Below are 72,089 nucleotides of genomic sequence, written 5' to 3'. Positions count from 1 at the left end.
CACAACTCAGTGCACATCCAATTCATTTTAACCAACAAAAGTTTACTGGACAGTTCAAGGACATCCGATTGGCACACGCAGTATCAGGCACAGCACCCTCCGTTTCTAGCTTCAGTAATACAGTAGATTTGCCACTTTATTTTCCTTTCCGCCTGGACTATCCCTACACTTACTGGCAAAGAACAGAGACCACCGGGCCTGACGCGGATTGAGTCTCTGGGCGTTTTGTAAAGAGGCCAGGTTTTTGTGATCTGTGTAGATGATCACCGGGTGCAGAGCCCCTTCCAGCAGGTAGCGCCACTCCTCCAGCGCCAATTTGATGGCAAGCAGCTCACGATCTCCTATGGAGTAGTTGCGCTCGATGAGGAGAAGAGCTTGGAGAAGAAGCCACAGGTTACCATTCTCCCGGATGGGGATTTCTGGGTGAGCACCGCTCCGGCTCCGGAGGAGGAACCATCAACCTCCAGGAAGAACTGCTTGTTGCAATCCGGACGGTGCAGCACAGGGGCGGAGGAGAAAGCTTGTTTTAGGGAGACGAAGGCCTCCTCCGCTTCGGAAGTCCATTCCTTGGGATTTGCTCCCTTACGGGTGAGCGTGGAGATGGGAGCAGTCCGAAAGGAGAAATGAGGGATGAAGAGGCGGTAATAATTTGCGAAGCCCAGGAATCGCTGAATCGCCTTCAACGCCTCCGGTCGGGGCCATTTTAAGACGGCAGAAAACTTCTCGGGGTCCATCCGAAGACCAGTCTCGGAGATAATATATCCCAGGAACGGAAGGGAAGTCTGTTCGAAGAGACATTTCTCAAGTCTTGCGTAGAGACGATTCTGCCGGAGCCTTAGCAGAACCTGACGAACATTCCTCCGGTGTGTGGGCAGATCCGGAGAGAAGACCAAGATATCATCCAGGTACACCACTACGCAAGAATACAAGAGATCACGGAAGATGTCGTTAACCAGCTCCTGGAAGACGGCTGGGGCATTACAGAGACCAAAGGGCATCACGCGGTATTCATAGTGACCGTCCCGGGTGTTGAATGCCGTCTTCCACTCGTCTTCCTGGCGGATCCGGACCAAATTGTATGCCCCACGAAGATCGAGCCTGGTGATGACCCTTGCGCCTTTAAGGCACTCGAACAGCTCCAAGATTAGAGGCAGGGGGTACATATTCTTGATGTTAATCTGGTTAAGACCCCTGTATTCAATACACGGCCGAAGCGAGCCGTCTTTCTTTTTAATGAAGAAGAATCCTGCTCCAGCCGGGGAAGTAGATTTCTGGATGAATCCCCTAGCAAGATTCTCCTCGATGTACTCAGTCATGGCCCGGGTCTCAGCCAGCGACAAGGGGTAGATACGCCCGCGGGGAGGAGAAGCAACGGGTACCAGGTCGATAGGGCAATCATACAGCCTATGAGGTGGTAGTGTCTCAGCTTCCTTCTTGTCGAAGACGTCCGCATAGGACCAGTAGTGTGCCGGCAGACCAGGTAGATTAGCCGGAGTAGACGGAGGTCGAGCCAGACGAACCGGAACCAGGCAAGTCTCATGACAATCCTGCCCCCAACGGAGCACCTCACCAGATCACCAATTCAGGATGGGTTCATGTCTCTGTAGCCAGGCAAGACCTAGCAAAAGGGAGAGAGTCCGGATAGCACATGAAAGGAGATCCTCTCTGAGTGCAGCATTCCCACCTGAAGGGTTACAGCCTGACTCTGGAAAAACGGAAATTTTGGCGGATTGCCTCGAAAATCGGTACGCCGGGCCCTGGGGCGAAGCCCCGGAGGGCAGCATCTCCGCTTTTCCGGATTTTTTTTCCCCCTCGCCGTGGCGCTTCTTTGGGCCGCTGCGGCCGTTCCGTTGCCCCGGCGGTCGCGAGACCGGTGCGTGCCCCACCGCCGAGACCGGCCGAACGATATGCCGCCTCTCCCGCGCCTCTGCGACTACGCCCTATTTGCACGAAAAAGATCACCCCAAAATCACAAAGTGCACAAATTAACCGGATTAGGGCCATGCGATCTGCCGACCCCAGGCAGGTGGTGCAGCAGACCACGGAACCCTCAAACACCATTATCTGGGTTAGGAGATGCAATGCGGTGAACGAGCAGCAGGTGGCGGGCTGTCCATGGACAGTTTCGCCTTTAGCTAGCCCAATAGGGTGGAAAAAAAAGTGCGCCCAAAAAAAGAGAAAGTTTACGTTTTTTTTCCGTAATTCATGCGATGAGCGTGATAACGGACGCTGCGCTGAACGGAGGCGCGTCCGCACGTACGCTTATTTTTATTTTGCAAATTTCATGTGAAAAACGGGGTCAGTGACTTTTTTGTTGCAGATTGAATTTTAAGTGCGTGTGGTATCATCAGCCCCTCCCCCGGATGATGGCCGCCGCAAAAAAAATACTTCAAAAGACCCTCAAATCGCGTAAAACGGGGATGTTGCACGGCGGGGGCGGAGTCAGGGTGTTTGACTCGGAGCCGGCCGGCTTGTCACTCATTGTGCAATGTACAATGTTAACGGCCGGTAGGGGACGCGCACGGGCTGCGGGCTCAATGTGGGGGGCAGTGTACAGTGTGGCATCAGAGGCAGGGACAGGGTGATCTGCTTGTGGCCCCGTCCGGAGCACAATGTAGAATGGCCGTGGGGGGAGGGGGAGAGGGAGGCGCGGGCTCAATGTTCCAGCCTGCTCTGTTTCCTCCTTTCCCCGTCCCTGTGTGAATGGCTGGGGGGCGGGGGGACGTGACGCTGCTGGGAAGCCAGCTGTCTGTCTGAGGCCGAAGCCGCACAGCATGCTGGGAGATGTAGTCCACGCCCAGGCCAGAAGAGGCAGTGACAGCGCCTGGAGAACTACAACTCCCAAGAGCCTCCGCGGGAGAACAGAACTCTCCCTTCCCGGAGAGGCGGAGGCTGTCTCTAGTGCCGTGTCTGCCATTTTCTTCAAAGAGCAGAGGATGCCCGCCGGCTGCTGTCATCCTTAACTGAGGTACACTCAACGATCCTATGTCCCAACAGGACTGGGGCAAAGGACCAGAACAGGGGGACACAGGGCCACACAGGACAGGAGCAGAGGACAGGGGGTGGTGCCTGCAGCAGAGCCACAGGGGGACACACAGGGGGACATGGGGGACAGCCAGAGACAGGGGGACATGGGGGACAGCCAGAGACACAGGGGGACATGGGGGGCAGCCAGAGACAGGGGGACATGGGGGACAGCCAGAGACAGAGGGACATGGGGGACAGCCAGAGACAGGGGGACATGGGGGGCAGCCAGAGACAGGGGGACATGGGGAACAGCCAGGGACAGGAGGACATGGGGGACAACCAGAGACAGGGGGACATGGGGGACAGCCAGAGACAGGGGGACATGGGGGACAGCCAGAGACACAGGGGGACATGGGGGACAGCCAGAGACACAGGGGGACATGGGGGACAGCCAGAGACACAGGGGGACATGGGAGACAGCCAGAGACACAGGGGGACATGGGAGACAGCCAGAGACACAGGGGGACATGGGGGACAGCCAGAGACACAGGGGGACATGGGAGACAGCCAGAGACACAGGGGGACATGGGGGACAGCCAGAGACAGGGGGACATGGGGGACAGCCAGAGACACAGGGGGACATGGGGGACAGCCAGAGACACAGGGGGACATGGGAGACAGCCAGAGACACAGGGGGACATGGGGGACAGCCAGAGACAGGGGGACATGGGAGACAGCCAGAGACACAGGGGGACATGGGGGACAGCCAGAGACAGGGGGACAGCCAGAGACAGGGGGACATGGGGGACAGCCAGATATAGGGGGATATGGGGGACAGCCAGAGACACAGGGGGACATAGGGGACAGCCAGACACAGGGGGACATGGGGGACAGCCAGACACAGGGGGACATGGGGGACAGCCAGAGACAGAGGGACATGGGGGACAGCCAGAGACAGGGGGACATGGTGGACAGCCAGAGACAGGGGGACATGGGGGACAGCCAGAGACAGGGGGGCAGCCAGACACTGGGGGACATGGGGGACAGCCAGAGACAGGGGGACATGGGGGACAGTCAGAGACAGGGGGACAGCCAGATACACAGGGGGACATGGGGGACAGCCAGATACACAGGGGGACATGGGGGACAGCCAGAGACAGGGGGACAGCCAGAGACAGGGGGACAGGCTCAGACAGAGAGCGCACACGGGGGAGACAGCCAGAGACAGAAGGACATAGCTACAGGAGTACAAAGCCACAGGGTGACACAGCCGCCGCTCATACACACCACTGCACACCTACACCGCCGCACGCCCGCCCGCATGTATTGCATTATTCCTAAATTTTCATAAATAAAATCTAATATATATAATTGTCTGTCCAGGAAATCCCGCGTCGCTGATTGGTCCGGCCGCAGCCAATAAGCGACGCGGGATTTCAGAAAAAAGATGGCGGCCGTTAGCGGCTCATCTGCCACACGGAGGTCAGCGGCTATGCAGCCGGGAGATGACCGGCTGATTGCAGCAGAACTACCCCGACCGGCGGCGCCGCTGACCTCCATGCGGCTACCGTTGGGAGATCAGCGGCTAGGACCGCTGATCTCCCGACTGTAAGAGTGAAGGGAGGACCGGGCAGCGGCGCCACCATTCGGGATGCTTCTGCTGCGAGCAGCCGGTCATCTCCCAGCTGCTCGCAGCGGAAGTACCCGCACAAGCAGCGCCGCGGCCGTCGGCAGCGACCAATCAGCTATATTGGCGCCAAATTTAAAAACCTCTGTTCTGAATGGTCGCGGCCGGGAGCAATCAGCGATATTGGCGCCAAATGTAAAAACTGCTGTGCTGATTGCGCCCGGTGTACCGCATACATATTCTAGAATACCCGATGCGTTAGAATCGGTCAACCATCTAGTGTGTGTATATATATATATATATATATATATATATATATATTATACTAGTTGGAAGCCCGATGCTATCGCATCGGGAGGGGGGTGACGTTCCGATAGGAGCTCTTCCCCCTTGTGTGCTGTCTTCCTCCTGTGTGCCTTACTCCCTGTGTATGTGTGTTTCTTTATGTGTATGTCCCAACTGGCCAGCTGGGACGCGGCTGCTGGCGGTGGTGTCCCCCCCCCCCCCCCCTCCGGCCAGCTGGGACGCGGCTGCTGGTGGTGGTGTCCCCCCTGGCCAGCTGGGACGCGGCTGCTGGTGGTCTTATATATATATTATATATTGTATCATAATATATTATATATTTATTTATATTATTGCAAATTAATTTCCCTTTTTTTTTTTTCTTCAGTTAGATAATGAAGCATTGTGGAGACGCGGCTCTCCAGCCTCCATGATAACACAACCCGGCTATCCTCTTCTTCCTTGGTTTGAGTATATATGTATATGTGTGTATGGCGTGAGCCAGCAAAGGCCGTCTCCCCCCTGGCCAGCTGGGACGCGGCTACTGTTGGTGGTGTCCCTCCCTTGCCAGCTGGGACGCGGCTGCTGGTGGTGGTGTCCCCCCCCCTGGCCAGCTGGGACGCGGCTGCTGGTGGTGGTTTCCCCCCCCTGGCCAGCTGGGATGCGGCTGCTGGTGGTGGTTTCCCCCCCTGACCAGCTGGGATGCGGCTGCTGGTGGTGGTGTCCCCCCCTGGCCAGCTGGGATGCGGCTGCTGGTGGTGGTTTCCCCCCCTGGCCAGCTGAAGGGAGGACCGGGCAGCGGCGCCACCATTCGGGATGCTTCTGCTGCGAGCAGCCGGTCATCTCCCAGCTGCTCGCAGCGGAAGTACCCGCACAAGCAGCGCCGCGGCCGTCGGCAGCGACCAATCAGCTATATTGGCGCCAAATTTAAAAACCTCTGTGCTGATTGGTCGCGGCCGGGAGTAATCAGCGATATTGGCGCCAAATGTAAAAACTGCTGTGCTGATTGCGCCCGGTGTACCGCATACATATTCTAGAATACCCGATGCGTTAGAATCAGTCAACCATCTAGTGTGTGTGTATATATATTTATATATATATATTTATATATATATATATATATATTATACTAGTTGGAAGCCCGATGCTATCGCATCGGGAGGGGGGTGACGTTCCGATAGGAGCTCTTCCCCCTTGTGTGCTGTCTTCCTCCTGTGTGCCTTACTCCCTGTGTATGTGTGTTTCTTTATGTGTATGTCCCAACTGGCCAGCTGGGACGCGGCTGCTGGTGGTGGTGTCCCGTCCCCCCCCCCTGGCCAGCTGGGACGTGGCTGCTGGTGGTGGTGTCCCCCCATGGCCAACTGGGACGCGGCTGCTGGTGGTAGTGTCCCCCCTGGCCAGCTGGGACGCGGCTGCTGGTGGTAGTGTCCCCCCTGGCCAGCTGGGACGCGGCTGCTGGTGGTGGTATCTCCCCTGGCCAGCTGGGACGCGGCTGCTGGTGGTGGTGTCCCCCCCTGGCCAGCTGGGACGCGGCTGCTGGTGGTGGTATCTCCCCTGGCCAGCTGGGACGGGCATCAGACATCTGAATGCCCGCACCTCTGACAGTGGGAGTGACCCTGGGTCTAAAAAACGACAAAGTCCCTTCATTTTGAGTAATTCCGGTTAAGTAGTAGCATATGGTGCAGTGGTTCACCGGATAACTGAATGCTGGGTGTATCCTAATGAAAAGACTAAGCAATAAACTCACTGTACAGGCGATCTCTGGTAGTCTTCTTCTCTTGAAGGAGATTCTTGAGTTGACTGAGCAGAGGGATGCACGGCACTGGCACTGCGAGGAAAGAAAGCATTATGTGTGAGTTAGACAGACAGACAGACTGACTGACGCAGACTGACTGACACAGACTGGCTGACTGGCAGACACTTACACACTCTCGGACATCTCGCTCTCCTGGACCACTTCATATTCCACCGCAGGGGCAGTGCTGCTGGCACCTGCAGTCTGCTCCTCACATTGGACAGTACTGTAAATTTATAAAAAGCCACCTGATTAACGGACATGCATATCAAATGGTGATGAGCCATCCTGGGTTAGATGGGGTCAAAAGCATCGACCCAATCTGACCGACAATCGGTGATCGGCCCTAACCTTAAACCCAGTCAGCCAAAAAAGCGCCTGATCCATCCTGAAGTTGGGCCGATCAGATCATTCAACACTAATATATTAAACATACAAAGTCATGTGATATAGCCAAAAGATTGATAGGAAAAAGTGGAGCCTACCTGGCCGCAGTTGGCTTCCGGACTATGAGGAACCCTCTATCCTCAAGGAAAGGGATTACGTTGGCCAATGTTTGAAGAGACATAATGTCCTCCTCGTCTATGCTTGTCCCTTTGGATGTGATTTTCTAACTCTGGCCCTTGCATCAGCAGTAGCGGCTTTCCTCTCCTCGGCAGAATTCTGGGTCATGCACACTCCGTGTAGATGTTTGTCCAGTCGCTCTGATACTTTAGAGCAAACTGGGCAGGTCAGGTATGTCCTCGTGGTATATGTTCTAAAAAAAGCAGTATAAGACTGGTGATGCACCGTGCAACTACTGTCAAAGGGAATACGGCCTTACACATTCATAAAGCGCTCAAAAAGCTGCAGACATGACAAAATGGTAGACTTCACACCGTTCCATGTGGTATCACTGTCACAGTGTGACTGCGTATTGCATCAAGTAAGGTAATTTACCCATAGACACCCAGAAGTGAATAAAAAATGTTATACATATTGGCAGATGTAAGACACTGGTAGGTAAGGTACATACTTACGCCCAGCAGCCGGCGGATCCACAACACCATGGGATCTGTATTAAAAAACACCATGTAAAAATAAAACCTAGCCTGTAAAAAAAAAAAAAAAGTCTCACAGCCTATTTCCTAAAACAACAAATACACGCTGGTTGTTTTCTTCAATCTTTCTTGGGGCAGCAGTGACTCTGTACATTGGGTGGATTTCATTCTCTAGTGGATAGTGGTTTATCAGATTGCCTTGCTGTGCACTATGCTAGCAGTTACCTGGATTTACCGGAACCTTCTGACAATGCTCTGTGTTCAGGCCACTGAATTTATAGTTCATCAGTTACAGGGGGTGTGCTATAAATTTTTAACATTGCAAGCCCCCCTCTAAAGACCAAAAGGGGAGAAGCATCACATTTTTTTTTCTTTCAAACTAGAAACATTGTAAGCCCTCCCTCTAGGGACCAAAGGTGGGAAATGCTTCATATTTCTTTTTTCAAACTGGCATTCACAGTCCATGTGATGTTTTTTTCTCTTTTCACTGCTCCTATACTCGCCCCTCCTGCAGGTTCTGCTCCTGCCTGGAGGGAGGCCATAAATGGTGCTCACTGTGCCATCCATCCCCAGGAAGGGTGAGAGTGTCGCCTTATCTCATTTTTTTGTTTGTTTTTTTAACACAGCTGTAATGTCCACAGGGACATGTTAGTGTCTAATCATACAATAAGGTAATATATTATGTCTCCTATGGGCTATGGTGAAGGCAGCAGAAATCTGTAAAACCAGGGTTCCCTGTGGTGTATAATGCAGATAAGGGATACAGTCCTTCATCACCCTGACTGGAGAGAGAAATCTTTTTAAAATGCATCCTAGCTGAATATAACACCTTATCTCAGACGGAGCCACCCAAGGACAGGCTGTGTGGGAACAATAAGGTCTCAGAGTTGGGTAGTTCTGTCACTGTATGTGAAATGTGTGTTCACTATATAATTGCCTTGTGGTTCCACTTCCGTAACCGAAATCCCGCGTCGCTGAACCAATCCCGGCCGGCCAGAACCAATCAGGGACGGGCGCAGTCCAGCCGCGAGAATTGAACCACGCTCACCGGAAGTGGAACCCACCCGCCGCCTGGACCCGCCGTCGCTGGGACCCTTCCCCCATTCCCCTTCACCCGACATCGCCACTGCGCTGCCTGCAGCCACCTCCGTGCACAGGCCGCAAGCCGCGGTCTTTCCTAGAGGCTGTGGCTACACGGAGGTAGGTGCAGGCAGCGCTGCGGCGATGTCGGGCGAGGGAACACATATACACACACCGCATGTGTATATACACACACACACACCCCTTCTCTGCTCTACTGACCTTCTCTGTTCCTACTGTGCTCCACTGACCCTTCTCTGCTTCGCTATCTCCCACTGTGCTGCGCTGTCCCCAGCTATGCTCCGCTGACCCCTTTTCTGCTCCGCTGTCCCCCTCTGTGGTCTGCTAACCCCTCCTCTGGTGTCCCCCGCTGTGCTCCACTGACCCCTTCTCTACTCTGCTGTCCCCCACTGTGCTCTGCTGTCTCCCATTATGCTCTGCTTACCCCTTCTCTGCTCTGCAGTCCCCCGCTGTGCTCCACTGACCCTTCTCTGCTAACCCCCGCTGAGCTCTGCTGAACCCTTCTCTGTTTTGCTGTCCCCCACTCTGCTCCGCTGACCCCTTCTCTGCTCTAATGTCCCCTGCTGTACTCCGCTGTACCCTGCTTTGCTTGCTATGCTCCACTGACCCCTTCTCTGCTCTCCGCCGCTGTGTTCCACTGACCCCATTGTGCTCTACTGTCTCCCTTTGTGTTCTCCTGTCTCCCACTGTCCCCCCGCTGTCCCGCTCTCTGCTACTATCCTCACTCTGCTCTACCCACTCACGCCTACTCTGCCCGCTCTCACCCGCTGCATAAGAGCCAGCACGTGGGATGGAGGGTAGAAAGCGAACACTGCGGGGGCAGATCCAGCACGGGGGGGCAGTGACCCAGGGTCTAAAAAACGACAAAGTCCCTTCATTTTGAGTAAAAACGGTTAAGTAGTATCATATACTGCAGTTGTTCACCAGATTAGGGAAAAATGGACTTCGGTTACCCACTGTGCTATATGCTACAAATTAACTGGATTTACCCATATTAGGGAAAATGGACTTTGGGTAAATCCGGTTAACTATGGCCTGTGATTGGCTGAGGCAGTCACATTTTCTGGTCAGTACACCCCAGCAGCAGCAGCCTCTATATACAGCCCAGCAGCAGCATCCTCTATATATACTCCAGCAGCCTCTATATACACCCCAGCAGCCTACATATATATTCTAGAATACCCGATGCGTTAGAAGCGGGCCACCATCTAATATATATATATATTATATTATTTATTTTTTTCTATTTAGGTAACCAAGCGTTGGAGACTTGAATAACTCCTTTAGATGTTTCTTGGCAAAAAAAGGGGATTGAGATTTCCAAATGTGGATGTCATGTCTGGATGGCATTGGTGCAAGATTGACAGAGTTATGAATAAATGACAAGGCTCATTAATGCAGAATTTCTTTCCTTTGTTTTTAAAAGAGTACATATATGAATTTATTTTTTTTGTATTAAATGTTTTTGCCCTCTGCCTCATTACTTTTTCCAGTAAATAAAATGTTTTAAATAAAAGTTTGAGATGGTTTTGTTTGCTTCTCTAGTATAGTGGTGGGGTAGTGTTAATTGAAAATATTTGTCCATATTCAGCATCTGAATATATCTATTCCTACTGATAATGCATCTTGGAGGCTGCTGCAACATGCATTATTAGGTAGATGCACGATCCTGGATACAGATGCTGCAATTTGGCATCTAGGATACTGCGTGAAATTCTGGGAAAGGCACACACAACTGCAGCAGCGACACTTGCCTGGCTGTCTCCAGGGCTGTGGAGTCGGTAAGCCAAACCACTGACTCCTCAATTTCCCTGACTCCGACTCCATGACTCTGACTCCTTCGTACATTGCTGATGTTTAGGTGATACATTTATTGTAGCATCATGTGAACATAAGCCTTTTAATCATTGCTATAATAATCAAGATATGTAGAACATAATAATTTGCAAATATTGCATTGCACTACCGTACCCAATTTATTATATATTTTTGGAGTCTGAGTCAGTCCTTTTTATACCGACTCCACCAAAATTGGCACCGACTCAGGCTCCACGACTCCGACTTTGACTCCACAGCTCTGGTCTCCGATGCACCATCACTGGCAAAGATGATGACATAACCCAGCGAGCATTCGCACTTGCGCTGCTGCCTTGTTTTTACACTACGGAGGAGAGTGTGCCCACAAAGACAATCAAGAACACTAAGCAATGGGAGGCTATGTACTTACATAATTGGCAGTTTGCGAAGTGAACGAATCCCATAAGGCACCGCGGCCGTGCCCGGCAGGAAGCACATGAGTGTCCCAAGATGGCACAGGACACCCTGGCTGCACCCGCCACTGCAAACGCTGCTCCAAGCACAGCCGGACACACCGCCAGAGACGCCGCCGTTGTCAGAGCCGCTCCTGGGGTCGCCGCTGGATCCACCAAACACGCTGCCACCACCAAATAACCCCATGCCACTGCCAGACCCGCCAGAACACACACACTCATCGGTGCTCTGTGGTTCCACGCTGGATTCCGCCCGACCGCCGGTCTCTCTCCGCTGCTGTACCCTACATGTAGCGTCCCGTACATTACTGTAAGCTCCGTCTAATCACAGGAAGCAGCCGCCAGCCAATCTCAGACCAGCAGCTAACGTTGGCACGTGATGTTACAGCTGTCCCTCTGATTGGGTGCCGGATACTTCCTCTGAGCGCCGGATGCTTCCTCTCATTGGTCCGAGCTTACCGTAACGTACACGTATGATACGGTATGTACATGTACGCTACGCCAGCAGGGGGCAGAGACGCCGATGCTATAGATACATGGTGGGAGGGGGTTAACAAGAGGCTTTAAAACAGGGCCCAGGTACTTTGCATTACTGACAGCAGGTGAAATGGAGCAGGAAGAGGAGATACCGGCATTCTGCTGCTTAGGCTTGAAGGGGAATAAAGCCTGTAATAACACAGCAGGGCAGGAGGTGGGTAGTGTTTATTAGGAGCTTAGACCCGGCTTCTGCATTCAGTGACACTTTCCCTAAACCGTGTGGGGTCATCTAATATTTTTATCATTAATATTACTATTATAAAGAGGCCTGAGGGAGCATTATTATTTTTAATTTAATAAAAAAGAACAGGTAGTCACCACTTTCCACTTGAGCAGAGGAAATAAAATAAATAATTATGAACTAAATCGTAAAACACTGGGTAAAACAGTCACCGAGTAAGACTTGGGTGTATGGGTGGACGGCAAACTTCACTTTAGTGACCAGTGTCAGGCAGCTGCTGTCAAGGCAAAGAAAATGATGGGATGCATTAAAAGAGGCATAGACACTCATGGCAAGAACATTGGTTTTGCCACCATACAAGTCACCATTGCTACCCCACTTAGAATACTCTGTACAATTTTGGTCTCCAGTGCATAAGAAGGACATAACTGAACTAGAGTGAGTACAGAGAAGAACAACCAAGGTTATTAAGGGAATGGGTGGACTGCAATACCAAGACAGATTATCAAACTTGGGGTTTTTCGGTTTGGAAAAACGAAGGCTTAGGGGCGATCCTGCTGCAATGTACAAATATATGAGGGGACAATACAGAGATGTGTATAATGAGCTTTTTTTTACTTAGGCCTGCGATGGGGACAAAAGGGGATCCTCTACGTCTAGAGGAAAGAAGGTTTAATCATTACCACAGACGCGGATTCTTTACTGTAAGAGCAGTGAGACTGTGGAACTCTCTGCCAGATGATGTTTGTAATGAGTGATTCACTACAAAAATTGAAGAAGAGTCTGGATGCTTTTCTTGAGAAATATAACATTAAATAAGAAAAAATTCAGCTCACCCCTGAGATGCTGTTCCAGTCCGGGAGGAGCACGGCGTCCCCGCTGCTGCACAGCGCTGGAGGTAGTTGAGGAAATTGGAGTTGGAACCAGATCAACACACCGGAGTAATTAAAAATTCACAAAATCTTTATTGGAAATCCTTTAAGAATGAAATTGATAATAAATTGGGCATCTCAGACAACAAAGCAATAAAGAGGGGTGGTGTGTGTAACAGGAATCAATCCATACACATTTCGAGCTACATGGCTCTTGAACACTGTGTTTAAGAGCCATGTAGCTAGAAACGCGTATGGATTGATTCCTGTTACACCCCTCTTTGTTGTCTAAGATGCCCAATTTTTTATCAATTTCATTTTTAAAGGATTTCCAATAAAGAGTTTGCAAATTTTTAATTACTCCGGTGTGTTGAGCTGGTTCCAACTGCAATTTCCAGAAATATAACATTACATGATATGGGCACTAGATTCTGTGATGGGGCGTTGATCCAGGGAGCTAGTCTGATTGTCTTATGGAATCGGAAAGGAATTTTTCCCCTAATATGGAGCTATTAATCTCTGCCCCATGGGTTTTTTGCCTTCCTCTGGATCAACATTTTAGACTATAGGTTGAACTTGATGGTGTTAAGTCTATCTTCAACTTTAAAACTATGAAACTTTGTGAGGGCTCATACTGTATATAGGAGGCCATGTGAGGTTCACACTGCATATAGAGGGGCTATGGGGGGCTAATACTGTTTATGGGGCAAATACTGTATATAGGAAATATGTGAAGGCTCATACTATATATAGGAGGCTATGTGAGGGCTCATATTATATACAGAGAGGCTATGTGGGGGCTCACTGTATATAGAGGGGCTATTTGGGGGCTCATACTGTATGTAAGGGGCTGTGTAGGGGCTCATACTGTATATTGGAGGCTGTTTGCGGGCTCATACGGTATATAGGGGGATGTCAGCATACTTAATTCTACTTAATATTAAGTGATACTATTATTATAAAATAATAATTGTAATTATTTTTGGTAATATTAATGATGAGCAGAATTAAATTCAGCCTATTGGTTTGACCCTCCACAACAGTCACAGTCTCTCTTGTTTCCTCTCTGGAAAATTAATTGCCCACCCCTGTCGTAGTAATAATGCCCCCTCTGTACCCTGCATAGAAAGAGCTTCCTGCTTTTGTATCCCACACAGTAACAGTGTCCCCTCTGTGCCACTACAGAGTAATAATGCCCCCATCTGTACCTAATAATAATGGTGCACTCAGGGCTTCTTACAATAATATTGCCCCAATAATAATAGAGACCCCCTGGGCCTGCTTAAAATAATAATAATAATAATAATAATGGACCCTGGGCTTCCTTATAATATTTATAACGCCCCGGGATTTCTTACAATAATATTAATATCCCCGGGCTTCCTTATAATAATAACAGAGCCCCTCTAGGCCTCCTCCATAGTGATAATAAAAGAGCCCCATGGGACAACCTGTAATAACAATGTCACCCTCCTTGGCCTCTTTATGAGACATTAGTGCCCCCCTAGGTATCTTATCTTGTAATAATATTAGTACCCTGCAGTGACTGCAAAAAAATAGAAATAAACTCATATTTTCCTCACGACACTCCCATGCCGAGTGGTGATGTGCTCCTCCTCACTACAGTCTCTGATGTCATCTCATTGCCTGACGTCCATTACGTGGTACCGATCCCTTGCAGTCCCTGCCTGTGGCCGGAAGCAATCTGTGGCTTGCCTTAGTTAAGTGGCAGAGCAGGGAGCTGATGGCTCTCTGCTTCACTATAATTGTTAACAGTTAATAGTGTTGCGGATCGATGCAGCCCACTGCCAGACCGGCCAAGCCAGAATTTGACAGAATTGCCAGATGCCCAGTCCAGCCGTGAAGGAGACTTGCAAGACTTGCCAGAAGTCAGGACAGCTATCCTTCCTCCCCACAATGCTGCTTGAAGCACAAGGCCTCCAGCTGCAGCCTCTTGTCAGCCATACCTGCTGGGATCAGCTCCAGAAAAGACAGCTGGAGAGGGGCAGCTCAAGGTATGTAGGGGGCTTATATTAATATGGGGTCTACCACTAGATACATGGTGGGAGGGGGTTAGCAAGAGGCTTTAAAACAGGGCTCAGGCACTTTGCATTACTGACAGCAGGTGAAATGGAGCAGTAAGAGGAGATACCGGCATTCTGCTGCTTAGGCTTGAAGGGGAATAAAGCCTGTGATAACACAGCAGGGCAGGAGGTGGGTAGTGTTTATTAGGAGCTTAGACCCGGCTTCTGCATTCAGTGACACTTTCCCTAAACCGTGTGGGGTCATCTAATATTTTTATCATTAATATTACTATTATAAAGAGGCCTGACGGAGCATTATTATTTTTAATTTAATAAAAAAGAACAGGTAGTCACCATTATTATCATTATTATAAGGAGGCCCATAAGGGGCACTATTATTATAAGGAGGTCCGAGCCACACTATTAAAGGGAAACTGTCAGTAAGATCAACCCTCATAAGCCGTCTACATAAAGATGCAGGTCAGAGAAAGTTGAATAGAGTGATGCCTTGATAGCCACTATTTGATGTCTTAATCCAGAGAAATTTACTTTTTTTCTTAATATGTAAATGAGCTGTTAAGATCTATGGGCCGGACATAGATCTCCCTGAGAATCTGCATCCAGGGCTTATTATAAATGAAAAGAGTCATTTCCAGTGTGACACATGTAATGACTGACCGTCTACTCTCCTGATGTACATGTCTCCCACTGATAACTACCTGTTCCATTGAAAATAATCTCTGGATGCAGATTCTCAGGGAGATCTATGTCCGGCCCATAGATCTTAACAGCTCATTTACATATAAAAGAAAATGTGGATTTCTGTGGAATAAGACATCAGATGGCAGATATCAAGGTATCGGTTTCTTCAACGTTCTATGACCTAAATGCCCATATAGATGGCTTATGAGGGTTGATGCCACTGTCAGATTCCCTTTAATATTATCAGGAGAACCAGATGGGCGCTATTATTATTATAAGGAGGGTCAAGAGGTTACTATTAATATTATAAAGAGACCTATTTTACCAACTTTAAAAACTGGAATTATTGGGAGTAGTAAATTTTGATTTTCTCCATTGGTAGGCAGGGTCATATTTGTAATAAAGACCCCCATCTTTGGAAGTGGTTGTGGCAGAGCAACATGGGCCAGCGTGCTTCATATGCCAGGGTTGGATGCAGCCCCAGCCCCACATGCCCTGTTCCCACAGAAAGATATTTCTGTTAGCGCTGGAATCGGAATTTCTTATTGATACAAAACGCTATAATTTTTATTGTGTATAACAGATACTGATGCTGAGCCTATATTTTTCCCTACTTAAGGGTTGCAAGGCAACTTCCTTATAAGGTAAGATGCCCCTTTAAGATTAGAACACAAGATTCCATTATGACATCACAATTAACCATCACTACTTCTACAAGTGTTTACACTCCTGTTGTCACTTTGACATTCCGGTGTCATTGCTGTTGGTGTGATAAGCCATATAGCTAGTCATATACTAACCGCGCTTGGATTACTTGAAATGTCTGGAATTCCTCCAGACAGACTTCAGGTGTTAGCACTACTCCAGGGGATTCTTACCACCTATGACCCTGACTTTGTGCTACCACTACCCGATGGCGTCCTCAGCTTCACTTACCGGCTGGTTATGGAGCTTGTGAGAGATTGCCTGACCAAATACCACCAAGGTTGTATAAGCTCAGAATATCTTGAGCATTTACAGCAGAACATCTGGACATTAGTACACCAGGTAAGTAGCAGACAATCTGCACAAATTATATATAATAATAATGGAAAATAATAATGGAATACAAGTTTAAGTTTAACCTGTGCCAAATACCCAGATAAGAATAGCCTGGAGTCAAAACAGGGCAATCAGGCTACATGACAAAGGAGAGGGTGGGATCTAAAGGGTTAGTTGAATTAGGGGTGGGAAGGTCCTGGATGCGGGGGGAGGAGGGAATAGGATTGGTTAACCCTTTATGGACCACAGAATTTTTCATTTTTCTGCTCTCATTTTTTCCTCACTTTCTTTCAAGAGCCATAACTTTGTTATTTCTCCATTGGCATAGACATGTGAGGGCTTGTTTTTTTGGGATGAATTGCAGCTTTCAATGGCTCCATCCTATTTACCATACATTGTATTGAAACAAGGTGAAAAAAATTCCAATTGAGATGAAATGGTTCTTTGTGTCACTATATTCAGAGACCCATAACATTGTAATTTTTCTGTTGATATAACTAAGTAAAGCCTTTTTTGCGCAGTGAACTCAGGTTTTTATTGATATAATTTTTGTGTACATACGGTGCTTTAATTACTTATTATTACTTTTTTTAGTGAAGTGAGGTGAGCAAAAAAACCTGTAAATCTAGCGTTTTGATTTTTTTTCTCGGTGTTAGGGAATTAATTAACACAATTAATAAACACCTATCTTAACAGATCAGACTTTAACAAACGTGGCAATACCATATATGTTCATGAATTTTATTGATTATTTTCATTTCTTGTTTATTTTCATCTTTATAGGCTGAAGAAAAATCCCAAAGTGGAGAATTGGCCTTTTTCAAACAGCTGGCCCAAAATGTCCTGCTTGTACTGGAGTATCCGGCCTACTCACTGGAGCGCCTGGTAAGGATCCATCATCTTCTACATCTCATGTCCTTGTTGTCTGATCTTCTCCAGATTACCAGTCATATAGCAGAAGGTCAGATTTATGATGGTAGAGGCCTTCCTCTCTCCGCTCCAGGCAGACACAGGATATTTTATGGCAGCCTGTCTCTGCGGCTCCATCCTCTGTGGTGACAGTCTGTACTCAGCGGTGCGGAGCTTGTATTTCTACCTCTGTCTCACTCGATCATCACAATCTTCCTCCTTGTAAATGCTGCAGTTCTGATAGAAGTTATTAGAGAACAGTTGTAGATACAAGTCGCTTAAATATTAATGTAAATTTACTTGATAGAGCGGCCGTGAATTGTCCGTCCAATACTGAACTTGTCAAGTAAATCCAGGTTTAATCCTTCCTGCTTTATATATATGATAATCTAGTGTTTGAGAAATGTTATATTAATTGTATATCTTATATCCATCAGGAAACATCAAAAGGCGACTCCGCAGAGGGGCAAAACCTAAATCTTGCTGACCCTGATAATAGTCAGCCAGGGCCAAACTCCGATCTGATAGAAGGTAAGACGATCATCTAATATTTTACATTCAAATATTTCGTTATTGAGAACGGCAAAGAATATGTTGATTTATTCTTCATCCTCTGTATAAATAAATAAACAAATAAATAGGAGAAACCTGCATGGTCTGGGAGGGTGGGGAGTGAGCCCCTGATGAGCGTTTCATGTAGGCTTCTTACACACCTGCTGGAAGAAGCCTACGCAAAACTTCTTCAATACCCCTTGGAAGAAGCCTATGCGAAACACATGTCGGGGTCTTGCTTCCCACCCTCCCAGACTGTGCAGGTTTCTCTTTTTTATTTGTCTTATTAATTTTGAGGACTACAGATTGTTCCTATATCTTCTACATTCTAAACAGACACAAACTTGTATGAATACCATTATGAATAGGTTTTGAAGTGATTTTGATCAGTTGTTCTTGGTTTGAAAGAGAGAGCGTTCTCTGTGTCTGACATTCTCTTATTATTTTTTTTATCATGAATTGTTCTGATTAATCAATAAAATTTGTTATGTTTTTTGATATTTGACTTTTTTAGTTCCTTTTCTTTTGGTTATTAAGTGCTGATATAGACATTTAATAAATAACGTTTCTTCATTATTTTAGGAATAACTGTGCCGGCAAATACTGATGGTGGAATATGTGAGACACCAGAAATCATCCAGGAATCTGCCAGTGTAAGTATCAGAGGGACGTCTGTATATCATTAGATGACGGGTGTGAATTATACATCCCATATTATATCCCATATGACAATGGGATATCACTGTTCGTCATGTAGATCAGACATATTATGTGTGATAATGGCGTTATTCTTCCTGCCCCCTCTGTGTGATGTCCCTTATCCTTCCCTGCAGTATTGATTTATGTGTATGGGGGATTTCCCTTTATAATATAATGGGGTCTGTGGTGGGTCCGGCTTGTATTACGTTCTCTACAGTGTAATCAGTGGGGACATAATATAGAAGGGAGACGTTCCTGCATCTTGAGCTTTTATTCTCCTGCATTTTCTGTCTTAATGTCATTTCTTATTCCTTTTTAGGCCTTGATCGGATCATTGAACCCAGAGAGAAATCCTTGTAAGAGCGACTATAAACAGATCAAACTGATCAGCAGTGGAGCCTTTGGGTGAGCTTTACTTTGGTATAATATTTATTTCCCAGGGCTCCTTATGATGATGCCTCGGTGTCCTGCCCATGTAATATTCCCATAGAGAAATTAGAAGACCACATCACTGTCCACATCTATCTGTCAGGTCAGTTAGGATGTGACGTGGATGTGGACCCTCCATTGATAATCATTTATGGAGTATTATTTTATGCATTTCTAGACATGGATTTATAGTGATGGCCTCACATCTAGTATTAACCATTAGTACAGGAGATCATTTGATGAGGTCTATAGATGGACTGTTAATAAGAATTTGTAATAAATCATGGATTTTCTTCCTCTCCAGGGCCGTCCACTTAGTGCGCCATAAAGACACAAACCAGATTTGTGCTATGAAGACAATGGACAAGGAGAACCTGAAAAAGCCAAAGAGACTTGAATTGGCCTTTCTGGAGAGGGACATCTCAGCATTCGCTGATTGTCCCTTTGTGGCCTCCATGTTCTGCTCTTTCCCTACTAAACTTCATCTGTGTATGGTCATGGAGTATGTACCAGGTAGGACACATCCATTGTATCTATATCCAGCCCACGTCTGTTTTGTCCTAGCACCTATATATGACCATAATGTGCCCACATGGATGGCAACATATAGTATACAGTATACGCTCTACATTACACAGTATATCTCTATATAGGCCATCTTGTCCCAATATTTCCACTTATTTCATATTCACCCTCATCATGTGTAATTTACATTGAAACAAACCCTCACCTCTCATATTTGCTTTCTCCGATAGGAGGAGACTGTGCCAGTCTTATAAAGCGCAGGGGTCCTTTACCAGTCCCCCTGGCCCGTATGTACATTGCGGAAACGGTACTTGCTGTGGAATACCTGCACAGTTATGGTGTGGTGCACAGAGACCTGAAGCCTGGCAAGTAAGTGACCCCAGTAGTATAATAAAGGGGAAAAAAAATTATAGTTTTTATACAGTCTATGGGTAATTACTTGGGTCTGACACCATTTCTTTCTTTCACAGCCTCCTGATATCATCAACAGGACATATTAAGGTCACCGATTTTGGGGTTTCAAAACTCGGCCTCATGAGACCAAGCTCAGATATCTACAAGGCTTCAACTGAGGACATCACCAGCGAGTTCCTTGATGAAGAGGTAGGCTTTACTTACAAGGTCTTGTACTTTACAGATTTCATCTCTTTCTCTTTCTCTGACAATTTCTCTATAAAACGTTTGCACTGATGTTATTTGACGCAATTATATTTATTGATTATCATCTCATTCTTCTGTTGGTTTCCAGACTTTTGGCACCCCTAGTTACATGGCCCCAGAAATTATCCAAAGGAAAGGCTATGGAAGGCCCGTTGATTGGTGGTCAGTAGGGATCACTCTACATAAATTTCTTTATGGATGTACACCATTTAAAGGGGCTTTAAAAAGAGATATTTTACGCAGTGTCCTTGAGGGTAAGTAAAATAATCTGAATGCTTGTGATGTCACTGTTATTTGGTTTCATTGGTTTTCTGGTTTAATTTCTAGCCTTATTAAGGACATTTTTTATAAAAATAAATGAAAACGTTTCATTTCCTGTAATATTTGTTTCTATATAACAGATAAATTAATTTTGACATATCATAAATACTCTACTCCACCTGATGCTCGGGACATCATCACTCAGCTGCTCAGAAAAGATCCAGCAGATAGACTTGGGACAGGTAATATTATAATAGTATTATGACTTATTACACGTCTGTGACCAGACAAATGGTTGTGTCCATGAGGTTCAGCAATCTACCTACTTATCCATTCCCCATTTTTCATGCTGTGACTTTCAGTACATTTCCTTCATGTCTGCTGTTACATCTTCAGTTCAGGTTAACATAAACTGTACCGATATGGAGCAGTTTCTCTAAAAATGACTCTATCACATTCTTTCTTGTCTTCCTTTTCCAGGAGGAGCAAATGAGATCAAAATGCATCCATTTCTGCATCACTTAGACTTTGACAACCTTCTAAGTCAGAAGCCCCTGTTCGTTCCTGAGCTAAAGTCAGATGAGGACACCCGCTACTTTATCAGTAAGTAAAATGAGACGTCATCTGCAGAAAACTGCTGTGTGTCTTGTCTTTCATTTTATGTGAAGATAAGTTCTCATCATTATTAGTGATAACAGGGTGAATGTCTGACCGGGTCTTATACTAATTATCTCTGATAACACTTGTACTTTGTAGCTCGTTGTAGCAGACACATGAATTCAGATGAGGCGGACACAAGAGAGGACAATGACTGGCCAGAAATAAAAAACTTTGTATCATCTTATCAAAGGTTTTGTAAAGTAAGTATGTGGCTAATAGTATGTCTAAAACCTATAATTACAAAAATGCTTAAAAATAAATCAATTTATTTTTCTCTGTGTGTTTTAGCTAAATATCACCAATACCGGGATGATGACCAATGTAGAGCCTATGTCACCTCCACAGTGTTCCCAAGAAAACAGTGAAAAACACTCAGACATGTGAGTAGATTATTATTATTATGAGATTTAGTTTTGATGTATGTTCAGAACCAAATACAAGACACGAGTAACACAAATCTAAATCCAGCATCCACCACCCCATGATTGCTGATCTCTGTGCGTCTGGCTTGTGATAACACTGCAATAACAGCTGATCATTGTGACCAGCCATTCATTTCCAGCTCATGACAGGCCAATATTACTAGTTGAGGCCGTGGGCAGGGTATCCCCTCTATGTTGTCCTAATTGGCCTCACAAACAGGTGTTCTTCATTTTTTCTATTGTTTTTACTTTTAATTTACTGGTCTTTCTTCTACCAAACAGGCAGAAAGAGTCTTCCTCTTCCAAAACTAATGGAGACAATCAGTGTTTCACTGCTAAAAACGAGTCATCCTCGTCCTCATTGTCAGGTATGTACAGGTTTATAGGCCATCCAACTATAGCCTATAATCCAAAATTATAATGTGAATCAGCACATGAAGGCTTCAAAAATTACTTACTTTATTCCCGTTGCTCCCCTGAGTATTCAGTTTTTTGAGTTATGGGTCTTATTTAGTGCTAATGTTTATGGTCTTTTCCAAGAGGGCGGTGCTCACAGGATCCTCTGGGGCGTGTCTTTAGGTTGCTCTGCAATATAAAATTGTGAGCCACACCCTCATGGAAAAAACCATAGGGTGGATTTTAGCAAAACAAATATCAGAATACTCAGGGGAGCAGCAGACATAAGATAAGAGTGAATCTCAGAAACTTTTGATCTGGTGATGGGTGCTCTTGAAAGTTACACTGAAGTTTAATCTAACTGATTATATGATAACACAGTGGCTTGCTGCAAGTATGTCATGATAATAAGGGGACATATTTCCTTGGGGAGTCACCACATGGCGGCACACAGAAATGCTACAGGTGCATATTAATCAATTGCATAACTCTATATAGATACAAAGAAAATATTTTAGAAGTTTATAATTAATATTTTTTTCTGACTTTTTGATTAGAATCTCCAGTTCAGAAGAAAAGAAAATATTTTCTAAAACTGAGAAGACAAGAAAAAACAGAGAAAGTAGAAGAGGGGGAAAGTAGGCGAGGTAAGTGTGACAATAATCTCCCTGTTGTATGATGTCAGTGAGAAGAAGTCATGTGGAGCAGATGTTATCTGTCAGTGGTGGGATTGTCACATGTATGATGACTGACAATGATCCCTGCCCTCTGTGTGATGAGATTCCTCTAATGTTCTCCCACAGTGACACCACAGTAGTACCCTCTAATATGGAGTCCCATTACTTACATTAGTTTTACATCTTTTCTCATAGGTTCCATCTTCCGCCGGATGATATCATTCTGCCGGCGTGGATTATCCAGGGCTGCTCGCACTGTCAGAGGAAGCTGCATTTTTGCCTGCTGTCACCAGGGCACCTTAGACATCTCGAGGACAGAAAACCCCCACATCTAGCGCCCTGAAGAAACTACAGCATGTCCACCATCAATGCTGTACCCGTATGGAAGGATTTGAACCATCTACTCGTGGCCTCCTGACCAGCAAGAAACACCTGCTAAAGTTGAAGGCTTCTCCAAGAACACGTCTTCATCCTTCCATGCCAGATTTAATTAAACTAAATAAATACAAATTTTAAATTGATTAATGTCTTTTAGAATTTAATTGATTATTACTGATATTTTTGGTATATCAATACTATACATCATATACCATATATCTGAAGGGTTGGATTCCAAAGTGGAGAACAGCGGTTCTATGTCTCCGATTAATCCTCTAAATCTCAGCCAAAAGTGGAGGAGAGGACCAAAGCTTCTGTTATTCCTAAGAGCACATACACACATAGCCTTGTAGATGCCAGCAAACCATTGTGAGTTGCTGGCAGCTGAGCTTTAGGAAAGCTCCCTCTCCGGAGATGTCCACTGCCGACAGTGGTGAAAAAAACCATTATAATGAGGACAATATGGCCAAAGGACCCCCGGTGCCTTTGGCCCTAGGCGGTAGCCCAGATTGCCTCATTGTAATCTGCTAATGATTTCACAAGGAATGAAGCCCATAGTGAAGAAGGAAGTCCATGAGACTGATACCCATTTCAGAACAGAGAGAACTTTCCACTGGCTACAACGGCTTCTGTATTGGCCACAAGTAAATCGAGTGGTGAAAGAAGATTACCGGAAATCCCATCAGGGTGAGATGACTAAACCCCCTAAACACAGAGCATCTATATAGGTGAAGAGGTTTTCTTTCCCTTTGGAAGTGCTGATGGTGGACTATCTCAAGATCAGCCACTCCGATAATGGTTGTCTGTACTGTCTGGTGATGATGGATCATTTTAATAAGTTAGCAGTCATGACTCCCACCGGGAATCAAAAAGCCGAGTCAGCAGCCTGTGCCATCTGTCATGACTTCATCTGCGTATACGGGTGTCCAAAAAGAATTCACTCTGAGATGGGAGCCTGTTTTCATGGAAAAGTCATGGATGAATTGCACCAACTGTACAACATTGAGAATTCCAGAACTACACCCTACCACCCATAGAGAAATGGGGACTGTGAACGTTTCAACAGAACTTTATCTACATTCTGAGAATTGTGGAGGACAACAGGAAGATGACAGGATGTCACACGCTGTCTAGCGCTGTGTGTCTGCGGTCTATTCTAGATGCCGCTGTAACTTAAACTGTGAAATTCCCTCTTGTACTGCATGGGTTCATGCCAATTCTATTGCCATGTCCTGGTGGATGTGAGTTTCTGTGTGTCTCCTCCCCTTAGCCTTTAAGTAGCCTCGCCTTCCACCAGGTGGTGCAGCTGATAGAGTTTCACTCTATACCTGGAAGCCGTGCTGTGCAGTGCTGTTCGTTTGTGCTGCTGAAGTCCTTTCCTTTGAGATTGCTGTACCTTTGTTCTGCGGAGGGAGGTTTGGGGAATTAGCGCAGGGCTTGTGGAGGAGTTAGGGCTTAGGGTGGAGACCCGAACCTTCTCACCATCAGAGATACTTTTGGGGTCAGGGCTATTCAGGGTTCCCAGTCTAGGGACAGATTAGTTTTCCCTGCTCACCCAGCCCGTATCTGCTATTTCCTCACCAGCATTCCCCTACACCGTGACACAGGAAAATGAAATGGCCTGAATTTGTACCAGAACTGGTCTGGGTGTACAGTAACCGGGTTCATGCTACGACAGGGTACACGCCTTACACGTTGCTGTTTGGACGTAACAGCCGTAAGGTTACTGAGCTAGAGCTTGATCCAGAGGAAGATAGTACGTAGATAAACACCACAACTTTGGTGTGGGAACACCAACATCGGTTAGAAACACTGAGACTTAAGATTGTACAGAAGCCCCAGGGGAAAAGGCATCCTGTAGTAACTCCTGTGCAGGAGGCACCATTACAGCTGGGGAATCGAGTTTTGGTTCAAGTGAAGCACCATTGGGGAAAATTGGACTACGCATCGGAGGCTGTTCCTCATCGAGTGACAAGGAGAGTACACCCCGAAAGGAGAAGACGTCGCACCAGAGAGAGTGCGGCACCCTTACATGCTACCGATATGTGTGTCTGATGAAGAGAGAATGACCGGGGCTAGCTTAGAGGGTAGGGTAGAGGTCAAAATCACAGGAAGAGTGTTTCAGGGCCTCAGTGTCCCAGAAGAGACAGGTCAGGAGGGACCTCACAGATCTGAATGTACCAACACTGGTGTTTCACCGAGGAGGTATGCGGAAGATGATTTCATATGGCAGAATGTAATACAGCAGACACAGGAGTGTGTTTGGATATTGGTGACTCTGAGACCACCGCCAAGGAGCATCTAGAGCATAAGTAACCTTTCTCATCCAAGTACTGATGAGCTTAAAGAGAGGAGGAATGTAAGGAGAGTGAGTGATTCATATAATAGAAATGAGCTGTAAGGTATTTGTGGGCAGATGCTGCCATGTAGTGATCAGGAATATAGGTGTAGGACCCTGAAAGGGTATTGGAACCAAAGGACAGAAGGCAGGCTGAATGAGAGGAAAGCAGAGCTAGGTACACAGGGGACATGTGATCTGCAGCAGAAAAATACAAAAGCCACAGGGGTCAGGCCAGGAAGTCAGTCGTCGCCCCGACTTGTAACAAGTCACCTGTGGTAGCTAGGCCTGACGTAGGTGATGAGTGTGTCCAGAAACACAAGATCAATATTGGATGTGGATTAAGCAAGGGGTGCAGAGTCCTTATGTGACGCCCAGCTGCGCTTGGTATCACAGATCCTGGAAGAGTGCATTGATGGAATCCTCCACAAGAGGCCCCCATAAACATTCACACATCTCCACCTTCCACCTCAGACCAGCAGAGGGAGCCCGTTAGGGATATAAAAAGGGAAGGTGGAGCCAGGCAGTTCAGTTCCTCTGGAGAGTTCAGCAAGTACAGACCTGAATACAGAGTTGAGCTCAGCCTAGTCAAGTCTGTTGAGAGAGTTCCTGCAGTGGAGCACAGTCCAGACTCAGTTGTAGCTCTGAATAGTGAGCTTAGGTGTGCCGGCGCCATAAGATCGGTGAAGCGCGGCAAGCTGCCGTTAGTGTGTATAGCCTAGTGAGGGCCCGAGAAGGCAGAAGGCGAGTGGAGAAGTTAGTACATAGGGGGCAGAGGAGCTTAACTAGCTCACCCCGAAGCAAACATTGTTGGTAACTGTTTGGGAGAGGTTGTGTTCTTGCTCCAACAGATAGCTGACACTGCCAGACCAGGACAGAGGAGGGCGCTGCAGAAGGAGATCCGAGTCCTGATGTACCAACAGCAAGTAAGGTTAGCGGAAGGTGAAATTGGTAATGTGCGTGTAACGGACCCCACACCCATTGTCGTCCCCCCAATGAGTGAAATGCTCATCTGGTGTAGAGCTGCTATAGGTCTTAGAGGACAGAGCTACCAGGCGGTAGTAGAACCCCTTTGCTCCGAGCACAGACCCACGCTCTTAACCACCAGAGGAGTGGTAGATGTACGCAATGGGAGGGTGCCCGTCCGTCTTCTCAACTGTGGGGAAGATGAGGTCAGATTGCCACGTTATGCCACTGTTGCCAAATTACATGCTGTAAATAACAATTGTATTCACAAGGTGGAGTCCTTAGCCTCACCAGATGAAGTGGAGGATAATGACCCTGCAACCCAGGTGGAGGATTGGTGTCAACAGCTCCATGTTGGGACAGACACCACTTCTGCCCATCAAAAACAGGGTGTACACCGGGTGGTTCAAGAATACTCGCAGGTGTTCAGTAAACATCCATTTGACTTCGGGAGGATTAAGGGGGTTCAACATCATATCCCCACAGGCGACCATGCCCCAATCAATGAACGTTACAGGCCTATACCACCAGCTCACTACCAGAAGGCTAAGGAAATGTGGCACGACATGAGAAAGGCGGGGGTAATAAGGGATAGTTGTAGTCCCTGGGCAGCTCCCCTAGTGCTAGTTAGGAAAAAGGATGGGAGCATGAGAATGTGTGTAGATTACCGACAAGTAAATCGCATTACACATAAAGATGCATACCCTTTACCACACATAGAGGAGTCCCTAGCTGCCTTAAAGTCTGCAAATTACTTTTCCACCCTTGACCTCACTAGTGGGTACTGGCAAGTAGCTGTGGCTGAGGAGGATCGGGAGAAGACGGCCTTTACAACCCCGATGGGACTCTGCGAGTTCAACAGTATGCCGTTTGGATTCTGCAATGCCCCTGGAACGTTCCAGAGATTGATGGAGTGCTGCCTGGGACACCGCAACTTCGAGACTGTGTTACTATACCTGGATGACGTGATAGTGTACTCCAGAACGTACGAGGACCACTTGAAACACCTGGCAGAGGTATTTGATTCACTGTCCCGGTATGGGATGAAGCTGAAGCCCTCAAAGTGCCACCTGCTCAAGAGAAAGGTACAGTACCTGGGGCACATTGTCAGTCCGGAAGGGGTAGCACCAGACCCGGAGAAGATCGCTGCCATCCAGAAGTGGCCGGAGCCGAAGAACCTCAAGGAGGTGCATCAGTTCCTGGGACTAGTAGGATACTACCAGAGGTTTGTAAAAGACTATACTAAGAAAGCAGCCCCTCTGCAAGACCTCCTGGTAGGGCAGTCCCCCAAAGGCAGAAATCCCCCATTCCACTGGGGTAAGGAGCAAGTCGAGTCATTTCAGGAGATGAAGGAGATCCTGACAGGCGATGAGATCCTAGCCTACCCTGACTACAGCCAACCGTTCCTGCTGTATACAGATGCCAGCAACGAAGGGCTGGGAGCTGTCTTAAGTCAGAAGCAGAATGGCCAGGAGAAGTTAATCGCATACGCAAGCAGGAAGCTCCGCCCGACCGAGAGGAACCCAGAGAACTATAGCAGCTTCAATTTGGAGTTCCTGGCCTTGGTCTGGGCCATCACTGAAAGATTTAAGCACTACCTGGCCTCCAGCAAGTTCACTGCCTTCACTGATAACAACCCTTTGACCCATCTTGAAACAGCCAAGCTAGGAGCACTGGAACAACGATGGATGGCTCAGCTGCCAAATTACCAATTTACAATTAAATACCGGGCGGGCCGCAAGAAATGGTGTTGGAGGCCTACCACGATTAGGCGGGACACTTTGGCTGGAAAAAGCTAGAGACCCTGCTGAAGTGTCGATTCTACTGGGTAGTAATGCGCAGCTCCATTGAGCGGTGGTGCCAAGACTGTGGACCCTGTGGCCTCAGAAGAAAAGACTACAGCAGCCAGAAGGCACCCCTGCAACCCATCAAGACGATTCGACCCCTGGAGATCGTGGCCCTGGACCATGTCAAGTTGTCACCCAGCAGGTCAGGGTACTCCTACGCCCTGACCATGGTGGATCACTACTCTAGGTTCCTGGTGGTCGCCCCCGTCAAGGACCTGACGGCGGAGACAGCAGCAAAGACCTTCCAGGCGTGTTTCTGCGGACTCCATGGATACCCTGAGCAGGTGCTGATGGACCAAGGCCCGGCCTTTGAGGCTGAATTGTTTAAGGAGTTGTGCCATCTGTACGGGTGTAAAAAGATAAGAACTACACCGTACCACCCACAAACCAACGGTTTCTGTGAAAAGATGAACAACATCATCATCGACCTGCTGAAGATCATACCACTTGAGGAGAGAAATCAGTGGCCAGACCTACTACCTGACCTAGTGGATCTGTACAACCACATACCCGTGAGTTCCACCAATTGTACTCCGGCATATCTTATGCGTGCAAGACCTGGGAAGTTGCCTATGGATCTGGAGCTTGGTGTAGTAGAACCAGAAGCGGATGTGACCACTGAGGACTGGGACATGACCAGACAAGAGCAGTACAGAAGGGTACAAGCCTGTGTCGAGGACAGTCTCACCTGGGTGAGGGATAAGCAAGAGGCGCACTACAATAAACGTTCACCCGCAGAGCCTTTCACACCTGGTGAAATAGTATTGAAAAGGAAAAGAAGGAACCACAAACTTGATGACCAGTGAGAGAAAGAACCCTACACTGTGCTGAAGTCAAGATTTGATAATAAGAAGACCTGCATAATTAGTCGAGATGGAGGAAGGACAACTGCCACAGTATCCAGGGACCATCTAAAGTTATGTCCAAATCTACTGAAACCCCAAGAAGAAGTGCCTTTCATTATCCAGGAGGAGCCTAAAGAAGCAGTAATCCATACTGACTTAGGAGACTTCCCAGCAGATTGGCCCCAACTAGGAGGAGCAGTAATCTTTCCAATACTCCAATTCTTTCAACAACCAGAAGACCCTCCACAGCAAGTTGAACCTGTAAGTGCTGCAGAAGAGCCTAGTGCCGCAGAAGAGCCAGCTCAAGAAGAATCCCCGGACGAAGGATCCCCGGCAGGAGTAGAGCAAGAAGGCCCAGCCAATGGTAGACTTACCAGTTCCAGAGAGAGGTTAAGGCAGTTTTACAACATAGTCACACGTAGAACTGGTAGGGTAATTGATAGTACAGACATTGATACCTCACAGACCACCGCACTACGCAGATCAACACGTAGCACGCGAGGTAAACCCCCTCTCAGGTACAAGCAGTAAGATAGCTAACCTCTGACAAATGTAGATAGTTACCCCTGGGGTATTAAATTGTAATGTACTGTACTAATGTATATTATTTTGTGCTTTGCTTTATTATTGAACAGTTCAAGTGACATGGACACTTTACCTGATTAATTCCTTTATTGTTTGCATAAAGAACTTCGTGGCTGAGGACTGTGTGCAGCCCAAAAACTATTTATTGTATATAATTGGGCTCCCAGGAGTGCCCCTTTAGGTGACCACCGAATGAAAACCTGTCTGGAGTGGCTCTATTGGAGGTCCAACTTGGGATCTCCATGCCCTGCAGCCACCCCAGGGCCTACGTTGAGGGTTTGGGACAGGTCCCTCAAACCACCAAGTACTCTACTCTGTGAGATGGACATCCTGTTTGGGAACCTCACCACAAGAGACTTGAATTCTGAGGACACTTTGTATTTGTTGATATTATTATGCAACGTTTAAGCTTGGTGCCTCCCATAAAGGGAAGATTGTTAATGTTTCTTATTGTTATAAAATGTACCGGGAGTGCTAAGCTTTGCTAGGGGGGAATGTGACGCCCAGCTGCGCTTGGTATCACAGATCCTGGAAGAGTGCATTGATGGAATCCTCCACAAGAGGCCCCCATAAACATTCACACATCTCCACCTTCCACCTCAGACCAGCAGAGGGAGCCCGTTACGGATATAAAAAGGGAAGGTGGAGTCAGGCAGTTCAGTTCCTCTGGAGAGTTCAGCAAGCACAGACCTGAATACAGAGTTGAGCTCAGCCTAGTCAAGTCTGTTGAGAGAGTTCCTGCAGTGGAGCACAGTCCAGACTCAGTTGTAGCTCTGAATAGTGAGCTTAGGTGTGCCGGCGCCATAAGATCGGTGAAGCGTGGCAAGCTGCCGTTAGTGTGTATAGCCTAGTGAGGGCCCGAGAAGGCCGAAGGCGAGTGGAGAAGTTAGTACATAGGGGGCAAAGGAGCTTAACTAGCTCACCCCGAAGCATTACCGGACACCGGATCTGAGCTTACCGGGATCTCTATGACCCAGTAAGGTATAACCGGAATCCCTGGAGAACTACAGGTCCCAGGATCGCTAAAGTGCTGATACGTAACAGAGCCAGGAGACACATAGGCCCCGTAAGCTGGGAGCGTGTATTCCAAGAAAAGGCCCTACCACAAGGTCAGCCAGCGCAGGACAGAGACAAAGTTAGGCCTAGCTCCAGGCAGGTCATAAACTTACTACGCAGAGGCAAGAAACAGGAGGCCCTACACCCGCTCATTGGGGAGGATTCTGATATGCACCCTTCACCCTACAGTGCTCTGGGATGTGTCTGAATTTCCACCAGTAAAAGGTACTGAAGTGACTATCGTGTCCGTCCCTGTTCTTGCTCTGACCTGGATTTGTCTCGCCTGCCCTGCATCCCCCCTCCTACGCTGCCCTGAGGCCCTGCTCCACCTGTGGGAAGCGATACCATCTAAGCTGCCTTATCACCGGCCTCAGTGGACTGCCGCAGCGCTGGTGAATCTCACCAGAAACCACAGGTGGCGTCACAAATTTTAATAAAACTAATAAACAAACCAATCCCTTTTTAAAAGCTGACCGCAGAGTACGGGCCCGGGAGCCAACCACCGTGACATCCCGAAGGTCAGGCGAAAAGCCCGGGTACCGAGTCATCCCCATCACCCTGGGCGAGTCACTTACAGAGGCTAGGAGATCCTGATTGTCGAGGCTAAAGATAGCAGATAGCACAGACCCGATTGCAGAAATGGAAATTCGGTCGTGTGAGCGTAGACCCAATTGGAAGGACAGAAATTCGGTTATGTGAGCAGAAGGGAGCATGAGTTGTCTCTCTCTGGAAATTGGAGGCAAGGACAGAAGGTCTGTGGTAGAAGAAATTGACTATGGCCCACAGTGTGAGACTTTCATCCTTGCAGGAAAGTGTAGTGTGGGCTCCTGTTAGGGTCTGGTGCGGCGACTGCCATGGGAAAATAGAGCAGGTTGACGGAGACCCATACTGATTCGACCCAGACACCATTGGCTGACAGTCCAGTCTATCTTTAACTATTATAGATTAGTGTGCATTTATACCAATATTCATACAACGACAGGGTCGGTCTGGGCTGGCGGGATACCGGGAAATTTCCCGGTGGGCCCCGCCCCCTGCTGCAGAGTAGAGGGGGGAGAAGAGAACAAAAAAAAATCCTGCGGTTTTAAGGGGCACGGGCCCTTTAAAAGCGCAGGCACAGTGTATGCAGGGACGCGCGCACGCAGCGTTCATTACCTGAACCACCGCGGCGCACGTCCCAGTAAAGCAGCTGAAGCTGCGTGTCTCCCTTCGCCGGTAGGTGTATGACGTCATCGTCATGCGCCTGCTGTGAAGGAGGCGCGCAACTCAGGAGAAGGAGGACACCGCACGGGAGCTCAGGAAGGTAAGAGGTGTGTGTGTGTGTGTGTGTGTGTGTGTGTAATGGTCTGGACCCACTGGCTGGACACACAAGGCGGGGGGCCAGCTGGACACACAAGGGGGGGCCCAGCTGGACACACAAGGGGGGGCCCAGCTGGACAGACACACAAGGGGGGGCCCAGCTGGACAGACACACAAGGGGGAGCCCAGCTGGACAGACACACAAGGGGGTAGCCTGGCTGGACACACAGGGGGGGAACCCTCCCTGGACACACAAGGGGCAACCCTGGCTGGACACACAAGGCGAGCCCAGCTGGACATACAAGGGGGTAGGCTGGCTGGACACACAAGGGGGGAGCCAAGTGGACACAAAAGCGGTGGTCCAGGATGGACACACAAGGGGGGAACCCTGGCTGGACACACAAGGGGGTAGCCTGGCTGGACACACAAGGGGGTAGCTGACTGGACACACAAGGGGGGAACCCTGGCTGGACACACAAGGGGGGAACCCTGGCGGGACACACAAGGGGGGAACCCTGGTGGGACACAAGAGGGGGGAACCCTGGCTGGACACACGAGGGGGGGCCTTGGCTGGACACACAAGGGGGAACCCTGGCTGGACACACGAGGGGGGCCAAGCTGGACACATGAGGGGGGGGCCAAGCTGGACACAGGAGGGGGGAGCCCTGGCTGGATACGCAACGGGGTCCCTGGCTGGACACACAAGGGGGAACCCTGGCTGGACACGCAAGGGGGGTCCCGGCTGGACACACAAGGGGGGAGCCCTGGCTGGACTCTCAAGGGGGGGAGTCCTGGCTGGACACACAAGGGGGAGCCCTGGCTGGACACACAAGGGGGAGCCCTGGCTGGACACACAAGGGGGGGCCCTGGCTGGACACACAAGGGGGAACCCTGGCTGGACCCAGGCAAAGGGGGGTGGGCAGGCTGGACCCATGGAGGCCAGGATGGATATATGGGGGGCAGGATGGATATATGGGGGGGCAGGCTGGACTCATGGAGGCCAGGAAGGATATATGGGGGGGGCAGGCTGGACTCATGGAGGCCAGGATGGATATATGGGGGGGCAGGCTGAAAACATGGAGGCCAGGATGGATATATGGGGGGGGACAGACTGGACACATGGGGAGCTAGGATGAATACGTGGGGGGGGGCGGGCTCGATACACATGGGCTAGCATAAATATATGGAGGGGCACGCTGGATATATGGGGGGTGTCAGGATGGATATATGCAGGGGGTAAGGGCAGTATGGATTTATGAGGGGGGGAGGCTGGACACATGGAGGCCAGGATGTGTATGTAGAGAGCAGGCTGGACACATGGATTATATATGGGTGGGATATATGGGGGCGCAGGCTGGAAATATGGAGGCAAGGATGGATATGTGGGGAGGGCAGACTGGCCACATGGGGGGGCTAGGATGGGTATATAAGAGGGGGCAGGCTCGATACACGTGTGCTAGGATAAATATATGGAGGGGTCACACTAGACAAATGGTGGCCAGAAGGGACATATGGGGGTGCCTGGCTAGACAAGGGACTTAATTACTGTTTGGGAGCCAGATTGAGGAACATACTTTATTAGTTTATGGTGACCAGTGGGGAACATTATTACTTTAGATTCCAATTATTATTATTACATTATTACTTCTGTAATATAATTTACTTTTTAGGAAATTGTTTTCCATGGGATGGGACAAAAGAGGGGTCCTGTTACTGTGCAGGACGGCACTATGTTGCTTTTTTTCTTCAACTGGTGTAGTGTAGAAGTCGGGGGGAAAAGTGGGAATATTCTCTAGAAGAGATCAGTTATTGATAACTGTGTGTTATTTTCTGCAGAGATGATTCCTGGCTGGAAGAAGTGATGGCTGTCTGTGCCAGATGAAGAAGAAAAGCGAAGATGAAGGACTTCACCTAGAGACATCACTGGTGAGTCAGTGTATTACATGTACACTTACACTACACACGTGGTCAAAATTGTTGGTACCCCTCGTTTAATGAAAGAAAAACCCACAATGGTCACAGAAATAACTTGAATCTGATAAATTACTAATTTTTGAAAATGAACAAATCAAAGTCAGACATTGCTTTTCTGCTTCCACAGAATTTTAAAAAAAATAAACTCATGAAATAGGCCTGGACAGAAATGATGGTTCTTCTTAACTTAATATTTTGTTGAACAACCTTTTGAGGCAATCACTGCAATCAAACCATTCCTGTAACTGTCAATGAGACTTCTGCACCTCTCGACAGCTATTTTGGCCCACTCCTCATGAGCAAACTGCTCCAGTTGTCTTGTGTGTGAAGGTTGCCTTCTCCAGACGGCGTGTTTCAGCTCTTTCCAAAGATGCTCCATAGGATTTAGGTCAGGGCTCATAGAAGGCCACTTCAGAATAGTCCAATGTTTTCCTCTTAGCCATTCTTGGGTGTTTTTAGCTGTGTGTTTTGGGTCATTATCCTGTTGCAAGACCCATGACCTGCGACTGAGACCAAGCTTTCTGACACTGGGCAGCACATTTCTCTATAGAATCCCTTTGGTAGTGCCAGATGCAGCAAAGCAGCCCCAGAACATAACAGCCTCCCCCATGTTTCACAGTAGGGACAGTGTTCTTTTCTTGATATGCTTCATTTTTCCATCTGTGAACATAGAGCTGATGTGCCTTGCCAAAAACTTCCATTTTTGTCTCACCTGTCCATAGTACATTCTCCCAGAAGCTTTGTGGCTTGTCAACATGTAGTTTGGCAAATTCCAGTCTGGCTTTTTTATTATTTTTTTTTTCAACAATGGTGTTCTCCTTGGTCGTCTTACATGAAGTTCACTTTGGATCAAACAACGGTGGATAGTACGATCTGACACTGATGTTCCTTGAGCTTGAAGTTCACCTTTAATCTCTTTAGAAGTTTTCCTGGACTCTTTTGTTACCATTCATATTATCCGTCTCTTTGATTTGTCATCAATTTTCCTCCTGCGGCCACGTCCAGGGAGGTTGGCTACAGTCCCATGGATCTTAAATTTCTGAATAATATGTGCACCTGTAGTCACAGGAACATCAAGCTGCTTGGAGATGGTCTTATAACCTTTACCTTTTAACATGCTTTTCTATAATTTTCTTTCTAATCTCCTGAAACAACTCTTTCCTTTGCTTCCTCTGGTCCATGTTGAGTGTGGTACACACCATGTCACCAAACAACACAGTGAGTATCTGTAGCCCTATATACAAGCCCACTGACTGATTACAAGATTGTAGACACCTGTGATGCTAATTAGTGGACACAACTTGACTTAACATGTCCCTTTTGTCACATTATTTTCAGGGGTACCATCATTTCTGTCCAGGCCTATTTCATGAGTTTAATTTTTTTTAAAATTCAGTGGAAGCAGAAAAGCAATGTCTGACTTTCATTTGTTCATTTTCATACATTTTTAATTTATTATTACTTTTGTCAGATTCAAGTTATTTCTGTGACCATTGTGGGTTTTTCTTTCATTAAATGAGGGGTACCAACAATTCTGACCATGTGTGTGTATAGTATATACAGAACTCCTGTGTATGTCACTGGTGATCACTGTATTATGTATACACAATATACAGAGCTTCTGTGTATGTCACTGGTGACCACTGTATTACCTGTACACTGACACTATATACAGAGCTCCTGTGTATAATGTCACTGGTGATCCCTGTATTACCTGTACACTATACACTATATACAGAGCTCCTGTGTATAATGTCACTGGTGACCACTGTATTACCTGTACACTATATACAGAGCTCCTGTGTATAATGTCACTGGTGACCACTGTATTATCTGTACACTATATACAGAGCTCCTGTGTATAATGTCACTGGTGACCACTGTATTACCTGTGCACTATATACAGAGCTCCTGTGTATAATGTCACTGGTGATCACTGTATTACCTTACACTATACACTATGTACAGAGCTCCTGTGTATAATGTCACTGGTGACCACTGTATTACCTGTACACTATATACAGAGCTCCTGTGTATAATGTCACTGGTGACAACTGTATTACCTGTACACTATACACTATGTACAGAGCTCCTGTGCATAATGCCACTGGTGACCACTGTATTACCTGTACACTATATACAGAGCTCCTGTGTATAATGTCACTGGTGACCACTGTATTATCTGTACACTATATACAGAGCTCCTGTGTATAATGTCACTGGTGACCACTGTATTACCTGTACACTATATACAGAGCTCCTGTGTATAATGTCACTGGTGACCACTGTATTACTTGTACACTATATACTGAGCTCCTGTGTATAATATCACTGGTGATCACTGTATTACCTGTACACTATATACAGAGCTCCTGTGTATAATGTCACCGGTGACCACTGTATTACTTGTACACTATATACAGAGCTCCTGTGTATAATGTCACTGGTGACCACTGTAATACCTGTACACTAAATACAGAGCTCCAGTGTATAATGTCACTGGTGATCACTGTATTACCTGTACACTGACACTATATACGGAACTCCTGTGTATAATGTCACTGGTGAACCCTGTATTACCTGTACACTGACACTATATACTGAGCTCCAGTGTATAATGTCACTGGTGGTCACTGTATTACCTGTACACTGTACACTATATACAGAGCTCCTGTGTATAATGTCACTGGTGATCCCTGTATTACCTGTACACTATACACTATATACAGAGCTCCTGTGTATAATGTCACTGGTGACCACTGTATTACCTGTACACTATATACAGAGCTCCTGTGTATAATGTCACTGGTGACCACTGTATTATCTGTACACTATATACAGAGCTCCTGTGTATAATGTCACTGGTGACCACTGTATTACCTGTGCACTATATACAGAGCTCCTGTGTATAATGTCAGTGGTGAGATGTGACCACTGATCCATTCATTTCCTCAGGGACTGTGAGCGCTGCTCTTTTTTGGAAGCTGCATTTTAAAATGGGGATAAGTGTCCTGTCAGGGATGAAACTTCCCCATTCTTCTGATAGGCGCGTTTTCCAATGTTCGGACCCAAACGATCAATAAGTGATCACCGATCCTGTGGATCCCATGGATCGGTGATAACTTGTTTTAACCAAAGAACCCCTTTAATGCAAACTACCGTAATTCTACATCCCAGTTAGTGTCGCACAGTAGATGTGCAGGAGCCGCCAGTCAATGCTCCACTATAACAGGGATAGCGGATAACAGATATTTGCATATGGCTGTAGGTGGGCCCCTAGAGTCAGTTCTCCCTGTGGGCCCCAGACACCCCAGTCCGACCCTGTACAATGATGTATGTTGCATATACTTTATGTGAATATTGATGTTACAGTGGTAATTGTACTCAGCACATGTTCTTGGTGTGAAGCTCAGTAGGAGTATAACTGAGCCACGCAAGGTTTAGTGAGCGTAACAGACAGTGGTTACCTGTGTCAGGGAAAATCAAGGATATCTAGTCGACAGCTAAGCTATTGGTGTCATACTTGTTAGTGCTGTAGCGCTACGTTTGATATTTTATAGGGCATCGTTCAGATAAACAGGCCCAGAAACAGGGCCAGACGGTGACCACAAGCAAGAGACAGAGAGAGAGCGCAGAGAGCGCTCTACACTGTCTGTATTGCCATTGATATATAATTTAATAATTTTGTAAATAGTTAATAAACCACTTGTTTTATTGTACCACTGAGTCCGCGTTCTCTGTGCCACTGCTTCCACAAACTTAAAAAGTCTAAAAAATGTAAAACAAATTCCGAGTTGCTCAAATTGTTTTGACTTAACCCTGCTGTTCTGTTCGGGTCTACTATACACTTATAATGTTCCGGTCATTTTTGACCGGACATATTAAAGTCTTGATTTTTAGCTAATTTAAGTGTTTTATTTGAATACCTGTTGCATTATTATACTGTATGTGAACATGGTTGTTCATAAACAAATGAAAAATGAAATCAAAACTTAATTTTTATTGTATCAAAAAATGTTACATGACCTTATTGCAATATTCATGCATATTGCACCTTTGCACATAAAAAATAATCTTTATATAACTGTAAACTATTACTAGTCACATCAAACTGTATGTAAATATATTTAAAAAAAAAAAAAAATAAATAAATAAAAAGTTCAGTTTTTCTATATAAAATGGTAAATAAGGTTCACGGTGCTAAATTTACTGTTTGCATTCGTCACAAGTATAATTTACATGTCTTTTGCATAAGTACTTTGCACAACTGCAACATATCACATTTTAATCCAAAGGCGTAAAGGGGCCTATTAAATGCAATACTTCAGTCTTAAAGCAATCCAATCAAAATAAATGAAGAATAGATGCCAATAAAATCAATATTTATTTCAATTCATTAAAACAGTCAGTAAAAAACACAGTACTAAAAAAGGAGAAGTAAATAGAAGGATCCCACAGTCTGTAGGTTGGGAGTATGACCGAGAGTATGAGCGAGGTAATAGGTATCAGCACATACAAGGATAATATAAAGGCATAGAAGGCCTATCCAATCAATCAGAAAAAATCTGTAAAGTGTCACATGAAATAGAAAAAATAATAATAATATAGCAATTAGTGATAGTGAGGACCCAAGGTATAGAGTCACACAAATAAACTCAACGGTATGAAAACCTGTCAAGAGAATAAACTATCAGTAGAGGCTATAAAGTGTTGCATGCAATATATATGAGGAAACAGAGTCCACAGATAGTGCTGTATATAACCTTGAAGCAAAAAAAATTAAAACTCAATATGGTAACACTTCCACAAAAACCCTAGGAAGACCAGGAGTTATGACGAGAAGACATATAGCTGAGTTCTGATTAAAATGCAATATAGACTGTAGTGTCAAGAGAGATCCATTCAGCATAAAGCAAACATAAGACATCATAACACGGCAGGTATATAGGGAGTGGAGGGAAGAAGCAATACAACCTGGTGACTGTGAGAAAAAGGACAACCCCAACGCGCGTTTTACGTGCCGCTTCTTCGGGGGGAAGGATACATAGGGGGCAGGGAAGCTCCCTTATATTGGGCCGTGCTCAGTGTACTCACGTGTGGCTGCATCGGCGCTTCCAGAAGCCGCAGCAGCAGCGTACCATGTCACCAGGCCCCGCCCACCGGCCGACGCGTCAGCCCGGGAGGAGGGGAGAAGTGACGTTGGAGGACACGTCATCACGGCAACCTAATTCGGCCTGCAACCGAAAGCGCACACCACGGGAAAGCTTATCGCAGTATGGAAAGAGATGCACCAAATCCAAGTAAGGATAAGCACATCATAAGATCTCCCCAGCATAGAGCCATTAATCAATACTTCAGTCATAAAGGAAGCAAGGAAGTGTCATGATGGTCGTCCCTTGATATAATCATAGAAAGGTGTATGAGAATGAAAACAGTGCAAATCATTAGATAATTAATAACCAACTGGGGATAAAAAAATAGAAGTTATATTATATAAACAGAACCCCAGTGATAAAGTGGACATAATAATAATAATAATAATAATTTTTATTTATATAGCGCCAACATATTCCGCAGCACTTTACAATTAAGCGGGGACATATACAAACAATAAATTCAATACAAGGTAAGACAGTTTAAACAGTTACATCAGGAGTGAGGTCCCTGCTCGCAAGCTTACAATCTACAAGGAAATGGGGGACACAATAGGTGGAAAGTGCTTGGTATTTCAGGTCTGGCAATTATACTATTAATGAGGGGAAAAAGGAGGATGTACACTCAGAAGAATACACAAATAAAAATATTAGATCACCATATTGATATATAAGTGCTAGAAGTCCCATATTGAAAGTGAAAAAATAATTAATAAAAAATTAAGTATAATAAACAATAAGTGCACAGGAGTGAGACTGAATTATAGGAAAACCTATTTATTAATGATAGAAAAGTAAAGAAAGTGCAGGAATAATAAAATGAGTGACGATACATCAAATGGATATACAGTATACATAGTATATCCATATAATGCCAAATACTGTAATACACAACAAGTATATGGAATGTGCGTACATGTAAATAGACTAAAGTGCAAGTGCATGGGGGAAAAGATATATGTAATTATATCTATGACATGTTACAAGCTATAGGAAACTCCAAGACAGATTGAAATTAGTCAGTTATTAGTAATAATAAACTAAAATCTTTGAAATGAACAAATGAAAGTCAGACATTGCTTTCCAACTCTGCTTCCACAGAATTAAAAAAAAAATAAACTCATGAAATCGGCCTGGACAGAAATGATGGTTCTTCTTAACTTAATATTTTGTTGAACAACCTTTTGAGGCAATCACTGCAATCAAACGATTCCTGTAACTGTCAATGAGACTTCTGTACCTCTCGACAGGTATTTTGGCCCACTCCTCATGAGCAAACTGCTCCAGTTGTCTCGTGTTTGAAGGTTGCCTTTTCCAGACGGCGTGTTTCAGCTCTTTCCAAAGATGCTCAATAGGATTTAGGTCAGGGCTCATAGAAGGCCACTTCAGAATAGTCCAATGTTTTCCTCTTAGCCATTCTTGGGTGTTTTTAGCTGTGTGTTTTGGGTCATTATCCTGTTGTAAGACCCATGACCTGCGACTGAGACCAAGCTTTCTGACACTGAGCAGCAAATTTCTCTCTAGAATCCCTTGATAGTCTTGAGATTTCATTGTACCCTGCACAGATTCAAGACACCCTGTGCCAAATGCAGCAAACCATCCCCAGAACATAACAGAGCCTCCTCCATGTTTCACAGTAGGGACAGTGTTCTTTTCTTGATATGCTTCATTTTTCCGTCTGTGAACATGGCTGATGTGCCTTGCCAAAAACTTCCATTTTTGTCTCATCATTCCATAGGACATTCTCCCAGAGGCTTTGTGGCTTGACAACATGTAGTTTGGGAAATTCCAGTCTGGCTTTTTTATGACTTTTTTTCAACAATGGTGTTCTCCTTGGTCGTCTCCCATGAAGTCCACTTTGGATCAAACAACGACGGATGGTGCGATCTGACACTGATGTTCCTTGAGCTTGAAGTTCACCTTTAATCTCTTTAGAAGTTATCCTGGGCTCTTTTGTTACCATTCGTATTATCCGTCTCTTTGATTTGTCATCAATTTTCCTCCTGCGGCTATGTCCAGGGAGGTTGGCTACACTCCCATGGATCTTACATTTCTGAATAATATGTGCAACTGTAGTCACAGGAACATCAAGCTGCTTGGAGATGGTCTTATAACCTTTACCCTTAACATGCTTGTCTCTAATTTTGTTTCTAATCTCCTGAGACAACTCTTTCCTTTGCTTCCTCTGGTCCATGTTGAGTGTGGTACACACCATGTCACCAAACAGCACAGTGAGTATCTGTAGCCCTATATAGAGGCCCACTAACTGATTACAAGATTGTTGTAGCATCGGCGTCTCTGCCCCGTTCTAGGCAGAGACGCCGTCCCTCTCACCTCCCCGCTCCTGGCACGGCGTCCTCCAGCGCCGCTCTCCCCGCTGCTTCCGGCGCGCGCTCCTTCCCCGGCAGTGTGCTTAGGGCGCGCGCGCGCGCGCTCCCCCTCTCTTAAAGGGACCGCGCGCGCCGTCCTAAGGAGTCCCCGGCCAATTGCCGGAGGACCTCCCATATAAAAGGCACCTCCTCCAAAATGGAGGTGCCCGAGCAATGTTGTTTGCACTGTGTCTCACCTGTGCTTCAGCCCTCAGGTCCCGTTGCCAGTTACCTGCCAGATTCCTGCCAGCTTGCTGTCTTTGTCCTGCCTGATATCCAGTCACCTGCCTGCCAGCCTGAGGTCCGACGGTCTGCCTTCCAACTCCAGTCAGTCTGTCTAAGGACCAGCTTGCCCGCTCACCCGGGAGCGCACGTCTGCTACCTGCCTGCTAGCCTGAGGTCCGACGGTCTGCCTTCCAACTCCTGTCAGTCTGTCTATGGACCAGCTTGCCCGCTGACCTGGGAGCGCACATCAGTTACCTGCCTGCTTGCCTACCTGGAGGCTCCGCCGTCACGTGCTGTGACCATCTGCCTTTCCAGAGACTCCTGCCCGCTCACCTGGGAGCGCCCACCTGTTACCTGCCTGCTAGCCTACCTGGAGGCTTCGCCGTCACGTGTTGTGACCACCTACCATTCCAGAGACTCTCGCTTGCTCACCTGGGAGCACACATCTACCACCTGCCTGCTAGCCTACCCGGAGGCTCTGCCATCACAGGTCGTACCTACCCTTTACCCAGAGACTGCCCCGGTCGCTTGCCGTAACTCCCTGCCCGTTCTTCCAGAGACTGCCCCGATCACTTGCCGTGACCCCCTGCCCGTTCATCTAGAGACTGCCCGGTCACTTGCCGTGACCTCCAGCCCGTTCTCTCAGAGACTGTCCCGGTCACCTGCTGTGACTGCCTGCCCGTCATCCCTGGTTGCCACCCGCTCCCTTACAAGGTCCGCCCCCTTGTATAGTAGCTCAGAGGTTCCGCCTCCCAGACCCGTTACAATTGTAGACACATGTGATGCTAATTAGTGGACACAACTTGATTTATCATGTCCCTTTTGTCACATTATTTTCAGGGGTACCATCATTTCTGTCCAGGTCTATTTCATGAGTTTCATTTTTTTTTAAATTCTGTGGAAGCAGGGTTAAAAAGCAATGACTGACTTTCATTTTGTTCATTTTCATAGATTTTTAATTTATTATTATTTTTGTCAGATTCAAGTTATTTCTGTGACCATTGTGGGTTTTTCTTTCATTAAATGAGGAGTATCAACAATTTTGACCACGTGTGTATGTACTGAATTCTCGTGTACATTATCTGCAAACTAAAATATTAACATTGTGCAAACATAATCAGGCAGCTGCTGGCTCTGCTACATCTTAAAGGCATATAGACTACGACTTTGGGGCACTAAATACATATTTAGGAACAGCCGTACACAACTCAGTGCACATCCAATTCATTTTAACCAACAAAAGTTTACTGGACAGTTCAAGGACATCCGATTGGCACACGCAGTATCAGGCACAGCACCCTCCGTTTCTAGCTTCAGTAATACAGTAGATTTGCCACTTTATTTTCCTTTCCACCTGGACTATCCCTACACTTACTGGCAAAGAACAGAGACCACCGGGCCTGACGCGGATTGAGTCTCTGGGCGTTTTGTAAAGAGGCCAGGTTTTTGTGATCTGTGTAGATGATCACCGGGTGCAGAGCCCCTTCCAGCAGGTAGCGCCACTCCTCCAGCGCCAATTTGATGGCAAGCAGCTCACGATCTCCTATGGAGTAGTTGCGCTCGATGAGGAGAAGAGCTTGGAGAAGAAGTCACAGGTTACCATTCTCCCGGATGGGGATTTCTGGGTGAGCACCGCTCCGGCTCCGGAGGAGGAACCATCAACCTCCAGGAAGAACTGCTTGTTGCAATCCGGACGGTGCAGCACAGGGGCGGAGGAGAAAGCTTGTTTTAGGGAGACGAAGGCCTCCTCCGCTTCGGAAGTCCATTCCTTGGGATTTGCTCCCTTACGGGTGAGCGTGGAGATGGGAGCAGTCCGAAAGGAGAAATGAGGGATGAAGAGGCGATAATAATTTGCGAAGCCCAGGAATCGCTGAATCGCCTTCAACGCCTCCGGTCGGGGCCATTTTAAGACGGCAGAAAACTTCTCGGGGTCCATCCGAAGACCAGTCTCGGAGATAATATATCCCAGGAACGGAAGGGAAGTCTGTTCGAAGAGACATTTCTCAAGTCTTGCGTAGAGACGATTCTGCCGGAGCCTTAGCAGAACCTGACGAACATTCCTCCGGTGTGTGGGCAGATCCGGAGAGAAGACCAAGATATCATCCAGGTACACCACTACGCAAGAATACAAGAGATCACGGAAGATGTCGTTAACCAGCTCCTGGAAGACGGCTGGGGCATTACAGAGACCAAAGGGCATCACGCGGTATTCATAGTGACCGTCCCGGGTGTTGAATGCCGTCTTCCACTCGTCTTCCTGGCGGATCCGGACCAAATTGTATGCCCCACGAAGATCGAGCCTGGTGATGACCCTTGCGCCTTTAAGGCACTCGAACAGTTCCGAGATTAGAGGCAGGGGGTACATATTCTTGATGTTAATCTGGTTAAGACCCCTGTATTCAATACACGGCCGAAGCGAGCCGTCTTTCTTTTTAATGAAGAAGAATCCTGCTCCAGCCGGGGAAGTAGATTTCTGGATGAATCCCCTAGCAAGATTCTCCTCGATGTACTCAGTCATGGCCCGGGTCTCAGCCAGCGACAAGGGGTAGATACGCCCGCGGGGAGGAGAAGCAACGGGTACCAGGTCGATAGGGCAATCATACAGCCTATGAGGTGGTAGTGTCTCAGCTTCCTTCTTGTCGAAGACGTCCGCATAGGACCAGTAGTGTGCCGGCAGACCAGGTAGATTAGCCGGAGTAGACGGAGGTCGAGCCAGACGAACCGGAACCAGGCAAGTCTCATGACAATCCTGCCCCCAACGGAGCACCTCACCAGATCACCAATTCAGGATGGGTTCATGTCTCTGTAGCCAGGCAAGACCTAGCAAAAGGGAGTGAGAGAGTCCGGATAGCACATGAAAGGAGATCCTCTCCGAGTGCAGCATTCCCACCTGAAGGGTTACAGCCTGACTCTGGAAAAACGGAAATTTTGGCGGATTGCCTCGAAAATCGGTACGCCGGGCCCTGGGGCGACGCCCGGGAGGGCAGCATCTCCGCTTTTGCGGATTTTTTTTCCCCCTCGCCGTGGCGCTTCTTTGGGCCGCTGCGGCCGTTCCGTCGCCCCGGCGGTCGCGAGACCGGTGCGTGCCCCACCGCCGAGACCGGCCGAACGATATGCCGCCTCTCCCGCGCCTCTGCGACTACGCCCTATTTGCACGAAAAAGATCACCCCAAAATCACAAAGTGCACAAATTAACCGGATTAGGGCCATGCGATCTGCCGACCCCAGGCAGGTGGTGCAGCAGACCACGGAACCCTCAAACACCATTATCTGGGTTAGGAGATGCAATGCGGTGAACGAGCAGCAGGTGGCGGGCTGTCCATGGACAGTTTCGCCTTTAGCTAGCCCAATAGGGTGGAAAAAAAAGTGCGCCCAAAAAAAGAAAGTTTACGTTTTTTTTCCGTAATTCATGCGATGAGCGTGATAACGGACGCTGCGCTGAACGGAGGCGCGTCCGCACGTACGCTTATTTTTATTTTGCAAATTTCATGTGAAAAACGGGGTCAGTGACTTTTTTGTTGCAGATTGAATTTTAAGTGCGTGTGGTATCATCAGCCCCTCCCCCGGATGATGGCCGCCGCAAAAAAAATACTTCAAAAGACCCTCAAATCGCGTAAAACGGGGATGTTGCACGGCGGGGGCGGAGTCAGGGTGTTTGACTCGGAGCCGGCTGGCTTGTCACTCATTGTGCAATGTACAATGTTAACGGCCGGTAGGGGACGCGCACGGGCTGCGGGCTCAATGTGGGGGGCAGTGTACAGTGTGGCATCAGAGGCAGGGACAGGGTGATCTGCTTGTGGCCCCGTCCGGAGCACAATGTAGAATGGCCGTGGGGGGAGGGGGAGAGGGAGGCGCGGGCTCAATGTTCCAGCCTGCTCTGTTTCCTCCTTTCCCCGTCCCTGTGTGAATGGCTGGGGGGCGGGGGGACGTGACGCTGCTGGGAAGCCAGCTGTCTGTCTGAGGCCGACGCCGCACAGCATGCTGGGAGATATAGTCCACGCCCAGGCCAGAAGAGGCAGTGACAGCGCCTGGAGAACTACAACTCCCAAGAGCCTCCGCGGGAGAACAGAACTCTCCCTTCCCGGAGAGGCGGAGGCTGTCTCTAGTGCCGTGTCTGCCATTTTCTTCAAAGAGCAGAGGATGCCCGCCGGCTGCTGTCATCCTTAACTGAGGTACACTCAACGATCCTATGTCCCAACAGGACTGGGGCAAAGGACCAGAACAGGGGGACACAGGGCCACACAGGACAGGAGCAGAGGACAGGGGGTGGTGCCTGCAGCAGAGCCACAGGGGGACACACAGGGGGACATGGGGGACAGCCAGAGACAGGGGGACATGGGGGACAGCCAGAGACAGGGGGACATGGGGGACAGCCAGAGACACAGGGGGACATGGGGGACAGCCAGAGACAGGGGGACATGGGGGACAGCCAGAGACACAGGGGGACATGGGGGACAGCCAGAGACAGGGGGACATGGGGGACAGCCAGAGACACAGGGGGACAGCCAGAGACAGGGGGACATGGGGGACAGCCAGAGACACAGGGGGACATGGGGGACAGCCAGAGACAGGGGGACATGGGGGACAGCCAGAGATAGGGGGACATGGGGGACAGCCAGAGACAGGGGGACATGGGGGACAGCCAGAGACAGGGGGACATGGGGGACAGCCAGAGACAGGGGGATATGGGGGACAGCCAGAGACAGGGGGATATGGAGGACAGCCAGACACAGGGGGACATGGGGGACAGCCAGAGACACAGGGGGACATGGGGGACAGCCAGAGACAGGGGGATATGGGGGACAGCCAGACACTGGGGGACAGCCAGAGACAGGGGGACTGCCAGATACACTGGGGGACATGGGGGACAGCCAGAGACAAGGGGACATGGGGGACAGCCAGAGACAGGGGGACATGGGGGACAGCCAGAGACAGAAGGACATAGCTACAGGAGTACAAAGCCACAAGGTGACACAGCCACAGGGTGACACAGCCATCGGGGCACACAGCCACCGCTCATACACACCACTGCACACCTACACCGCCGCACGCCCGCCCGCATGTATTGCATTATTCCTAAATCTTCATAAATAAAATCTAATATATATAATTGTCTGTCCAGGAAATCCCGCGTCGCTGATTGGTCCGGCCGCAGCCAATAAGCGACGCGGGATTTCAGAAAAAAGATGGCGGCCGTTAGCGGCTCATCTGCCGCACGGAGGTCAGCGGCTATGCAGCCGGGAGATGACCGGCTGATCGCAGCAGAACTACCCCGACCGGCGGCGCCGCTGACCTCCATGCGGCTACCGTTGGGAGATCAGCGGCTAGGACCGCTGATCTCCCGACTGTAAGAGTGAAGGGAGGACCGGGCAGCGGCGCCACCATTCGGGATGCTTCTGCTGCGAGCAGCCGGTCATCTCCCAGCTGCTCGCAGCGGAAGTACCCGCACAAGCAGCGCCGCGGCCGTCGGCAGCGACCAATCAGCTATATTGGCGCCAAATTTAAAAACCTCTGTGCTGATTGGTCGCGGCCGGGAGCAATCAGCGATATTGGCGCCAAATGTAAAAACTGCTGTGCTGATTGCGCCCGGTGTACCGCATACATATTCTAGAATACCCGATGCGTTAGAATCGGTCAACCATCTAGTGTGTGTATATATATATATATATATATATTATACTAGTTGGAAGCCCGATGCAATCGCATCGGGAGGGGGGTAACGTTCCGATAGGAGCTCTTCCCACTTGTGTGCTGTCTTCCTCCTGTGTGCCTTACTCCCTGTGTATGTGTGTTTCTTTATGTGTATGTCCCAACTGGCCAGCTGGGACGCGGCTGCTGGTGGTGGTGTCCCCCCCCCCCCCCCCCCTGGCCAGCTGGGACGCGGCTGCTGGTGGTGGTGTCCCCCCTGGCCAGCTGGGACGCGGCTGCTGGTGGTCTTATATATATATTATATATTGTATCATAATATATTATATATTTATATATATTATTGCAAATTAATTTCCCTTTTTTTTTTTTCTTCAGTTAGATAATGAAGCATTGTGGAGACGCGGCTCTCCAGCCTCCATGATAACGCAACCCGGCTATCCTCTTCTTCCTTGGTTTGAGTATATATGTATATGTGTGTATGGCGTGAGCCAGCAAAGGCCGTCTCCCCCCTGGCCAGCTGGGACGCGGCTGCTGATGGTGGTGTCCCTCCCTTGCCAGCTGGGACGCGGCTGCTGGTGGTGGTGTCCCCCCCTGGCCAGCTGGGACGCGGCTGCTGGTGGTGGTTCCCCCCCCCTGGCCAGCTGGGATGCGGCTGCTGGTGGTGGTTCCCCCCCCCTGGCCAGCTGGGATGCGGCTGCTGGTGGTGGTGTCCCCCCCTGGCCAGCTGGGATGCGGCTGCTGGTGGTGGTGTCCCCCCCTGGCCAGCTGGGATGCGGCTGCTGGTGGTGGTTTCCCCCCCTGGCCAGCTGGGATGCGGCTGCTGGTGGTGGTTTCCCCCCCCTGGCCAGCTGGGACGCGGCTGCTGGTGGTGGTGTCCCCCCCTGGCCAGCTGGGACGTGGCTGCTGGTGGTGGTGTCCCCCACTGGCCAGCTGGGACTCGGCTGCTGGTGGTGGTGTCCCCCCCCCCCCCCCCTGGCCAGCTGGGACGCGGCTGCTGGTGGTGGTGTCCCCCCATGGCCAACTGGGACGCGGCTGCTGGTGGTGGTTTCCCCCCCGGCCAGCTGGGACGCGGCTGCTAGTGGTGGTGTCCCCCCTGGCCAGCTGGGACGCGGCTGCTGGTGGTGGTATCTCCCCTGGCCAGCTGGGACGCGGCTGCTGGTGGTGGTGTCCCCCCCCTGGCCAGCTGGGACGCGGCTGCTGGTGGTGGTATCTCCCCTGGTCAGCTGGGACGGGCATCAGACACCTGAATGCCCGCACCTCTGACAGTGGGAGTGACCCTGGGTCTAAAAAACGACAAAGTCCCTTCATTTTGAGTAATTCCGGTTAAGTAGTAGCATATGGTGCAGTGGTTCACCGGATAACTGAATGCTGGGTGTATCCTAATGAAAAGACTAAGCAATAAACTCACTGTACAGGCGATCTCTGGTAGTCTTCTTCTCTTGAAGGAGATTCTTGAGTTGACTGAGCAGAGGGATGCACGGCACTGGCACTGCGAGGAAAGAAAGCATTATGTGTGAGTTAGACAGACAGACAGACTGACTGACGCAGACTGACTGACACAGACTGGCTGACTGGCAGACACTTACACACTCTCGGACATCTCGCTCTCCTGGACCACTTCATATTCCACCGCAGGGGCAGTGCTGCTGGCACCTGCAGTCTGCTCCTCACATTGGACAGTACTGTAAATTTATAAAAAGCCACCTGATTAACGGACATGCATATCAAATGGTGATGAGCCATCCTGGGTTAGATGGGGTCAAAAGCATCGACCCAATCTGACCGACAATCGGTGATCGGCCCTAACCTTAAACCCAGTCAGCCAAAAAAGCGCCTGATCCATCCTGAAGTTGGGCCGATCAGATCATTCAACACTAATATATTAAACATACAAAGTCATGTGATATAGCCAAAAGATTGATAGGAAAAAGTGGAGCCTACCTGGCCGCAGTTGGCTTCCGGACTATGAGGAACCCTCTATCCTCAAGGAAAGGGATTACGTTGGCCAATGTTTGAAGAGACATAATGTCCTCCTCGTCTATGCTTGTCCCTTTGGATGTGATTTTCTAACTCTGGCCCTTGCATCAGCAGTAGCGGCTTTCCTCTCCTCGGCAGAATTCTGGGTCATGCACACTCCGTGTAGATGTTTGTCCAGTCGCTCTAATACTTTAGAGCAAACTGGGCAGGTCAGGTATGTCCTCGTGGTATATGTTCTAAAAAAAGCAGTATAAGACTGGTGATGCACCGTGCAACTACTGTCAAAGGGAATACGGCCTTACACATTCATAAAGCGCTCAAAAAGCTGCAGACATGACAAAATGGTAGACTTCACACCGTTCCATGTGGTATCACTGTCACAGTGTGACTGCGTATTGCATCAAGTAAGGTAATTTACCCATAGACACCCAGAAGTGAATAAAAAATGTTATACATATTGGCAGATGTAAGACACTGGTAGGTAAGGTACATACTTACGCCCAGCAGCCGGCGGATCCACAACACCATGGGATCTGTATTAAAAAACACCATGTAAAAATAAAACCTAGCCTGTAAAAAAAAAAAAAAAGTCTCACAGCCTATTTCCTAAAACAACAAATACACGCTGGTTGTTTTCTTCAATCTTTCTTGGGGCAGCAGTGACTCTGTACATTGGGTGGATTTCATTCTCTAGTGGATAGTGGTTTATCAGATTGCCTTGCTGTGCACTATGCTAGCAGTTACCTGGATTTACCGGAACCTTCTGACAATGCTCTGTGTTCAGGCCACTGAATTTATAGTTCATCAGTTACAGGGGGTGTGCTATAAATTTTTAACATTGCAAGCCCCCCTCTAAAGACCAAAAGGGGAGAAGCATCACATTTTTTTTTCTTTCAAACTAGAAACATTGTAAGCCCTCCCTCTAGGGACCAAAGGTGGGAAATGCTTCATATTTCTTTTTTCAAACTGGCATTCACAGTCCATGTGATGTTTTTTTTCTTTTTTCACTGCTCCTATACTCGCCCCCCCTGCAGGTTCTGCTCCTGCCTGGAGGGAGGCCATAAATGGTGCTCACTGTGCCATCCATCCCCAGGAAGGGTGAGAGTGTCGCCTTATCTCATTTTTTTGTTTGTTTTTTTAACACAGCTGTAATGTCCACAGGGACATGTTAGTGTCTAATCATACAATAAGGTAATATATTATGTCTCCTATGGGCTATGGTGAAGGCAGCAGAAATCTGTAAAACCAGGGTTCCCTGTGGTGTATAATGCAGATAAGGGATACAGTCCTTCATCACCCTGACTGGAGAGAGAAATCTTTTTAAAATGCATCCTAGCTGAATATAACACCTTATCTCAGACGGAGCCACCCAAGGACAGGCTGTGTGGGAACAATAAGGTCTCAGAGTTGGGTAGTTCTGTCACTGTATGTGAAATGTGTGTTCACTATATAATTGCCTTGTGGTTCCACTTCCGTAACCGAAATCCCGCGTCGCTGAACCAATCCCGGCCGGCCAGAACCAATCAGGGACAGGCGCAGTCCAGCCGCGAGTTGCCGCGAGAATTGAACCACGCTCACCGGAAGTGGAACCCACCCGCCGCCTGGACCCGCTGTCGCTGGGACCCTTCCCCCATTCCCCTTCGCCCGACATCGCCACTGCGCTGCCTGCAGCCACCTCCGTGCACAGGCCGCAAGCCGCGGTCTTTCCTAGAGGCTGTGGCTACACGGAGGTGGGTGCAGGCAGCGCTGCGGCGATGTCGGGCGAGGGAACACATATACACACACCGCATGTGTATATACACACACACACACCCCTTCTCTGCTCTACTGACCTTCTCTGTTTTGCTGTCCCCCACTCTGCTCCGCTGACCCCTTCTCTGCTCTAATGTCCCCTGCTGTACTCCGCTGTACCCTGCTTTGCTTGCTATGCTCCACTGACCCCTTCTCTGCTCTCCGCCGCTGTGTTCCACTGACCCCATTGTGCTCTACTGTCTCCCTTTGTGTTCTCCTGTCTCCCACTGTCCCCCCGCTGTCCCGCTCTCTGCTACTACCCTCACTCTGCTCTACCCACTCACGCCTACTCTGCCCGCTCTCACCCGCTGCATAAGAGCCAGCACGTGGGATGGAGGGTAGAAAGCGAACACTGCGGGGGCAGATCCAGCACGGGGGGGCAGTGACCCAGGGTCTAAAAAACGACAAAGTCCCTTCATTTTGAGTAAAAACGGTTAAGTAGTATCATATACTGCAGTTGTTCACCAGATTAGGGAAAAATGGACTTCGGTTACCCACTGCGCTATATGCTACAAATTAACTGGATTTACCCATATTAGGGAAAATGGACTTTGGGTAAATCCGGTTAACTATGGCCTGTGATTGGCTGAGGCAGTCACATTTTCTGGTCAGTACACCCCAGCAGCAGCAGCCGCTATATACACCCCAGCAGCCTCTATATATACTCCAGCAGCCTCTATATACACCCCAGCAGCCTACATATATATTCTAGAATACCCGATGCGTTAGAAGCGGGCCACCATCTAATATATATATATATTATATTATTTATTTTTTTCTATTTAGGTAACCAAGCGTTGGAGACTTGAATAACTCCTTTAGATGTTTCTTGGCAAAAAAAGGGGATTGAGATTTCCAAATGTGGATGTCATGTCTGGATGGCATTGGTGCAAGATTGACAGAGTTATGAATAAATGACAAGGCTCATTAATGCAGAATTTCTTTCCTTTGTTTTTAAAAGAGTACATATATGAATTTATTTTTTTTTGTATTAAATGTTTTTGCCCTCTGCCTCATTACTTTTTCCAGTAAATAAAATGTTTTAAATAAAAGTTTGAGATGGTTTTGTTTGCTTCTCTAGTATAGTGGTGGGGTAGTGTTAATTGAAAATATTTGTCCATATTCAGCATCTGAATATATCTATTCCTACTGATAATGCATCTTGGAGGCTGCTGCAACATGCATTATTAGGTAGATGCACGATCCTGGATACAGATGCTGCAATTTGGCATCTAGGATACTGCGCGAAATTCTGGGAAAGGCACACACAACTGCAGCAGCGACACTTGCCTGGCTGTCTCCAGGGCTGTGGAGTCGGTAAGCCAAACCACTGACTCCTCAATTTCCCTGACTCCGACTCCATGACTCTGACTCCTTCGTACATTGCTGATGTTTAGGTGATACATTTATTGTAGCATCATGTGAACATAAGCCTTTTAATCATTGCTATAATAATCAAGATATGTAGAACATAATAATTTGCAAATATTGCATTGCACTACCGTACCCAATTTATTATATATTTTTGGAGTCTGAGTCAGTCCTTTTTATACCGACTCCACCAAAATTGGCACCGACTCAGGCTCCACGACTCCGACTTTGACTCCACAGCTCTGGTCTCCGATTCACCATCACTGGCAAAGATGATGACATAACCCAGCGAGCATTCGCACTTGCGCTGCTGCCTTGTTTTTACACTACGGAGGAGAGTGTGCCCACAAAGACAATCAAGAACACTAAGCAATGGGAGGCTATGTACTTACATAATTGGCAGTTTGCGAAGTGAACGAATCCCATAAGGCACCGCGGCCGTGCCCGGCAGGAAGCACATGAGTGTCCCAAGATGGCACAGGACACCCTGGCTGCACCCGCCACTGCAAACGCTGCTCCAAGCACAGCCGGACACACCGCCAGAGACGCCGCCGTTGTCAGAGCCGCTCCTGGGGTCGCCGCTGGATCCACCAAACACGCTGCCACCACCAAATAACCCCATGCCACTGCCAGACCCGCCAGAACACACACACTCATCGGTGCTCTGTGGCTCCACGCTGGATTCCGCCCGACCGCCGGTCTCTCTCCGCTGCTGTACCCTACATGTAGCGTCCCGTACATTACTGTAAGCTCCGCCCAATCACAGGAAGCAGCCGCCAGCCAATCTCAGACCAGCAGCTAACGTTGGCACATGATGTTACAGCTGTCCCTCTGATTGGGTGCCGGATACTTCCTCTGAGCGCCGGATGCTTCCTCTCATTGGTCCGAGCTTACCGTAACGTACACGTATGATACGGTATGTACATGTACGCTACGCCAGCAGGGGGCAGAGACGCCGATGCTATAGATACATGGTGGGAGGGGGTTAACAAGAGGCTTTAAAACAGGGCCCAGGTACTTTGCATTACTGACAGCAGGTGAAATGGAGCAGGAAGAGGAGATACCGGCATTCTGCTGCTTAGGCTTGAAGGGGAATAAAGCCTGTGATAACACAGCAGGGCAGGAGGTGGGTAGTGTTTATTAGGAGCTTAGACCCGGCTTCTGCATTCAGTGACACTTTCCCTAAACCGTGTGGGGTCATCTAATATTTTTATCTTTAATATTACTATTATAAAGAGGCCTGAGGGAGCATTATTATTTTTAATTTAATAAAAAAGAACAGGTAGTCACCACTTTCCACTTGAGCAGAGGAAATAAAATAAATAATTATGAACTAAATCGTAAAACACTGGGTAAAACAGTCACTGAGTAAGACTTGGGTGTATGGGTGGACGGCAAACTTCACTTTAGTGACCAGTGTCAGGCAGCTGCTGTCAAGGCAAAGAAAATGATGGGATGCATTAAAAGAGGCATAGACACTCATGGCAAGAACATTGGTTTTGCCACCATACAAGTCACCATTGCTACCCCACTTAGAATACTCTGTACAATTTTGGTCTCCAGTGTATAAGAAGGACATAACTGAACTAGAGTGAGTACAGAGAAGAACAACCAAGGTTATTAAGGGAATGGGTGGACTGCAATACCAAGACAGATTATCAAACTTGGGGTTTTTCGGTTTGGAAAAACGAAGGCTTAGGGGCGATCCTGCTGCAATGTACAAATATATGAGGGGACAATACAGAGATGTGTATAATGAGCTTTTTTACTTAGGCCTGCGATGGGGACAAAAGGGGATCCTCTACGTCTAGAGGAAAGAAGGTTTAATCATTACCACAGACGCGGATTCTTTACTGTAAGAGCAGTGAGACTGTGGAACTCTCTGCCAGATGATGTTTGTAATGAGTGATTCACTACAAAAATTGAAGAAGAGTCTGGATGCTTTTCTTGAGAAATATAACATTAAATAATAAAAAATTCAGCTCACCCCTGAGATGCTGTTCCAGTCCGGGAGGAGCACGGCGTCCCCGCTGCTGCACAGCGCTGGAGGTAGTTGAGGAAATTGGAGTTGGAACCAGATCAACACACCGGAGTAATTAAAAATTCACAAAATCTTTATTGGAAATCCTTTAAGAATGAAATTGATAATAAATTGGGCATCTCAGACAACAAAGCAATAAAGAGGGGTGGTGTGTGTAACAGGAATCAATCCATACACATTTCGAGCTACATGGCTCTTGAACACTGTGTTTAAGAGCCATGTAGCTAGAAACGCGTATGGATTGATTCCTGTTACACCCCTCTTTGTTGTCTAAGATGCCCAATTTTTTATCAATTTCATATTTAAAGGATTTCCAATAAAGAGTTTGCAAATTTTTAATTACTCCGGTGTGTTGAGCTGGTTCCAACTGCAATTTCCAGAAATATAACATTACATGATATGGGCACTAGATTCTGTGATGGGGCGTTGATCCAGGGAGCTAGTCTGATTGTCTTATGGAATCGGAAAGGAATTTTTCCCCTAATATGGAGCTATTAATCTCTGCCCCATGGGTTTTTTGCCTTCCTCTGGATCAACATTTTAGACTATAGGTTGAACTTGATGGTGTTAAGTCTATCTTCAACTTTAAAACTATGAAACTTTGTGAGGGCTCACATAGGAGTATATATACTGTATATAGGAGGCCATGTGAGGTTCACACTGCATATAGAGGGGCTATGGGGGGCTAATACTGTTTATGGGGCAAATACTGTATATAGGAAATATGTGAAGGCTCATACTATATATAGGAGGCTATGTGAGGGCTCATATTATATACAGAGAGGCTATGTGGGGGCTCACTGTATATAGAGGGGCTATTTGGGGGCTCATACTGTATGTAAGGGGCTGTGTAGGGGCTCATACTGTATATTGGAGGCTGTTTGCGGGCTCGTACGGTATATAGGGGGATGTCAGCATACTTAATTCTACTTAATATTAAGTGATACTATTATTATAAAATAATAATTGTAATTATTTTTGGTAATATTAATGATGAGCAGAATTAAATTCAGCCTATTGGTTTGACCCTCCACAACAGTCACAGTCTCTCTTGTTTCCTCTCTGGAAAATTAATTGCCCACCCCTGTCGTAGTAATAATGCCCCCTCTGTACCCTGCATAGAAAGAGCTTCCTGCTTTTGTATCCCACACAGTAACAGTGTCCCCTCTGTGCCACTACAGAGTAATAATGCCCCCATCTGTACCTAATAATAATGGTGCACTCAGGGCTTCTTACAATAATATTGCCCCAATAATAATAGAGACCCCCTGGGCCTGCTTAAAATAATAATAATAATAATAATAATAATAATGGACCCTGGGCTTCCTTATAATATTTATAGCGCCCCGGGATTTCTTACAATAATATTAATATCCCCGGGCTTCCTTATAATAATAACAGAGCCCCTCTAGGCCTCCTCCATAGTGATAATAAAAGAGCCCCATGGGACAACCTGTAATAACAATGTCACCCTCCTTGGCCTCTTTATGAGACATTAGTGCCCCCCTAGGTATCTTATCTTGTAATAATATTAGTACCCTGCAGTGACTGCAAAAAAATAGAAATAAACTCATATTTTCCTCACGACACTCCCATGCCGAGTGGTGATGTGCTCCTCCTCACTACAGTCTCTGATGTCATCTCATTGCCTGACGTCCATTACGTGGTACCGATCCCTTGCAGTCCCTGCCTGTGGCTGGAAGCAATCTGTGGCTTGCCTTAGTTAAGTGGCAGAGCAGGGAGCTGATGGCTCTCTGCTTCACTATAATTGTTAACAGTTAATAGTGTTGCGGATCGATGCAGCCCACTGCCAGACCGGCCAAGCCAGAATTTGACAGAATTGCCAGATGCCCAGTCCAGCCGTGAAGGAGACTTGCAAGCCTTGCCAGAAGTCAGGACAGCTATCCTTCCTCCCCACAATGCTGCTTGAAGCACAAGGCCTCCAGCTGCAGCCTCTTGTCAGCCATACCTGCTGGGATCAGCTCCAGAAAAGACAGCTGGAGAGGGGCAGCTCAAGGTATGTAGGGGACTTATATTAATATGGGGTCTACCTGTCACGGGTGTGTCGCCACGAAGATCGTCACGATTACACAGCCTGACTTCTCGCAGCTGACTTTTTGGTGCTTTGTGTTTTCGGCAGTGAGGGAGTTAATTCTCTCTCTCTCTGTGCTAGACGAGGTCCAGCCTCGCCCAGCTGCAATCAATGCTGCTGTAGTGAGTCTCCTTCAAATGCCTGCTGGTCTGTTTGGGAAGTGTCGGTGAAAGCATTTCATACAGACTTACAGAGCGGATCGTGGTATTTGGAGTTTCTGAGATAAGTGTATTTGGAGTGTTTTTTCCCTTCCTCGCTTTATCATTTATCTCCTTTCCCGTTGGTGTTCCCTCTGTTGTAGTTGTGTAGTTTTTGTATGCAAGGTGGTTTTGGTTTTTCCCTTGTACTGTCTCGTTCGTCTAAGTACTGTGTGTGGGCATATTATTACTTGTCCTCTTTTGTTGTGATCGGGGTCCTTCTCAGGACTAGATTACTTAGGTGCAGGGATCCTCAGGAGGTAGGGGTTACGCTGGCGGCCTGGACCTCTGTACCTTTAACAGTACCTCCAGGTTGAGGGATTAGTCAGGGCCCCAGCTTAGGGTAAGCTTAGGCCCCCTACCTCCAGTATACAGAGACAGCGTGACACTACCACTAGATACATGGTGGGAGGGGGTTAGCAAGAGGCTTTAAAACAGGGCCCAGGCACTTTGCATTACTGACAGCAGGTGAAATGGAGCAGTAAGAGGAGATACCGGCATTCTGCTGCTTAGGCTTGAAGGGGAATAAAGCCTGTGATAACACAGCAGGGCAGGAGGTGGGTAGTGTTTATTAGGAGCTTAGACCCGGCTTCTGCATTCAGTGACACTTTCCCTAAACCGTGTGGGGTCATCTAATATTTTTATCATTAATATTACTATTATAAAGAGGCCTGAGGGAGCATTATTATTTTTAATTTAATAAAAAAGAACAGGTAGTCACCATTATTATCATTATTATAAGGAGGCCCATAAGGGGCACTATTATTATAAGGAGGTCCGAGCCACACTATTAAAGGGAAACTGTCAGTAAGATCAACCCTCATAAGCCGTCTACATAAAGATGCAGGTCAGAGAAAGTTGAATAGAGTGATGCCTTGATAGCCACTATTTGATGAATGTCTTAATCCAGAGAAATTTACTTTTTTTCTTAATATGTAAATGAGCTGTTAAGATCTATGGGCCGGACATAGATCTCCCTGAGAATCTGCATCCAGGGCTTATTATAAATGAAAAGAGTCATTTCCAGTGTGACACATGTAATGACTGACCGTCTACTCTCCTGATGTACATGTCTCCCACTGATAACTACCTGTTCCATTGAAAATAATCTCTGGATGCAGATTCTCAGGGAGATCTATGTCCGGCCCATAGATCTTAACAGCTCATTTACATATAAAAGAAAATGTGGATTTCTGTGGAATAAGACATCAGATGGCAGATATCAAGGTATCGGTTTCTTCAACGTTCTATGACATAAATGCCCATATAGATGGCTTATGAGGGTTGATGCCACTGTCAGATTCCCTTTAATATTATCAGGAGAACCAGATGGGTGCTATTATTATTATAAGGAGGGTCAAGAGGTTACTATTAATATTATAAAGAGACCTATTTTGCCAACTTTAAAAACTGGAATTATTGGGAGTAGTAAATTTTGATTTTCTCCATTGGTAGGCAGGGTCATATTTGTAATAAAGACCCCCATCTTTGGAAGTGGTTGTGGCAGAGCAACATGGGCCAGCGTGCTTCATATGCCAGGGTTGGATGCAGCCCCAGCCCCACATGCCCTGTTCCCACAGAAAGATATTTCTGTTAGCGCTGGAATCGGAATTTCTTATTGATACAAAATGCTATAATTTTTATTGTGTATAACAGATACTGATGCTGAGCCTATATTTTTCCCTACTTAAGGGTTGCAAGGCAACTTCCTTATAAGGTAAGATGCCCCTTTAAGATTAGAACACAAGATTCCATTATGACATCACAATTAACCATCACTACTTCTACAAGTGTTTACACTCCTGTTGTCACTTTGACATTCCGGTGTCATTGCTGTTGGTGTGATAAGCCATATAGCTAGTCATATACTAACCGCGCTTGGATTACTTGAAATGTCTGGAATTCCTCCAGACAGACTTCAGGTGTTAGCACTACTCCAGGGGATTCTTACCACCTATGACCCTGACTTTGTGCTACCACTACCCGATGGCGTCCTCAGCTTCACTTACCGGCTGGTTATGGAGCTTGTGAGAGATTGCCTGACCAAATACCACCAAGGTTGTATAAGCTCAGAATATCTTGAGCATTTACAGCAGAACATCTGGACATTAGTACACCAGGTAAGTAGCAGACAATCTGCACAAATTATATATAATAATAATGGAAAATAATAATGGAATACAAGTTTAAGTTTAACCTGTGCCAAATACCCAGATAAGAATAGCCTGGAGTCAAAACAGGGCAATCAGGCTACATGACAAAGGAGAGGGTGGGATCTAAAGGGTTAGTTGAATTAGGGGTGGGAAGGTCCTGGATGCGGGGGGAGGAGGGAATAGGATTGGTTAACCCTTTATGGACCACAGAATTTTTCATTTTTCTGCTCTCATTTTTTCCTCACTTTCTTTCAAGAGCCATAACTTTGTTATTTCTCCATTGGCATAGACATGTGAGGGCTTGTTTTTTTGGGATGAATTGCAGCTTTCAATGGCTCCATCCTATTTACCATACATTGTATTGAAACAAGGTGAAAAAAATTCCAATTGAGATGAAATGGTTCTTTGTGTCACTATATTCAGAGACCCATAACATTGTAATTTTTCTGTTGATATAACTAAGTAAAGCCTTTTTTGCGCAGTGAACTCAGGTTTTTATTGATATAATTTTTGTGTACATACGGTGCTTTAATTACTTATTATTACTTTTTTTAGTGAAGTGAGGTGAGCAAAAAAACCTGTAAATCTAGCGTTTTGATTTTTTTTCTCGGTGTTAGGGAATTAATTAACACAATTAATAAACACCTATCTTAACAGATCAGACTTTAACAAACGTGGCAATACCATATATGTTCATGAATTTTATTGATTATTTTCATTTCTTGTTTATTTTCATCTTTATAGGCTGAAGAAAAATCCCAAAGTGGAGAATTGGCCTTTTTCAAACAGCTGGCCCAAAATGTCCTGCTTGTACTGGAGTATCCGGCCTACTCACTGGAGCGCCTGGTAAGGATCCATCATCTTCTACATCTCATGTCCTTGTTGTCTGATCTTCTCCAGATTACCAGTCATATAGCAGAAGGTCAGATTTATGATGGTAGAGGCCTTCCTCTCTCCGCTCCAGGCAGACACAGGATATTTTATGGCAGCCTGTCTCTGCGGCTCCATCCTCTGTGGTGACAGTCTGTACTCAGCGGTGCGGAGCTTGTATTTCTACCTCTGTCTCACTCGATCATCACAATCTTCCTCCTTGTAAATGCTGCAGTTCTGATAGAAGTTATTAGAGAACAGTTGTAGATACAAGTCGCTTAAATATTAATGTAAATTTACTTGATAGAGCGGCCGTGAATTGTCCGTCCAATACTGAACTTGTCAAGTAAATCCAGGTTTAATCCTTCCTGCTTTATATATATGGTAATCTAGTGTTTGAGAAATGTTATATTAATTGTATATCTTATATCCATCAGGAAACATCAAAAGGCGACTCCGCAGAGGGGCAAAACCTAAATGTTGCTGACCCTGATAATAGTCAGCCAGGGCCAAACTCCGATCTGATAGAAGGTAAGACGATCATCTAATATTTTACATTCAAATATTTCGTTATTGAGAACGGCAAAGAATATTTTGATTTATTCTTCATCCTCTGTATAAATAAATAAACAAATAAATAGGAGAAACCTGCATGGTCTGGGAGGGTGGGGAGTGAGCCCCTGATGCGCGTTTCATGTAGGCTTCTTACACACCCGCTGGAAGAAGCCTACGCAAAACTTCTTCAATACCCCTTGGAAGAAGCCTATGCGAAACACATGTCGGGGTCTTGCTTCCCACCCTCCCAGACTGTGCAGGTTTCTCTTTTTTATTTGTCTTATTAATTTTGAGGACTACAGATTGTTCCTATATCTTCTACATTCTAAACAGACACAAACTTGTATGAATACCATTATGAATAGGTTTTGAAGTGATTTTGATCAGTTGTTCTTGGTTTGAAAGAGAGAGTGTTCTCTGTGTCTGACATTCTCTTATTATTTTTTTTATCATGAATTGTTCTGATTAATCAATAAAATTTGTTATGTTTTTTTGATATTTGACTTTTTTACTTCCTTTTCTTTTGGTTATTAAGTGCTGATATAGACATTTAATAAATAACGTTTCTTCATTATTTTAGGAATAACTGTGCCGGCAAATACTGATGGTGGAATATGTGAGACACCAGAAATCATCCAGGAATCTGCCAGTGTAAGTATCAGAGGGACGTCTGTATATCATTAGATGACGGGTGTGAATTATACATCCCATATTATATCCCATATGACAATGGGATATCACTGTTCGTCATGTAGATCAGACATATTATGTGTGATAATGGCGTTATTCTTCCTGCCCCCTCTGTGTGATGTCCCTTATCCTTCCCTGCAGTATTGATTTATGTGTATGGGGGATTTCCCTTTATAATATAATGGGGTCTGTGGTGGGTCCGGCTTGTATTACGTTCTCTACAGTGTAATCAGTGGGGACATAATATAGAAGGGAGACGTTCCTGCATCTTGAGCTTTTATTCTCCTGCATTTTCTGTCTTAATGTCATTTCTTATTCCTTTTTAGGCCTTGATCGGATCATTGAACCCAGAGAGAAATCCTTGTAAGAGCGACTATAAACAGATCAAACTAATCAGCAGTGGAGCCTTTGGGTGAGCTTTACTTTGGTATAATATTTATTTCCCAGGGCTCCTTATGATGATGCCTCGGTGTCCTGCCCATGTAATATTCCCATAGAGAAATTAGGAGACCACATCACTGTCCACATCTATCTGTCAGGTCAGTTAGGATGTGACGTGGATGTGGACCCTCCATTGATAATCATTTATGGAGTATTATTTTATGCATTTCTAGACATGGATTTATAGTGATGGCCTCACATCTAGTATTAACCATTAGTACAGGAGATCATTTGATGAGGTCTATAGATGGACTGTTAATAAGAATTTGTAATAAATCATGGATTTTCTTCCTCTCCAGGGCCGTCCACTTAGTGCGCCATAAAGACACAAACCAGATTTGTGCTATGAAGACAATGGACAAGGAGAACCTGAAAAAGCCAAAGAGACTTGAATTGGCCTTTCTGGAGAGGGACATCTCAGCATTCGCTGATTGTCCCTTTGTGGCCTCCATGTTCTGCTCTTTCCCTACTAAACTTCATCTGTGTATGGTCATGGAGTATGTACCAGGTAGGACACATCCATTGTATCTATATCCAGCCCACGTCTGTTTAGTCCTAGCACCTATATATGACCATAATGTGCCCACATGGATGGCAACATATAGTATACAGTATACGCTCTACATTACACAGTATATCTCTATATAGGCCATCTTGTCCCAATATTTCCACTTATTTCATATTCACCCTCATCATGTGTAATTTACATTGAAACAAACCCTCACCTCTCATATTTGCTTTCTCCGATAGGAGGAGACTGTGCCAGTCTTATAAAGCGCAGGGGTCCTTTACCAATCCCCCTGGCCCGTATGTACATTGCGGAAACGGTACTTGCTGTGGAATACCTGCACAGTTATGGTGTGGTGCACAGAGACCTGAAGCCTGGCAAGTAAGTGACCCCAGTAGTATAATAAAGGTGAAAAAAAATTATAGTTTTTATACAGTCTATGGGTAATTACTTGGGTCTGACACCATTTATTTCTTTCACAGCCTCCTGATATCATCAACAGGACATATTAAGGTCACCGATTTTGGGGTTTCAAAACTCGGCCTCATGAGACCAAGCTCAGATATCTACAAGGCTTCAACTGAGGACATCACCAGCGAGTTCCTTGATGAAGAGGTAGGCTTTACTTACAAGGTCTTGTACTTTACAGATTTCATCTCTTTCTCTTTCTCTGACAATTTCTCTATAAAACATTTGCACTGATGTTATTTGACGCAATTATATTTATTGATTATCATCTCATTCTTCTGTTGGTTTCCAGACTTTTGGCACCCCTAGTTACATGGCCCCAGAAATTATCCAAAGGAAAGGCTATGGAAGGCCCATTGATTGGTGGTCAGTAGGGATCACTCTACATAAATTTCTTTATGGATGTACACCATTTAAAGGGGCTTTAAAAAGAGATATTTTACGCAGTGTCCTTGAGGGTAAGTAAAATAATCTGAATGCTTGTGATGTCACTGTTATTTGGTTTCATTGGTTTTCTGGTTTAATTTCTAGCCTTATTAAGGACATTTTTTATAAAAATAAATGAAAACGTTTCATTTCCTGTAATATTTGTTTCTATATAACAGATAAATTAATTTTGACATATCATAAATACTCTACTCCACCTGATGCTCGGGACATCATCACTCAGCTGCTCAGAAAAGATCCAGCAGATAGACTTGGGACAGGTAATATTATAATAGTATTATGACTTATTACACGTCTGTGACCAGACAAATGGTTGTGTCCATGAGGTTCAGTAATCTACCTACTTATCCATTCCCCATTTTTCATGCTGTGACTTTCAGTACATTTCCTTCATGTCTGCTGTTACATCTTCAGTTCAGGTTAACATAAACTGTACCGATATGGAGCAGTTTCTCTAAAAATGACTCTATCACATTCTTTCTTGTCTTCCTTTTCCAGGAGGAGCAAATGAGATCAAAATGCATCCATTTCTGCATCACTTAGACTTTGACAACATTCTAAGTCAGAAGCCCCTGTTCGTTCCTGACCTAAAGTCAGATGAGGACACCCGCTACTTTATCAGTAAGTAAAATGAGACGTCATCTGCAGAAAACTGCTGTGTGTCTTGTCTTTCATTTTATGTGAAGATAAGTTCTCATCATTATTAGTGATAACAGGGTGAATGTCTGACCGGGTCTTATACTAATTATCTCTGATAACACTTGTACTTTGTAGCTCGTTGTAGCAGACACATGAATTCAGATGAGGCGGACACAAGAGAGGACAATGACTGGCCAGAAATAAAAAACTTTGTATCATCTTATCAAAGGTTTTGTAAAGTAAGTATGTGGCTAATAGTATGTCTAAAACCTATAATTACAAAAATGCTTAAAAATAAATCAATTTATTTTTCTCTGTGTGTTTTAGCTAAATATCACCAATACCGGGATGATGACCAATGTAGAGCCTATGTCACCTCCACAGTGTTCCCAAGAGAACAGTGAAAAACACTCAGACATGTGAGTAGATTATTATTATTATGAGATTTAGTTTTGATGTATGTTCAGAACCAAATACAAGACACGAGTAACACAAATCTAAATCCAGCATCCACCACCCCATGATTGCTGATCTCTGTGCGTCTGGCTTGTGATAACACTGCAATAACAGCTGATCATTGTGACCAGCCATTCATTTCCAGCTCATGACAGGCCAATATTACTAGTTGAGGCCGTGGGCAGGGTATCCCCTCTATGTTGTCCTAATTGGCCTCACAAACAGGTGTTCTTCATTTTTTCTATTGTTTTTACTTTTAATTTACTGGTCTTTCTTCTACCAAACAGGCAGAAAGAGTCTTCTTCTTCCAAAACTAATGGAGACAATCAGTGTTTCACTGCTAAAAACAACGAGTCATCCTCGTCCTCATTGTCAGGTATGTACAGGTTTATAGGCCATCCAATTATAGCCTATAATCCAAAATTATAATGTGAATCAGCACATGAAGGCTTCAAAAATTACTTACTTTATTCCCGTTGCTCCCCTGAGTATTCAGTTTTTTGAGTTATGGGTCTTATTTAGTGCTAATGTTTATGGTCTTTTCCAAGAGGGCGGTGCTCACAGGATCCTCTGGGGCGTGTCTTTAGGTTGCTCTGCAATATAAAATTGTGAGCCACACCCTCATGGAAAAAACCATAGGGTGGATTTTAGCAAAACAAATATCAGAATACTCAGGGGAGCAGCAGACATAAGATAAGAGTGAATCTCAGAAACTTTTGATCTGGTGATGGGTGCTCTTGAAAGTTACACTGAAGTTTAATCTAACTGATTATATGATAACACAGTGGCTTGCTGCAAGTATGTCATGATAATAAGGGGACATATTTCCTTGGGGAGTCACCACATGGCGGCACACAGAAATGCTACAGGTGCATATTAATCAATTGCATAACTCTATATAGATACAAAGAAAATATTTTAGAAGTTTATAATTAATATTTTTTTCTGACTTTTTGATTAGAATCTCCAGTTCAGAAGAAAAGAAAATATTTTCAAAAACTGAGAAGACAAGAAAAAACAGAGAAAGTAGAAGAGGGGGAAAGTAGGCGAGGTAAGTGTGACAATAATCTCCCTGTTGTATGATGTCAGTGAGAAGAAGTCATGTGGAGCAGATGTTATCTGTCAGTGGTGGGATTGTCACATGTATGATGACTGACAATGATCCCTGCCCTCTGTGTGATGAGATTCCTCTAATGTTCTCCCACAGTGACACCACAGTAGTACCCTCTAATATGGAGTCCCATTACTTACATTAGTTTTACATCTTTTCTCATAGGTTCCATCTTCTGCCGGATGATATCATTCTGCCGGCGTGGATTATCCAGGGCTGCTCGCACTGTCAGAGGAAGCTGCATTTTTGCCTGCTGTCACCAGGGCACCTTAGACATCTCGAGGACAGAAAACCCCCACATCTAGCGCCCTGAAGAAACTACAGCATGTCTACCATCAATGCTGTACCTGTATGGAAGGATTTGAACCATCTACTCGTGGCCTCCTGACCAGCAAGAAACACCTGCTAAAGTTGAAGGCTTCTCCAAGAACACGTCTTCATCCTTCCATGCCAGATTTAATTAAACTAAATAAATACAAATTTTAAATTGATTAATGTCTTTTAGAATTTAATTGATTATTACTGATATTTTTGGTATATCAATACTATACATCATATACCATATATCTGAAGGGTTGGATTCCAAAGTGGAGAACAGCGGTTCTATGTCTCCGATTAATCCTCTAAATCTCAGCCAAAAGTGGAGGAGAGGACCAAAGCTTCTGTTATTCCTAAGAGCACATACACACATAGCCTTGTAGATGCCAGCAAACCATTGTGAGTTGCTGGCAGCTGAGCTTTAGGAAAGCTCCCTCTCCGGAGATGTCCACTGCCGACAGTGGTGAAAAAAACCATTATAATGAGGACAATATGGCCAAAGGACCCCCGGTGCCTTTGGCCCTAGGCGGTAGCCCAGATTGCCTCATTGTAATCTGCTAATGATTTCACAAGGAATGAAGCCCATAGTGAAGAAGGAAGTCCATGAGAGTGATACCCATTTCAGAACAGAGAGAACTTTCCACTGGCTACAACGGCTTCTGTATTGGCCACAAGTAAATCGAGTGGTGAAAGAAGATTACCGGAAATCCCATCAGGGTGAGATGACTAAACCCCCTAAACACAGAGCATCTATATAGGTGAAGAGGTTTTCTTTCCCTTTGGAAGTGCTGATGGTGGACTATCTCAAGATCAGCCACTCCGATAATGGTTGTCTGTACTGTCTGGTGATGATGGATCATTTTAATAAGTTAGCAGTCATGACTCCCACCGGGAATCAAAAAGCCGAGTCAGCAGCCTGTGCCATCTGTCATGACTTCATCTGCGTATACGGGTGTCCAAAATGAATTCACTCTGGGATCGGAGCCTGTTTTCATGGAAAAGTCATGGATGAATTGCACCAACTGTACAACATTGAGAATTCCAGAACTACACCCTACCACCCATAGAGAAATGGGGACTGTGAACGTTTCAACAGAACTTTATCTACATTCTGAGAATTGTGGAGGACAACAGGAAGATGACAGGATGTCACACGCTGTCTAGCGCTGTGTGTCTGCGGTCTATTCTAGATGCCACTGTAACTTAAACTGTGAAATTCCCTCTTGTACTGCATGGGTTCATGCCAATTCTATTGCCATGTCCTGGTGGATGTGAGTTTCTGTGTGTCTCCTCCCCTTAGCCTTTAAGTAGCCTCGCCTTCCACCAGGTGGTGCAGCTGATAGAGTTTCACTCTATACCTGGAAGCCGTGCTGTGCAGTGCTGTTCGTTTGTGCTGCTGAAGTCCTTTCCTTTGAGATTGCTGTACCTTTGTTCTGCGGAGGGAGGTTTGGGGAATTAGCGCAGGGCTTGTGGAGGAGTTAGGGCTTAGGGTGGAGACCCGAACCTTCTCACCATCAGAGATACTTTTGGGGTCAGGGCTATTCAGGGTTCCCAGTCTAGGGACAGATTAGTTTTCCCTGCTCACCCAGCCCGTATCTGCTATTTCCTCACCAGCATTCCCCTACACCGTGACACAGGAAAATGAAATGGCCTGAATTTGTATCAGAACTGCTCTGGGTGTACAGTAACCGGGTTCATGCTACGACAGGGTACACGCCTTACACGTTGCTGTTTGGACGTAACAGCCGTAAGGTTACTGAGCTAGAGCTTGATCCAGAGGAAGATAGTACGTAGATAAACACCACAACTTTGGTGTGGGAACACCAACATCGGTTAGAAACACTGAGACTTAAGATTGTACAGAAGCCCCAGGGGAAAAGGCATCCTGTAGTAACTCCTGTGCAGGAGGCACCATTACAGCTGGGGAATCGAGTTTTGGTTCAAGTGAAGCACCCTTGGGGAAAATTGGACTACGCATCGGAGGCTGTTCCTCATCGAGTGACAAGGAGAGTACACCCCGAAAGGAGAAGACGTCGCACCAGAGAGAGTGCGGCACCCTTACATGCTACCGATATGTGTGTCTGATGAAGAGAGAATGACCGGGGCTAGCTTAGAGGGTAGGGTAGAGGTCAAAATCACAGGAAGAGTGTTTCAGGGCCTCAGTGTCCCAGAAGAGACAGGTCAGGAGGGACCTCACAGATCTGAATGTACCAACACTGGTGTTTCACCCAGGAGGTATGCGGAAGATGATTTCATATGGCAGTATGTAATACAGCAGACACAGGAGTGTGTTTGGATATTGGTGACTCTGAGACCACCGCCAAGGAGCATCTAGAGCATAAGTAACCTTTCTCATCCAAGTACTGATGAGCTTAAAGAGAGGAGGAATGTAAGGAGAGTGAGTGATTCATATAATAGAAATGAGCTGTAAGGTATTTGTGGGCAGATGCTGCCATGTAGTGATCAGGAATATAGGTGTAGGACCCTGAAAGGGTATTGGAACCAAAGGACAGAAGGCAGGCTGAATGAGAGGAAAGCAGAGCTAGGTACACAGGGGACATGTGATCTGCAGCAGAAAAATACAAAAGCCACAGGGGTCAGGCCAGGAAGTCAGTCGTCGCCCCGACTTGTAACAAGTCACCTGTGGTAGCTAGGCCTGACGTAGGTGATGAGTGTGTCCAGAAACACAAGATCAATATTGGATGTGGATTAAGCAAGGGGTACAGAGTTCTTATGTGACGCCCAGCTGCGCTTGGTATCACAGATCCTGGAAGAGTGCATTGATGGAATCCTCCACAAGAGGCCCCCATAAACATTCACACATCTCCACCTTCCACCTCAGACCAGCAGAGGGAGCCCGTTAGGGATATAAAAAGGGAAGGTGGAGCCAGGCAGTTCAGTTCCTCTGGAGAGTTCAGCAAGTACAGACCTGAATACAGAGTTGAGCTCAGCCTAGTCAAGTCTGTTGAGAGAGTTCCTGCAGTGGAGCACAGTCCAGACTCAGTTGTAGCTCTGAATAGTGAGCTTAGGTGTGACGGCTCCATAAGATCGGTGAAGCGCGGCAAGCTGCCGTTAGTGTGTATAGCCTAGTGAGGGCCCGAGAAGGCAGAAGGCGAGTGGAGAAGTTAGTACATAGGGGGCAGAGGAGCTTAACTAGCTCACCCCGAAGCAAACATTGTTGGTAACTGTTTGGGAGAGGTTGTGTTCTTGCTCCAACAGATAGCTGACACTGCCAGACCAGGACAGAGGAGGGCGCTGCAGAAGGAGATCCGAGTCCTGATGTACCAACAGCAAGTAAGGTTAGCGGAAGGTGAAATTGGTAATGTGCGTGTAACGGACCCCACACCCATTGTCGTCCCCCCAATGAGTGAATTGCTCATCTGGTGTAGAGCTGCTATAGGTCTTAGAGGACAGAGCTACCAGGCGGTAGTAGAACCCCTTTGCTCCGAGCACAGACCCACGCTCTTAACCACCAGAGGAGTGGTAGATGTACGCAATGGGAGGGTGCCCGTCCGTCTTCTCAACTGTGGGGAAGATGAGGTCAGATTGCCACGTTATGCCACTGTTGCCAAATTACATGCTGTAAATAACAATTGTATTCACAAGGCGGAGTCCTTAGCCTCACCAGATGAAGTGGAGGATAATGACCCTGCAACCCAGGTGGAGGATTGGTGTCAACAGCTCCATGTTGGGACAGACACCACTTCTGCCCATCAAAAACAGGGTGTACACCGGGTGGTTCAAGAATACTCGCAGGTGTTCAGTAAACATCCACTTGACTTCGGGAGGATTAAGGGGGTTCAACATCATATCCCCACAGGCGACCATGCCCCAATCAATGAACGTTACAGGCCTATACCACCAGCTCACTACCAGAAGGCTAAGGAAATGTGGCACGACATGAGAAAGGCGGGGGTAATAAGGGATAGTTGTAGTCCCTGGGCAGCTCCCCTAGTGCTAGTTAGGAAAAAGGATGGGAGCATGAGAATGTGTGTAGATTACCGACAAGTAAATCGCATTACACATAAAGATGCATACCCTTTACCACACATAGAGGAGTCCCTAGCTGCCTTAAAGTCTGCAAATTACTTTTCCACCCTTGACCTCACTAGTGGGTACTGGCAAGTAGCTGTGGCTGAGGAGGATCGGGAGAAGACGGCCTTTACAACCCCGATGGGACTCTGCGAGTTCAACAGTATGCCGTTTGGATTCTGCAATGCCCCTGGAACGTTCCAGAGATTGATGGAGTGCTGCCTGGGACACCGCAACTTCGAGACTGTGTTACTATACCTGGATGACGTGATAGTGTACTCCAGAACGTACGAGGACCACTTGAAACACCTGGCAGAGGTATTTGATTCACTGTCCCGGTATGGGATGAAGCTGAAGCCCTCAAAGTGCCACCTGCTCAAGAGAAAGGTACAGTACCTGGGGCACATTGTCAGTCCGGAAGGGGTAGCACCAGACCCGGAGAAGATCGCTGCCATCCAGAAGTGGCCGGAGCCGAAGAACCTCAAGGAGGTGCATCAGTTCCTGGGACTAGTAGGATACTACCAGAGGTTTGTAAAAGACTATACTAAGAAAGCAGCCCCTCTGCAAGACCTCCTGGTAGGGCAGTCCCCCAAAGGCAGAAATCCCCCATTCCACTGGGGTAAGGAGCAAGTCGAGTCATTTCAGGAGATGAAGGAGATCCTGACAGGCGATGAGATCCTAGCCTACCCTGACTACAGCCAACCGTTCCTGCTGTATACAGATGCCAGCAACGAAGGGCTGGGAGCTGTCTTAAGTCAGAAGCAGAATGGCCAGGAGAAGTTAATCGCATACGCAAGCAGGAAGCTCCGCCCGACCGAGAGGAACCCAGAGAACTATAGCAGCTTCAATTTGGAGTTCCTGGCCTTGGTCTGGGCCATCACTGAAAGATTTAAGCACTACCTGGCCTCCAGCAAGTTCACTGCCTTCACTGATAACAACCCTTTGACCCATCTTGAAACAGCCAAGCTAGGAGCACTGGAACAACGATGGATGGCTCAGCTGCCAAATTACCAATTTACAATTAAATACCGGGCGGGCCGCAAGAAATGGTGTTGGAGGCCTACCACGATTAGGCGGGACACTTTGGCTGGAAAAAGCTAGAGACCCTGCTGAAGTGTCGATTCTACTGGGTAGTAATGCGCAGCTCCATTGAGCGGTGGTGCCAAGACTGTGGACCCTGTGGCCTCAGAAGAAAAGACTACAGCAGCCAGAAGGCACCCCTGCAACCCATCAAGACGATTCGACCCCTGGAGATCGTGGCCCTGGACCATGTCAAGTTGTCACCCAGCAGGTCAGGGTACTCCTACGCCCTGACCATGGTGGATCACTACTCTAGGTTCCTGGTGGTCGCCCCCGTCAAGGACCTGACGGCGGAGACAGCAGCAAAGACCTTCCAGGCGTGTTTCTGCGGACTCCATGGATACCCTGAGCAGGTGCTGATGGACCAAGGCCCGGCCTTTGAGGCTGAATTGTTTAAGGAGTTGTGCCATCTGTACGGGTGTAAAAAGATAAGAACTACACCGTACCACCCACAAACCAACGGTTTCTGTGAAAAGATGAACAACATCATCATCGACCTGCTGAAGATCATACCACTTGAGGAGAGAAATCAGTGGCCAGGCCTACTACCTGACCTAGTGGATCTGTACAACCACATACCCGTGAGTTCCACCAATTGTACTCCGGCATATCTTATGCGTGCAAGACCTGGGAAGTTGCCTATGGATCTGGAGCTTGGTGTAGTAGAACCAGAAGCGGATGTGACCACTGAGGACTGGGACATGACCAGACAAGAGCAGTACAGAAGGGTACAAGCCTGTGTTGAGGACAGTCTCACCTGGGTGAGGGATAAGCAAGAGGCCCACTACAATAAACGTGCACCCGCAGAGCCTTTCACACCTGGTGAAATAGTATTGAAAAGGAAAAGAAGGAACCACAAACTTGATGACCAGTGAGAGAAAGAACCCTACACTGTGCTGAAGTCAAGATTTGATAATAAGAAGACCTGCATAATTAGTCGAGATGGAGGAAGGACAACTGCCACAGTATCCAGGGACCATCTAAAGTTATGTCCAAATCTACTGAAACCCCAAGAAGAAGTGCCTTTCATTATCCAGGAGGAGCCTAAAGAAGCAGTAATCCATACTGACTTAGGAGACTTCCCAGCAGATTGGCCCCAACTAGGAGGAGCAGTAATCTTTCCAATACTCCAATTCTTTCAACAACCAGAAGACCCTCCACAGCAAGTTGAACCTGTAAGTGCTGCAGAAGAGCCTAGTGCCGTAGAAGAGCCAGCTCAAGAAGAATCCCCGGACGAAGGATCCCTGGCAGGAGTAGAGCAAGAAGGCCCAGCCAATGGTAGACTTACCAGTTCCAGAGAGAGGTTAAGGCAGTTTTACAACATAGTCACACGTAGAACTGGTAGGGTAATTGATAGTACAGACATTGATACCTCACAGACCACCGCACTACGCAGATCAACACGTAGCACGCGAGGTAAACCCCCTCTCAGGTACAAGCAGTAAGATAGCTAACCTCTGACAAATGTAGATAGTTACCCCTGGGGTATTAAATTGTAATGTACTGTACTAATGTATATTATTTTGTGCTTTGCTTTAT

This window comes from Phyllobates terribilis, unplaced genomic scaffold (genome assembly GCF_046119375.1).
Source record: "Phyllobates terribilis strain yellow unplaced genomic scaffold, ASM4611937v1 Scaffold_3__8_contigs__length_932513732, whole genome shotgun sequence".
In the NCBI taxonomy this organism is placed as follows: domain Eukaryota; kingdom Metazoa; phylum Chordata; class Amphibia; order Anura; family Dendrobatidae; genus Phyllobates; species Phyllobates terribilis.
The sequence above is the reverse complement of the archived record's forward strand: the minus strand, read 5'-3'. Positions refer to the sequence as shown.